Consider the following 72,089-nt stretch of genomic DNA (forward strand, 5'->3'; position numbering starts at 1 on the left):
GAGATCTTCGAAGGGCCCCACCTCTGCCCTTCGTCAACATCACTGCCAGATACTTTCCCCACAAAACCTCAAAGGCGGCAGCTCCTTGTGCTCCCTCCAGAGGTCTGACCCTCATCCTTTAGTCTAGTGGTACTAGGCTGTTAGACAAGACATCCTTAGTATATACACAATTGTCAAATTGTCATATTTAATTTATCTGTAAGTCTCTTGTAACGTGGTATGACATATACCTAGGACCTGTAAATGAAATGCTAGTTGTGGGCCTACATTAGTCAGCACTAATTGTGCCACCAGCACAGGAAGCTTTTCAAACCTGTCTCATGCCTGCTATTGCAAAGTCTGTGTGTGCAGTTTACTGCCACTTCAACTTGGCATTTAAAACCCTTTGCCAAGATTTAAACTCCCTTTTCATTACACATAAGTTCCTGAAGTATAAGTGTCAGCCCCTTCTTCCCTTCCTGCCCAGGAAGAGCCATCAGAATGCAGTGGTGCTCAGGCACTTACACCTGAATAGGCAGTGCCATGTCCCCACACAAAGAATTGTTTACCCTCAACTGATAGTCTGGAGAAAGGGCTGGGACGAAAGTGCCTTTGAGCACTTCAAAGATCCTTCTTTAAACTCACTTCCACTTCAAAGGCACAACTGTGTATAAATACTGGGTCTCTGACCCCAACCAAAGCAGACACTTCTGGACATACAAATAGACTCTGTCAGAATAACTGTTGTGCTGTATCAAGGACTGACACTTTGTTGACCTGCTGACCTTTGAAGGCTTGTTTTTATGCTATGTTGCCCTGCTGCCCGCTTTTTTCTGACCTTGCTGAGGAGAGCTGGACTCTGCCTTGCAAATAGATTGATCTCCAGCGGCTTGTTGTCTTGCTTCCTGTTGCTTAAGATGGAGGGATAGCGAGTTCTCTACTTGGCTCCTCTGCCTGGTTCACTGGAAGTGGGCCCAGATACTTGCACCAGAGAAATTAATGCATCTCCAGTCTGCCTATAGCAGAACCGGCGCATCAACTCTGTTGAGGGGTAGAACCTGGTACATTGAACTGTTGCTTTGCACCCAGAACCACCACTTCAAAACCAATGCATCGCAGTCACTTCGTGTATAACATCCATGAATTGCCCCTCCAGTGCGGATTAACCCATTGCATCATCTTTGGAACTGCAGCACCCAGAACCGGTGCATCACTCAATGGACCCGACGCATCCCCTCCATTGCATTGAGACATCACCTCAACTGTGGGCCCAACATCGATGCAGTACTCATCTCCATCCCGCTTCTCACTGCTTGCAGCCAGGTCTTCTTTTTTTTATGAAATCATAATCTATTTTTCTGAACCAATGTGGAGTCTTTTTGTGGTGTTTTTATTGTGTTACTGTGTGTGTGTGTGTGTGTGTGTGTGTGTGTGTGTGTGTGTGTGTGTGTGTGTGTGTGTGTGTGTGTGTGTGCGTGTGTGTGTGTGTGTGTGTGTGTGTGTGTGTGGGTGGGTGTGTGTGTGTGTGTGTGTGTGGCATACATACTTTACACATTGCCACTTTAGTTAGGCCTGACTGCTCTGTGCCAAGCTACCAGAGGATGAGCACAGGTAAACGTGTTGTGTATATATTACTTACCTTGACTAGAGTAGTGGTCCCTACTTGGATAGGGTGCAAATCTCTGTCAACTAGAGACCCTATTGAAGTCAGCGGAGGGGATAGGTTTGGGTTTTGTGTACTACCATATAGTAACTATTTTTCATTATAAATATATACTAAGACCAACCTGAGCCTGTTTTGTTTCTCCCTGATTGGTCTTTTTATTTTTTCTTGCTAAACCAGGTCTCTCTATGGTGAAGCCACACTTCCGTCCAGTGAGGGCTGTGAGGTCAGGCAGTGGAGGGTCAGGGTGGGGGGTTGTAAAATGTGGGATATGGACCATTAGAGGTAAGTACCGGAAAAAAAAATGAATTTCGTTGCCCACGCTGCATCACATTTGGTGTTTTTTTTCCGTTACTTACCTCTAATGGTCCATTTCCCGCATTTTACAACCGCTCACCCTGACCCTCCCCTGTCTGACGTCAACGCCCCAGTATAACGCCCAGCATGGGCCGTGCCTGCTTGCGTCTGCATCTAGAGTCATTGATTTTGAGCTGGTCAAGTTAGAATCCTAAACTGTTGCCCAGCTTAAAGATATTTGCAAAGAATTTCGGGGCATATTAGCAAGGGCAATATCGGCGCTTTAGCTGGACTTTTTCCTTCTAAAGCAGCAATAATTTTATCGTCCTATTAGCAAGCTGTCGCTAAAAGCAGTTAGCAGCAGCTTTTAGGCTATAGCTACAAGTTCGGGCCCGCTTTGCATGTCAACAATATTTATTGCTAATGACATGCAAAGTGGGTGTACCCAAACTGTTAGCGACTGAAAACAGTCGCTAACACAGCTATCGCCTATTAGCAAGGCAGGCCAAGCGGTAAAAAAAAAACACACTAAGCGCGATTATTGCTAGAATCTAACGCCTGCTAAAAAGTTGACTTACCTGTATAGTCAATGGGGGTTAGATTATCAGATTAAGCCCCCATTGGCGTTAATGCGAGAATATCGCTGGATTTCCAGCGATATTCTCGCATTTTGCCGCTATCGCTGGGTATTTTAGCACAATGGAGAAAAATGTTGCTACTAGCATGTTTTCTCTGCTAACATATACAGCAATAGGCAGGGATAAAAAAAAATTGTTAAGCGCATTTAGCAATAAATATTGCTATTTGTTGCTAATATAGCCCCAGATGTGTCCATGAGAGGCTTCATCCGGAGGGTGGGACTGCAGAAAGCTTTGAGAGTCCGTACAGAGGCCCAGAATGCAGGCAAGAAGTCAAATTCACCAATCAGGTTACCACAGCAGATACCATCAAGTTCCTTGAGGAATTGTGGGAAAGAGAGGATATTCCAGAAACAATTGTGATGGACCATAGTGTGCAATTTATGTCTTAGGCAATGAAGGTTTTGCTTAAAAGGCATGATGTTGAGCACATTAGTTCTTATTTATGTTATCCCCAAAGCAATGGACTTGTTGAGAGGTGGAACCATACTTTAAAGGAAGGTTTACAGTTGGCTGTTCAAAAAGGAAATCAATTTATAACTGCTAAAGTTAATTTAGGGCCACATTAGGATGGCGGGCGGACTTGCCGCCAGTGGTGCAGAGGTCACCCCCGCAAATCAGGATGTTACCGCCACCCTGGCAGTCGCAGTCCACATCCACAACATTGCAGCGGGTGCTGCTGTAAGCAGCAACTGCCCAAATGCCAAGGTGTCATGTTGTGCATTGCCATGCACAACGTGACAGGCACTGCGCGGTGCCTACCACCCTGTGCATGGCAATGAAGGGGAGTACCATAGGTACCCCACAAGTGCAGCCCCCCACCCAGCCCACCCCCTAGGAGCCCGCTATGGGCCCCCAAATTGTTCCCTGCCAGCCTTTCCATGGCAGAGAATCCACCATGGAAAGGCCAGTGAACCTGCAATCATAATATAGATGGTGGTGCCTTCTAGGCACCGCCACCATATCATGCCCCAGCTCCACCCAGCCAGCAATCATGACGATTGCCGACCGGCAGAGAAGCGTCGGACGAACTTTCCATCCGCCATGGTACCCCCCGCCATGGTAATGTTGTTGGGGTAAATGTGGTAGTGGTGGCGGGTTGATCGCCACCACCGGCCGGGCGGTGGCGAACTACCCCCATCATACTGACCCCCTAAGTGTGAGCATTTGCACCTCTCACACCTGTGTCACTGGCAAAGTGCCTTTTGAGTTAATGAGACTAAGGAAGCAGAAGTATTATTGTCTAAGGGTGTGAAGAAAAACAGCCTGCATAAGCAGAAGGAAGAAGTGATGCAGGATGTTTGCAAAGCAGGAATTTGTGTGGGTGTTTGGACATGAGTATACAAAGAACGATGGTAAACAAGGGATTGTCCAAGTTTTCTGATCCACTGCTTGGAGTAAAAGTAAAGCCCTATATTGTTCACTTGAGTAATGGGGGGCATAGAATTGTAAGAAAGTGGTTAAAAATAAAATGTTGGTGTGCATTGTAGAAGGTGAGATAGATGGAAAGACCAGTGGAAGTATCACTCTTGGATCCTAAGCTCAGCGCCAAAGAAGGCTCATAAAGGGGCCAGGATGGGCTAAGGATTAATGGATGTATCATGTTAGCTCAGTTTCCATACTTATTTGTAGTTTAAAGACTTGTATCTCTGCTTAAATATTATTCAAGAGTCTTTTTTTATATTTTTTTTAAACATATTCTGTTTATGTCAGTTTAGTCCTGTTAATTGTAAAGGACGGAGTTGTGTCACATCTCCTGCATGGGAGAACTCGTGGAACACCCTGAGAAGGTTATGTTCTATGCAATTAGGTAAGTGCTGGCTGTGACCTCTTACTGCTTTCTCCATTGCCATTTGTTACAAGGAGGTTCATTTCAGCCTACATTTGGTCAGCACCAATCTTTTGCAGAGTTCCCTCTACACCAGGCTACCTGTGATCAAATACTGGACTGACAACAACGGTAATCTCACATGCGCAGCTGCATACATGCACGTACAAGTGTGCGAAGGTGTTCATGTGTAACCAGCCCAGTGCCCCCTACCCTCTCTGTACTGCATCAGCCTTATCCTGAAAAGTGGACACTAGCAGGTATCACTCCCAGTCCAATTACAGTAGATTTATCATTTGTGTGTCTCAGGTAGTGAGACACAAATTAAAAAGTTGAAAACCAGGTGTCATAAGAGAAAAATCCTGGTTGACTAAATGGGCTGAATCGATGTGCTACACACTGACTCCCACTTGGATGACATTCATCCCAGTTCTGCTCCAGTTAGTGGTATTTTCATCACTCTGAGGATATGCTCCGCTCCTCATTATCATCGTTCCTGTTTACTCCCGACCATGGCTTTGTTTCATGTATTAACCGCATCGCTGCTGCGGTGATTTTTGCGCTGTGCTGCAAATTGCCATTTTGCTGCTGTCATGACGAGCTCAGCTCGTCATCAGCACATGACACCCGTGGGTGATGACGAGCTGAGCTCGTCATCAGCATCGAAAGGGTTAAAGTCATTGTACACATTTGCAATGCTTGGGCCGTAACACCTTTTCAATTGAAAAGGTGTATATATGCAACAATTACCCATGCAACTTGACAATTGTTTTTCTTTGTCAAGTGAACAAGTGCATACTATAATGTTGCGCTCATGAAAGCTACTGTAAAGTTATTATTGTCAACTATATACAGAGCCTCACATTTTGCCTCCACCCTACACTGAACGATAATCTGTGTACACCACTTTTAAGAATGCCAATAAAGATGAATAAAAAAATCTACTGACTTTATACGTTACCATTCAAATCTGACAGGCATATCTACAAGACACTGGTGGAGCGCGGTGTATTGCACCAAAATTAGTAATGCCGCACTCCATCAGTTTCAAAATGCAGGGTTGCACTGTATTTACAAAAATATACACACCCCTGTGTTTCCCCTAGCACTGGTGCTAAAGATCCTGCCTAGTGGAAGCGTAGGCACCCTAGCGCCATTTTACTGAGGTACCTGTGCTGCAGGAGCAATTGTTTACGTGTAGGAAGGGACGCCATACTGCATATGGTGCATAGATAGAATATCGAGTAAAAAAAATATCGAATTGCACAAATATTGTGGCAAAAATATTGTGGGTCAGAAATATCGACATACAAATTCTTGTGAGTAAGAATATCGATTTTAGGTAAGTAATATTGATTTAAAAAATAGTGAAGTGTTTACTATCGTTTGCAAAAATATAGTTGTTAAAAATATCGATTTTTTAATCAATGTTATATATTTTAGTATATCTTTTATATGTGTGTGATGTTTGTTTTTTGTAAACGAAATGTTTGTATTTTTATTATATGTGTTCAAATTTTAGTAGTTATTATTTTTTTATTTGAATTTTGCGTTTTTAGGTCTGTAGAGGATTGTGGGTTTATTGCGGAATAGGGTGGGAGGTAATTTAATTATATAAAATCTATTGATTATTTTTAATAGTTATTCATTTTTTTGTTTCAATTTTACATTTTTAGTTCTGTAGCGAGCTGTGGGTTTATAGAGGAATAGGGTGGGAAGTAATTCAATTATATAAAAATGTATTGAATAATTTTTATTTCTTAATATTTGTTTAATTGAGATGTTATAGTGTTAAATGTGTAAAATAATGTATTATTCATTATTTAATAATTAGTAGTAATTAATTTGAATTAAATAATTAGTAATTAAGTATGTATATTTGTGTAAATTAAGTTTAGGTGTGTGTTGTGGTGTTTATAGTTGTAAATGATGAGAAGTATTTTTTATTATTAATTAAATATTAAATAGTTGTTAATTATTTTTAATTAATTAATTAATTAGTTATTCATTATGTTTATTGTGTAATAATTATAGATGTGTGTTGTGGTGTTTATTTATTTTTTATTGATGAATTATTAATTAGTTGTTAAATATTTTAAATTAATGAATTAGTAATCAATTATGGTAATGGTGTAATACATTTTAGGGGTGTCTTGTGGAGTTTATAGGTGTAAATGGTGGATAGAGTGGGAAGTAATTTATTTTGTATCGACTAATTATTAATTAGTTGTTAATTTAAATTAACTAATTGGTAATTAATTATGGTGATTGTGTAATTAATTTTAGGTGTGTAATAATAATGAATGTGTACTCAGTGAATGATTATCATCTTTTTTTCTTAAAAAACATCTTTTAAATTCATTAAAAATTATATTAATTATGGAAATACCTGTAAATAAAATAAAAAATCTGGAAATCTTGTTTTATTAATGTGTAGTAATATGATAGGAAATAAAGTAAATTAGTGCTTTTGACCCCTTCGATGCTGATGACAAGCTCAGCTCGTCATCATCCACGGGTGGCGTGTGCTGATGACGAGCTGAGCTCGTCATGTAACGCGGCTTTTAAAAAAAAGCCGCACAGCGCAAAAATCGCCGCAGCAGCGATGCGGTTAATACCTACGCTATCCAACACGTTCCCTACTGTTGCACTCTTTGTAGTGGGAACAGTAATTTTTACCCCTTCGCTATCCAGCACTTTCCCTACTGTGGGAATCACTGGAGTGGGAATAGTCATTTTTACCCCTCCACTATCCAACACTTTCCCTACTGTTGCACTCACTGGAGTTGGAATAGTGCATTTAATAATTTCGCTATCCAACATTTTCCCTACTGTTTATTTATTCTGTTGCGAAATGTATGTTTTAATTCTTTTTTTATAGTTTAATGTTTTAATTAATTATTTAATTTTTTTAAATTTTAAATTATTGAAATATGTATATATTTCATTTTTATATAATTTAAAAGATTAACAATTAAATAAAGATAATAGTTAATAAATTATGTTAAAGTACATATATGTATAAAATATTATGTTTGTGTGTTTATATTTGTACAATACATTTAATTTATTTTGTTAAAGTTATTATTATTATTTTATATATTTAATATATAATATTATATTTATATTTTCAAATCAATATTTTTTTCATCTATAGTTTAACTTTGATGTTTGTGATTCGATATTTTTGTACTTACCTGATTAAGTATAGGGAGTCGATATTTTTGCATTCTATATATTTTTTCCAATATTTTTTACATTGATGTTTGTAGCTTTGATATTCTATCAGTGAACCACTGCACATAGACGATCAGTACAGGCGATTTGCTCTATCCATCTGTGCTGCATAATGCAGCACATGTGGAGAGAGGAATATACGAGGAGAAACAAAACATTTCTCCTCATAATTTGTGTGCACGACCAAGTATCCTGGTCCTATTTTTCTTATACATTGTAAATCTGGGGTAGCGTCAAAAAACAATAGGTGTTGCCGCAGAACGACCACTGCAACACCCCTTTCACGCTAAGTGCTGAGTGAACAGGGGCATTAATTGAAAGGCTTCCAGTTTTCTGTTTTTACTGATTTTTTCAGATAAATACAGACAAAAAACAATGTGTTTCCTGTCTGTATTTATTTTATAAAGTGGAATAATACAGAAAATTGTGCTTTATGTAAAAGCCTCACCATGGGTCTTTTATGAATTCCAGGCAAAAACTGAGCAGATAGACAGATAGGAAATTACTAAACAGGAACACATTTCCTTAAATACAGGTGTAAGTTGATATTGAGTTGTAGTATAAAGCTAATATGCAGCTATGGGTGTCGTTTTTTGTTATATGTGGCTGTTTAATTTGCTAAAACGCGACAGGCTTCCACATATGAGTGCACATCTAAGAGTTACATAAATGTGGAAATACACCCTTTTACGACTCCATTTATTCTAAAAACACAAAATAAATATGGATCAACATCAATACGTGGGCCAAAAAATAAATATGGATAAATACAGACTGAAATGCTAAAAAAAACAATACCACAGAACCGGAACCCCACATTATTTATAAGGCGGGGTTAAGCCACGTTTAGCAGCTTAACACCACCTTGTAAATAAGGCAAAGGACTTAAATCCACCAGAAAGTTGCAAAAAGCATAATGCATGTACTTTTCTGGGCTTGGCATTAATTGTGCTTTAGCAACAAGTATGCCACACGTATTGCCATCAAACAAAAACTATGGGGGTGGTTTGAAATTCTAAAAAAGTATACTTTTCCTTAGGTTAATAAGTTTGTTTAATCTTTGCCATCTGACTGATTGGTTTGGATGGGGCACTGCTCGTGTATTGGCAACTTGTGGTGGTTAAACGTGTTGAGGCGTTAACACCAACACTGATTTGCAGCAAACATGTGAAGCACGTAAAAGAGAATGTCTTAAAGCATGGTCAGATGACCAAACATTCATTTTTTATAAAACAATCATGTGTGGTACTTCAACCCAGAGATCGATTATGCCACTGTCAAGAATAACCATCTCATGTCATCATGACCCCATTAAACGAAAGATTATCACTTGTATTATTCATTTAACAGTATACCTAGAATGGAAATCCTTATACCATAGATATTCCCAATTCCACTAATTGTCACCATTATGCCACTGCAGCTTTCCTCCAGGGGTGTGCCCAATATGTGTCACTCATTGCTTCCATTATGCCAGGGATGCCATCAACTAGTGACAGTTCGAAAAAATGTGTTAGGGCTTCAGGAGAAGACAGGACCGGACAGGCCTTTTATTCGACAGAGTATTTCCCTAATAGGATGGATCCCTTTCAGGTTGGTTTTAGTTCAAAATGATTTTATTGAAATATTTTGTAAACAGAAGAAATAGACAAATACAATCCAAAAAGAATAAATCTTATATGCGTAAATGATGAAATTGCGAATATAAAATGCAATAAACCAAAAATGAAGAGAAAGGGAGAAAAAAGGAGGGGAGGGGCGGGGGAGTGAACATATCATAGAATCATAAAATATAACAATAGAGAGTCACAATTAAATTGAATACAAAGGCCGGTAAAAGAGGGGAAATTAATCATCAAAATATAGAAGAGAACATTAATTCATAGCATTGCATAACATACGAATCATTGCATAACATACGAATCAATAGGAGACCAAAAAGATTGAAATGACTGTGAATTATGAACAACGCCTTTAAGAGACAGTTGAGCTCCTCTTCTTGTAAAGATAATCCACGACCACCAGGCATGAACTGAAAGAGAAGAAGCATCTTTCCAACAAAAAGTAATGGATTTTAAAGCAGCTGTAATAAAAAAATTAAATAACTTTGCTTCTGACTCACTAAGAGGATGGGAAAGGGCAACTGATTTACATATTAACATAGCATAAGAAATATCACAGTGTAAAGGCAACATTTTTGAAATGACAATCCAAACATCCGACCAAAATTTCAAAATAACTGGCCATTCATATAACATATGACAAAGTGATCCAGAACTAGAAGTGCAATGCCAACAAACATCAGATGGTAACAATTTCGCATGGCATAATCGAAATGGGGTCCATAGGGCATTAAATAAAATAAAAGCATTAGTCTGATAAAGAAACACCGGAAGCCAACCAGAAATACTGTTGAGCCATATTGATGACCATGTGTCATCTGATAGGGAAATGGACAGTTCAGTATTCCAAAAAGAGGATATTGCACAAACATTGGAGCCCTGGGAGGAAGTTAATTTTTTATAAAAAACAGAGACAGCTTTGGGGGAAGACGTAACAGCCGTAAGGTAAATTAATAGGTCATTAATGGTGGAAGAAGGAATACCATTGGGAAAAGAGTCCAAAATTGAATTACATAAAGATTGATATTTTGAGAAATCAGAAGCTGGGATATCAAACTTTAACTGTAGTTGCTCAAAAGGAATAAAGGCAGTTCCACAAAATACATTTTTGAGATAAAAAATTCCTTTTGAAATCCATGAGGACCAGAAATTAATGTTTCTGTTTAGTTTAAGTAAAGCACTATGCCATAAAGACAAGTGGACAGTAGAGAGTAAGGGTAATTCAAAATTTGAATCCAAATCATTAATTATTAATCTAGAGGATTTGATGATAGATGACTTATGAATAACCTTGGATGCAGAAGACATCGATATCAAAGAGGGTAATGAAAAGGGACGTACAATTGAAGATTCTATATAAAGCCAAATTGGAGGTTTGACCAAATGTGAGGTTGTGAACCATAAGGAGCTTTGCTTTAAGATAAAAGCTTTATGGTAGTGGTAAAAGTCCGGAAGGGCAAAGCCAGCCTGGGACTTAGGGAGTTTTAATTTCCTGTAAGCAATATGAGGAACCTTGTTAGACCAGAGGAATTTAGATACCAGTTTGTCAATATATTTATAAAATTTGAGAGGAAATTGAGTGGGAATCATGGCTAATGAGTAGAAGATTTTTGGTGCAATATTCATTTTTATAGCCTCCATTCTACCCCACCAGGTGAGGAAAAGGGGAGACCATTTGGACGTTTTGTTTTTGATATAGTCAAGTATAAAATCACCATTTAGTTTTAATGTAGCAGGCAACGAGGAGGCAATAGGATACCTAAGTATTTCAGCTTACTACTCTGCCAAAGAATATCTGTGTTTGGTAGCATATCCGGGGTACAAAAAGCATTCAAGGGAAAACATTCTGTTTTACTTACATTCAACTTATAACCTGAAACCATCGAATATTTTTTAATAATGTCTAATAAGGAGGGAACAGAGGAAAGCGGATTACTAATAAACAATAAAACATCATCAGCATAGGCCAAAGCTTTAATCATGACATCATTTATCACAATCGCCTGAATATTATCACTGCATCAGATATAATTAAGAAAAGGCTCAATTCCTATTAAAAACAACAGTGGGGAAAGGGGACAACCCTGCCTTGTACCTCTAAAGAGGGAAAATTGAGTGGAAATGTGTCCATTAATAAACAAACGAGCAGTAGGGGCAAAATATAAAGCAGAAATCATACGAATAAAATGGGCACCAAAATTAAAAGATAATAAAGTTTTAAATATAAATTGCCAATGAATTTTGTCAAAAGCTTTTGCTGCATCCAAAGCCATCACTCCCGCAGGGGAAGCAAGATATGGACTCTGTTCAATAACGTGTAAGAGGGATCTAGTATTGTTAGCCGAATACCTATTTTTCATAAAACCAGATTGATCTGGATGAATGATGGAGTGAAGGATAAGAGCTAATCTAGTGGCAAGGATTTTAGCATATAGCTTACAGTCCTGGTTTATTAGGGAAATGGGACGATAATTAGCAACCAGGGTAGGGTCCTTACCAGGCTTGGGCAGAACAATGATTAGAGCTTCCGTAAAGGAACCTGAAATAGTGCCAGAGGAACCAAAATGGGAAAAAGTGTACTTAAATAAGGTAAAAGGTAAGACTGAAACTCTTTATAAAATTCAGCTGGGATACCATCTGGGCCCGGGGATTTGTTTTTGGGAAGTGATTTAATAGCAAGTAAGATTTCATCACAAGTAATTGGAGAATTTAAACCTATTCTGTCTGAGGGAGAGACTTCAGGCAAATTGCACTTATTTAAAAAGGAATCAATTAAAGAATCATCACAGGGGACTGGTTTACTATATAGGTGAGAATAACAATTTAAAAATTATTGTACAATATCATTATGGGAAATAGCAACTTGAACATGAGGACCATGTATTGATGTTATTTGAGTTTTATCCATCTTAATTCGTAAATAGTTTGCAAGAAGTTTTCCAGATCTATTGGTATTAAAGCGAAATTTAGCATTCGATTTTGTGAGTTGGATTCCTGCTCTAGTACTAAGTATAGCATTAAATTGGGGGCGCTAGAGGGCGCACTAGCTATTGGCCGCACTCTAGTGAGGCTCTGGCTGCCTGGCCAGATACATCCTGCAAAAATCCTTTTCCCCTGTGGGCAGGCGCCCAAAAATCGCAGCGGGGGTGACCCTACCTGTACTGCAGCTCCGGTCCAAATTTGGGAGAGATCGGTGGTCGGACGCCTGAGATACGCGTCTGTCTGGGTTGCCCGGAGGGCGCTGTGGAAGAGAGCTGCTGAGGTGCCTGGGCGCCGGACCACGCGAGGCCGCGGCTGCCCACGAGGTGACTGGGCCTCGGTGCTGCGGGGCCCGTGCTGCCTGTGGAGAGTCCTGCTGAGGGCCTGACGGGTGGCGACGGAGGTGAGTCCCCCCCCTTTGGACAGTCGGCGCTACACCGGTGGGCCGCCGGGGTGCCAAGGACACGCAGCGGCGCCCGCCTGGCCCTGCCGGGAGACACGGAGGGCCCTCCTGACCTTTGCCCCGGTATCCTGCAGCTACCCTGTGACACTGCCGCAATCTCGCAGCATCTAGGAAGGGGGTCCCTTAAAGTGACGGGGGTCTCCCGGTCGAGGGAGTCGGCCTGCCTGCACCTCCGGAGCCCCGAGCTTGGCGCTCGGACCTTCCCCCGTGCCCGGCGCCCTACCACTGCCTCCCGCTGACATCCCCGGGGCTCCGGTCGGTGAGGATATCCACAACACCTCGCCACCGCGCCCGCAGCAGCTGTGCCTGAGCGGGGGCCCGTAGGGACGGGTTCTTGACGGAACTCCTGCAGGCATGCACCCTTGAGGCGCCGACACACCCACAACCTGTGCCTCTGCGCGAGGGGCCATCGGGACGTACCAGGGCCGGCCGGGGGAATTGGACGCCTCACCTGGCCGGTGCCCCATCATCCTGCAGCTGCTTTGCCTTGCTTCCCTGCAATAGGAGTCAACCTGCCTGCACGCGCCTAATGCACGGACCTTCCCCTGTGCCCGGCGACCTACCGGCACCTCCCCTGCTGCCATTCCCTGGCCTCTGGTCTGCGAGGCACCAACATACTCCCGGAGGGCATAGATATTGACCGGCCTGAGGCCCCTGATTTCTGCGCTCGGCGCTCGGGCCTACCGTAGTGCCCTACGGCCCACCATCACCCCCCGCTCCTTCGCCCTGAACCTCGGACCACAGGGCTTGACGCAGTGCCTCATCACATCGCCCGCAGCTACATCACCGGTGCGGGGGCACAGGGTGCGGGAGGGTGGTTGCTTGGAGGACCTCTACCCTTGCGAAGCAGTTGCCGCCATTTCTGCGATTCTTGCGAGTGGGGCCATCGTGTCACGCTGACTGGGTTCGTGGCAGTGGGCGTGGGCGTTGTCACCAGTCGCAGTGCCCGGTCGGCGCTCACAGTTCAGGCGCGATGGGCAAAAATGATAACAAGCAACCCAAGCTCTCTTTCGAACCAGCGACTGCCAAAAAACCGTTACGCAGCATGGCGGGGACCAGTGGAGCCTCAAGCACATCGGGCACTGAGCCCCCCCCTGCCCCCTTGGCTCCAGAGCTGAGACTGATGATGGAGGAGATGCGGCAGGGCTTCGCCACGATAGTCGACAAGGTTGACCGTTATCATCCAGAATGGATGGGGTTGCACAGAAACTGGAGGTCCATGAGGAGCGATTAGGGGAGGCGGAGAGGCGCATCTCTACCTCGGAGGACACGGCCGCTGCCCATGATACGCGCCTATCTAGAATGGACAATATCCTGAGAGTCATAGCGGCGAAGAACGAGGAGTTGGAGGCGAGGAGCAGGCGCAACAACATTCGCGTCACGGGGGTTCCGGAATCCACCAACACTGGGCGCATGGAGGACTATGTGGAGCGCATCCTCATCGCGGCAGTGGGTAAGGAGGCCTTCTCCAGCCAATTTATTGTAGAGCGGGCGCATCGATCCCTGGGCCCGGTCCCCAAGCCTGGGGCGCAGCCGCGGCCCATCATCGCCAGGCTGCTTAACTACCGGGACCGCGATACGGCACTTCGCGCCGCCCGCACCAGTCGGAATCTATCTTGTGACGGCGTACAGTTCTCCCTATATCCGGACTTTACGCCCATGGTTCAAGATCAGCGAAGGAAATTCTTGGACGTGAAGAAAAAGCTAAGGGATATGCAAGTTGATTACGCGCTTCTGTATCCAGCGCGGCTCAGAGTGACCCACCAGGGCAAACAACACTTCTTTGTAAACCCGCAGCAGGCCGAGGACTATGTTCGGAAACTACGCACTGCCAGGAGGGGCAGACAAAATGAAAGAGAGGATGAGGCGGAAGTGAACCCGGCCGAGCACGAGGAGTCCTAACTGGATCCTTGTGTACTTTCGACCACTGATTCCGATGGAAGGTACAGCGGCTGGACTTAGAATGGCAATGCCCGCTACCGCCAGGGTGGCCCCACCCTGCCGGTAGTACCATGGATGATGTACTTGCTGTAGTATTGATTACTAATGAGCGACAACTGTATTTGTGCATTATTCTTGCCCCTCTGCTGAAGGTGTTTCGAGACTGGGCGATCCGACAACGGAGCAGAGACAGTGATGAACAGCGGACGCTCCTAGAATGGACCTCATGAACCCTTGTTGGTGCTTATTTCCGGTATGGGGGGAGGTGTTGGCGGGAGCTGACTTGCGATTTGGGCTATAGCCTGCAGGGATCACATGTGCCAGGCACCACCCCACCTTCTCTGTCTTCCCCGTATGGCGCACGTGGGTCGAGAGGGGAGAGTTGGGGTGATTGGGTGCATTCCTCTGGTGTCCTTAGGAGGGGATTCCCCACAAGGTTCTTCTATTGTTCTTGAGTGTTGGGGTCGGGGTGGAGGGGGGGGACGTGGTACTGGCAAGATTGGGTTGCTTCAGTGGGTGGGGGGGGAACGGGAAGGCAGAGGGGGGATTGTTTTGCATGGAGGGAGGGGTGGGACTTGGTTGTTGGGTTGCGAGTTGTTGAAAGCGGAACTGGTGTTGCGGAAGACTTTACTGACATGTGTACAGGTACTGGAGTTCGTGTGTGTGAAAGTATGGCTGTTTATAGGCGTAGAATGTTCTGGGCAGCGGAAGGATCTACAACCGGTACGTCTGTATTGAGGGTTGCAGCAGTGACCGAATGCGTTTTTCAGGGATATTGTGACCAACACAGGTGATGGTACGTTGAATACAGTCTCGATAATGTCCTGGAATGTCCGTGGCCTTAATAACCCCCGTAAATGCAGGAATGTGCTTGCTTATTTAGACCGGCACAATGTGCAGATTGCTATGCTCCAGGAAACCCACCTCAATCCGAATGGTATTCCTACATTTGCTAGTAGATGGGCGAGTGTCAGAGAGTTTTCCTCCTATTCCACATACTCTAGGGGGACTGTCATTTTAATTAACAAACAGCTACCGTTTCAAAAGTTGGGAGTGCGGGCGGACAGGGAGGGGAGGTACGTCATCCTGTGGGGGAGATTGGGCACTGATGTAATAACACTTGTCAACAGTTATGCGCCTAATGTGGATACGCCTGGTTTCTTTTTGTCATTGTGGGGCCATGTATTGGAAATTGAAGCCACTCACATTCTATGGGGGGGGGACTTCAACTTATCGTTATGTCCAGTAGCGGATAGATCGGACGGTAGTGCACAGTACAACACTAATGCCAGAGATACACTTCAGGGTATACTAACGGAAGCTGGGCTAGTGGATAGCTGGAGGCACACACACACATCGGGTAGGGAGGGCACACATTTTACGGCACATGCACGCTCATGGGCAAGGATCGATTACTGCTTTGTCTCGCGAGGCCTCGCTGGGGGAATTGTCCGGGTGAAACATCTATCTCGCACCTACTCGGACCATTGTCCTGTTTTGACGGTCTTGGAGTTGCCGGGGTATGCTAGGGTGCGCCCGCCGTGGCGGCTCTTTCCCTCGGCTCTGCTGGACCCTGTCTTTCGACAAGAACTGGGAGAGGAGATAGAAGCCTTCTTTCCGAGGAACAAGGGATCGGTCGACAAGGTCGAAACGATCTGGGAAGCCTTTAAGGTGACAGTGCGGGGGATCACGATCTCAAAAAGTTGCGGTATACTGAAGGGCATAGTGCGTACTTTAACTAAGATCGAAACGGAGCTTAAGGCGCTGGAGGCAGAGATGATAAGTAACCCCTGCCCTGACCTAGCGGTGAAATTCAGGGCTCTTCTGTCGACCTATGAGGAGGAGGCGGCCAGAGAGACGAAATTCCGGGGCAAATACTGGACGGCTAGGCGCTACTGTGAGGGAGACCGTCCGGGAAAGGTGCTGGCTGCTCTCACAAGACACCAGCGCTTCGCCACTCATATCCTGGAAATCTCTGATGAGGGGGGCAGGACGTACCAGGATTCCCAAGGAATTCAGAACACATTTCTACAGCACTACCAGCGTCTATACTCCACACAACAGGTGGGTGAGGTGGAGTTCGGTAATTTCCTAGATGACATCGCACTCTGCTGGCTCAGTGATAGCGATAGGGCGTTTTTGGGATGCCCATTCGAACTGGACGAGATCAGAGAAGCAATCATGTCCCTTAACAATGGCAAGGCGGCGGGGCTAGACGGCCTACCGGCCGAATTTTATAAGTGCTACATCGATATTATGGCACCGGTGCTGAAGGAGGTCTTCGAGGACTCGCTCGAGGTGGGGATACTTCCGGGCTCCATGAGAGAGGTTGCGATCACGTCGCTTTTGAAACCGGGGAAGGATCCGAAGGACACTGATGCCTATCGCCCTCTGTCACTGCTGAACTGCGACGCGAAGATCCTTGCGAAAGTGTTGGCGACCAGGCTGTCCTTACTCATGAACACCCTGGTGCTGCCGGACCAATCTGGCTTTGTCCCGGGGAGGGCCACATCCCATAACTTACGCACCCTATTTTCCCTGCTGCCTACCATCTCGCCCGACTTGCCGGTCGCTGCCGTGTTTCTGGACGCCACCAAGGCGTTCGATTCGGTGGAGTGGGGTTACCTGCTGGCTATTCTGAGCAGAATGGGGTTCCCCCAGATCTTCATAGCCTGGGTGCAACTGCTATACACCTCACCGGTCGCCAGGGTCGTCGTCAATGGGGTTCTTTCAAAACAGATGCCGATCACGAGAGGGACTAGGCAGGGCTGCCCCTTGTCACCCCTGCTTTTCGCCTTAGCGATAGAGCCATTGGCATGCAGAGTCCGACAATTGCACAAGGCCAGTGCCTTTAACTGTCTTCAGCGGCAGATCAGTATCTCCCTCTACGCAGATGACGTTACTTTGTACGTGCGCCACCCGCAGGATCACCTTAATTCACTGCTGAGGGAATTCGTGGCATTCGGTGGCATATCCGGTGTACATATAAACTGGAAGAAGTCGCAATTCTTCCCTCTCACGGCGTCGGTTACCCGGTTCCCGCTGGATTACCCCCTGGAATAATGCAGCTCAGACTTGAGGTACCTGGGCATAGAGGTGTCGCTCGATAGAGACGTCACTATCCGGTCCAATTACGGGGTGGCTATCTCGCAGTTGACTGATAATGTGTCCCGCTGGCGGGCCTTGCCGATATCGATGGCAGGTAGAGCTTCCCTGATTAAGATGGTCGTCCTCCCGCGGTTCTTATATCTATTCCAAAACATTCCCTACTATCCGGGGGCCTATTTTTTCAAACGGCTCCGGACTGAGCTGCTGCGCCTCTTCTGGGGTGGAAAGCAGCCACGCCTTAGTTGGAGGGTCTTAACACAGCCATATGATAGGGGGGGATTCGATGTGCCCGACATGGAATTATATTATCTCAGTGCTCAGGCTCAACACTCCTACTACTGGGTTCACCCCGCTCCCTTCATGCCGCAGGTCGCTGCTGAGGACTGGATCGTTCACCCGCTCCCGCTCAAGGGCATGCTGATGGGATTGATTGGGGATGTTGAGACGCCTGCTACCACTGTCACCTGTACTATAGATGCCTGGCGGCGAATAACTAAACAGCTGGACGCCCCCATGCTCTATTCCCCGGCGCTCCCCCTCGCATATCACCCGAAACTTTCTCTTTTGACGGAAAACGGATTTCGGTCCATGTGTAAACGCATACGCCTTAACTCATGGGGCGACCTATTTCAGGACGGAACGTTCCGCACCAAGGAACAGCTGTTTCAGACTGCTCCTCCGACGCCCATGGAGGTGTTTTACTATATCAGGCTCCGCCAAGGTATGCGTGACATACTCCCCAACTTCCCGGACGAACCTGAGACGGTACTGCCATTGCATGTCATGCTCGCCTCCGATGGCAAACACTTAGTGTCTAAACTGTACGCCGCTATCCGTGTGCAACGCCCAATGCTGCTGCCGAAAGCCCGGACTAACTGGGACTCTGAACTGCCATCTGCGCTTACGGATGAGCAATGGAGCTATTGCTGCGCTGTCACGGCTAGGATTTCCTCCAGCTGTAGGTTGAAAATTATTCATTATAAGTTTGTGCAACGCTACTATTATACCCCAGTCAGGAAACTTCGGTTTCAACTCTCGGAAGATGATAGATGTGCTAGGTGCCGGGCGGCTGGCGCAGATTTCTTTCATCTGGCCTGGGAATGTGGAGCCATACAAACTTTTTGGGAACAGGTACACGCCGCACTCCAGGTAATGATAGCTGGCCCATTGCCAATGGAGCCAATAGTGATGCTACTGGGTTATACCAGGCATGTGCCCAAGCCGGACCGCAAATTTGTAGATATTGCGCTGCTCCTCGCTAAGCGAAGAATAGCTTGCAGATGGGGGAGAGGGAGAGCACCAAAATTTAAGGACTGGCTTGACGACCTCACTTACTGCCAGGACCAGCATGGCGTTTACGCGGAACTGCTCCCCGCCCGGTGCGCGCCTAGCGATTTCTGGTCCCCCTTACAGGTGTACTTGCTGTCTCAGGCGACGCACAGCGACTCCTCTGGGGATGATAAACCGGTCCCGAGCCAGTGAGCGTGTAGGTTGCTACTTACAGCATCCACCATACTACTTTCGACATGGGTAGGGGTAATTTGCACCACCTGCATCAAAATGGGTAGTCGCGACAACTGTTTAAAACCAATATTGAGGGGTCCGGGAATGCTCGTGGTTTTTAGGGGAGGGACCCCACGTACTCATCCATATATTGGGATTATTGTGGTGGGCGCACACACTGTAGGCCACACGCACTAGTAGACACGGGTTACACTTCTGAAGAGGAGCGATGGGCGCGACGTCGCTCTGTGGTGAGACTTGAAGGTCCCTACACTGGGGGCTGGATGCGCTACTTGGCAGAGATGCACACGCTTGCCGTGCGAGTGGGACAATGCTGCACACATTGGCATAGCCGATCGACTGGACAGATTACAGGCGAGTGCTGATTGGTGGGGTGTGGAGGCGCTGACCTTGCTGCCCTGTTCCCATGTCTGAAGGCAGGGGGGGGTGAGGTTCACCCTCCTTACATCCTTGACTGTGCTGGGGGGGAGAATCCTGGTGTACTGGTAACACTTGGATGTCAATATGTAACTGTGCCTGTGTTATATTGGACCGAGTGAGGCTGCTACCTCTATACGGAACGTGTCACGATTTTCTCTTTTGCTGTACTGAATTGCAGATGCTGTCACTGTCATGTCTCTTGTGCTGAACGCAACTAATAAAGGTTAAAAAAAAAAGTATAGCATTAAATTAATAACGCAGCTTCTGTAGTTTAAATTTGTGTTGAGGGTCATTAGAGGAAATAAATAAACGTTCATATTTAGCAATTTGTTTTTCCAAATGTTTAACATTAGAGTTAAATTGTTTATTTTCATGGGCCATAATAGAAATAGTGATACCTCTAATGTATGCCTTAAAGGCGTCCCACCTTTTCACAATAGAAGTTGAACCTTCTGGGTTAAATAAAAAATAGTCTTGAATAGCTTGTAAAAGTTTAGACTTATGCTTATCATTAAGTACTATATTTGTGTTCATACACCATCGATTTTGCTTGGTAAAATTAGAGGAAATATTTAATACAAAGGAAATCAAGGCATGGTCCAAAATATCAATATTACCTACAACAGGGTTGGTGGCTGGTTGAAGTAATGAAGGCGAAAGCAAAAAATAATCAATCCTTGAATGAGAATTATGGGGATGAGAGAAAAAGGAAAACCATTTCTCAGTAGGAAAGTGTAGCCTCCAAATATCAGCCAACTTGGTTGTGTGAAGGAAAGATTTAAACGATTCAGAAAAGGGGGTGGTGATGAACAGAGTGTCTGAATTAAGCAGACCACTCTTACCCAGTTCAAAGATCAGGGCTTGATCCATCACCGTTATTTAGCTCACTGCACCATCCCAGCTCAGAACCTGGCTATATGCAAATTAGTCTGTCCCTGGCCCAGTGCATCATGGGAACAGGGCAGACCAAACTACCAAGCCAATTCTTCACCAGAAAGGAGACAAGCTTCCGGGGACCGGTTTCTGGCATTTCAGCCGTCGTCGGCCCGGCTTGCTTGAATCCTGATGGTGCGGTGAGCAAGGGACTCATGTCTGAGTATACCCTGCCACACCTATAGTGGCCAAAAATGATTCAGAAAAGGGGGTGGTGATGAACAGAGTGTCTGAATTAAGCAGACCACTCTTACCCAGTTCAAAGATCAGGGCTTGATCCATCACCGTTATTTAGCTCACTGCACCATCCCAGCTCAGAACCTGGCTATATGCAAATTAGTCTGTCCCTGGCCCAGTGCATCATGGGAACAGGGCAGACCAAACTACCAAGCCAATTCTTCACCAGAAAGGAGACAAGCTTCCGGGGACCGGTTTCTGGCATTTCAGCCGTCGTCGGCCCGGCTTGCTTGAATCCTGATGGTGCGGTGAGCAAGGGACTCATGTCTGAGTATACCCTGCCACACCTATAGTGGCCAAAAACGATTCAGAAAAGGGGTGGTGATGAACAGAGTGTCTGAATTAAGCAGACCACTCTTACCCAGTTCAAAGATCAGGACTCTGTCCCTCACCACCCCTTGTTGTAAATATTTTTGTCCACCCTAAGCGTGGAAGGGTATTCTCAGATGTGAGACCCTTGCTCATTGCACCATCAGGATTCAAGCAAACCGGGCCGAAGACGGCTGTAATGCCAGAAACCGGTCCCCGGGAGCTTGTTTCCTTCCCAGTGTAAGAATTGGCTTTTGTAGTTTGGTTTGCCCTGTTCCCATCATGCACTGGGACAGGAACAGACTAATTTACATACAGCCAGGTTCTGAAACTGGGATGGTGCAGTGAGCTAAAAAACGGTGTTGGATCTAGCCCTGATCTCTTGACTGGGTGAGAGCTTTCTGCTTAATTCAGAGACTCTGTCCCTCACCACCCCTTGTTGTAAATATTTTTGTCCACCCTAAGCGTGGAAGGGTATTCTCAGATGTGAGACCCTTGCTCATTGCACCATCAGGATTCAAGCAAACCGGGCCGAAGACGGCTGTAATGCCAGAAACCGGTCCCCGGGAGCTTGTTTCCTTCCCAGTGTAAGAATTGGCTTTTGTAGTTTGGTTTGCCCTGTTCCCATCATGCACTGGGACAGGAACAGACTAATTTGCATACAGCCAGGTTCTGAAACTGGGATGGTGCAGTGAGCTAAAAAACGGTGTTGGATCTAGCCCTGATCTCTTGACTGGGTGAGAGCTTTCTGCTTAATTCAGAGACTCTGTCCCTCACCACCCCTTGTTGTAAATATTTTTGTCCACCCTAAGCGTGGAAGGGTATTCTCAGATGTGAGACCCTTGCTCATTGCACCATCAGGATTCAAGCAAACCGGGCCGAAGACGGCTATAATGCCAGAAACCGGTCCCCGGGAGCTTGTTTCCTTCCCAGTGTAAGAATTGGCTTTTGTACTTTGGTTTGCCCTGTTCCCATCATGCACTGGGACAGGAACAGACTAATTTGCATACAGCCAGGTTCTGAAACTGGGATGGTGCAGTGAGCTAAAAAACGGTGTTGGATCTAGCCCTGATCTCTTCACTGGGTGAGAGCTTTCTGCTTAATTCAGAGACTCTGTCCCTCACCACCCCTTGTTGTAAATATTTTTGTCCACCCTAAGCGTGGAAGGGTATTCTCAGATGTGAGACTCTTGCTCATTGCACCATCAGGATTCAAGCAAACCGGGCCGAAGACGGCTGTAATGCCAGAAACCGGTCCCCGGGAGCTTGTTTCCTTCCCAGTGTAAGAATTGGCTTTTGTAGTTTGTTTTGCCCTGTTCCCATCATGCACTGGGACAGGAACAGACTAATTTGCATACAGCCAGGTTCTGAAACTGGGATGGTGCAGTGAGCTTTAAAACGGTGTTGGATCTAGCCCTGATCTCTTGACTGGGTGAGAGCTTTCTGCTTAATTCAGAGACTCTGTCCCTCACCACCCCTTGTTGTAAATATTTTTGTCCACCCTAAGCGTGGAAGGGTATTCTCAGATGTGAGACCCTTGCTCATTGCACCATCAGGATTCAAGCAAACCGGGCCGAAGACGGCTGTAATGCCAGAAACCAGTCCCTGGGAGCTTGTTTCCTTCCCAGTGTAAGAATTGGCTTTTGTAGTTTGGTTTGCCCTGTTCCCATCATGCACTGGGACAGGAACAGACTAATTTGCATAAAGCCAGGTTCTGAAACTGGGATGGTGCAGTGAGCTAAAAAACGGTGTTGGATCTAGCCCTGATCTCTTGACTGGGTGAGAGCTTTCTGCTTAATTCAGAGACTCTGTCCCTCACCACCCCTTGTTGTAAATATTTTTGTCCACCCTAAGCATGGAAGGGTATTCTCAGATGTGAGACCCTTGCTCATTGCACCATCAGGATTCAAGCAAACCGGGCCGAAGACGGCTGTAATGCCAGAAACCGGTCCCCGGGAGCTTGTTTCCTTCCCAGTGTAAGAATTGGCTTTTGTAGTTTGGTTTGCCCTGTTCCCACCATGCACTGGGACAGGAACAGACTAATTTGCATACAGCCAGGTTCTGAAACTGGGATGGTGCAGTGAGCTAAAAAACAGTGTTGGATCTAGCCCTGATCTCTTGACTGGGTGAGAGCTTTCTGCTTAATTCAGAGACTCTGTCCCTCACCACCCCTTGTTGTAAATATTTTTGTCCACCCTAAGCGTGGAAGGGTATTCTCAGATGTGAGACCCTTGCTCATTGCACCATCAGGATTCAAGCAAACCGGGCCGAAGACGGCTGTATTGCCAGAAACCGGTCCCCGGGAGCTTGTTTCCTTCCCAGTGTAAGAATTGGCTTTTGTAGTTTGGTTTGCCCTGTTCCCATCATGCACTGGGACAGGAACAGACTAATTTGCATACAGCCAGGTTCTGAAACTGGGATGGTGCAGTGAGCTAAAAAACGGTGTTGGATCTAGCCCTGATCTCTTGACTGGGTGAGAGCTTTCTGCTTAATTCAGAGACTCTGTCCCTCACCACCCCTTGATGTAAATATTTTTGTCCACCCTAAGCGTGGAAGGGTATTCTCAGATGTGAGACCCTTGCTCATTGCACCATCAGGATTCAAGCAAACCGGGCCGAAGACGGCTGTAATGCCAGAAACCGGTCCCCGGGAGCTTGTTTCCTTCCCAGTGTAAGAATTGGCTTTTGTAGTTTGGTTTGCCCTGTTCCCATCATGCACTGGGACAGGAACAGACTAATTTGCATACAGCCAGGTTCTGAAACTGGGATGGTGCAGTGAGCTAAAAACGGTGTTGGATCTAGCCCTGATCTCTTGACTGGGTGAGAGCTTTCTGCTTAATTCAGAGACTCTGTCCCTCACCACCCCTTGTTGTAAATATTTTTGTCCACCCTAAGCATGGAAGGGTATTCTCAGATGTGAGACCCTTGCTCATTGCACCATCAGGATTCAAGCAAACCGGGCCGAAGACGGCTGTAATGCCAGAAACCGGTCCCCGGGAGCTTGTTTCCTTCCCAGTGTAAGAATTGGCTTTTGTAGTTTGTTTTGCCCTGTTCCCATCATGCACTGAGACAGGAACAGACTAATTTGCATACAGCCAGGTTCTGAAACTGGGATGGTGCAGTGAGCTTTAAAACGGTGTTGGATCTAGCCCTGATCTCTTGACTGGGTGAGAGCTTTCTGCTTAATTCAGAGACTCTGTCCCTCACCACCCCTTGTTGTAAATATTTTTGTCCACCCTAAGCGTGGAAGGGTATTCTCAGATGTGAGACCCTTGCTCATTGCACCATCAGGATTCAAGCAAACCGGGCCGAAGACGGCTGTAATGCCAGAAACCGGTCCCTGGGAGCTTGTTTCCTTCCCAGTGTAAGAATTGGCTTTTGTAGTTTGGTTTGCCCTGTTCCCATCATGCACTGGGACAGGAACAGACTAATTTGCATAAAGCCAGGTTCTGAAACTGGGATGGTGCAGTGAGCTAAAAAACGGTGTTGGATCTAGCCCTGATCTCTTGACTGGGTGAGAGCTTTCTGCTTAATTCAGAGACTCTGTCCCTCACCACCCCTTGTTGTAAATATTTTTGTCCACCCTAAGCGTGGAAGGGTATTCTCAGATGTGAGACCCTTGCTCATTGCACCATCAGGATTCAAGCAAACCGGGCCGAAGACGGCTGTAATGCCAGAAACCGGTCCCCGGGAGCTTGTTTCCTTCCCAGTGTAAGAATTGGCTTTTGTAGTTTGGTTTGCCCTGTTCCCATCATGCACTGGGACAGGAACAGACTAATTTGCATACAGCCAGGTTCTGAAACTGGGATGGTGCAGTGAGCTAAAAAACGGTGTTGGATCTAGCCCTGATCTCTTGACTGGGTGGGAGCTTTCTGCTTAATTCAGAGACTCTGTCCCTCACCACCCCTTGTTGTAAATATTTTTGTCCACCCTAAGCGTGGAAGGGTATTCTCAGATGTGAGACCCTTGCTCATTGCACCATCAGGATTCAAGCAAACGGGGCCGAAGACGGCTGTATTGCCAGAAACCGGTCCCCGGGAGCTTGTTTCCTTCCCAGTGTAAGAATTGGCTTTTGTAGTTTGGTTTGCCCTGTTCCCATCATGCACTGGGACAGGAACAGACTAATTTGCATACAGCCAGGTTCTGAAACTGGGATGGTGCAGTGAGCTAAAAAACGGTGTTGGATCTAGCCCTGATCTCTTGACTGGGTGAGAGCTTTCTGCTTAATTCAGAGACTCTGTCCCTCACCACCCCTTGTTGTAAATATTTTTGTCCACCCTAAGCGTGGAAGGGTATTCTCAGATGTGAGACCCTTGCTCATTGCACCATCAGGATTCAAGCAAACCGGGCCGAAGACGGCTGTAATGCCAGAAACCGGTCCCCGGGAGCTTGTTTCCTTCCCAGTGTAAGAATTGGCTTTTGTAGTTTGGTTTGCCCTGTTCCCATCATGCACTGGGACAGGAACAGACTAATTTGCATACAGCCAGGTTCTGAAACTGGGATGGTGCAGTGAGCTAAAAAATGGTGTTGGATCTAGCCCTGATCTCTTGACTGGGTGAGAGCTTTCTGCTTAATTCAGAGACTCTGTCCCTCACCACCCCTTGTTGTAAATATTTTTGTCCACCCTAAGCGTGGAAGGGTATTCTCAGATGTGAGACCCTTGCTCATTGCACCATCAGGATTCAAGCAAACCGGGCCGAAGACGGCTGTAATGCCAGAAACCGGTCCCCGGGAGCTTGTTTCCTCCCCAGTGTAAGAATTGGCTTTTGTAGTTTGGTTTGCCCTGTTCCCATCATGCACTGGGACAGGAACAGACTAATTTGCATACAGCCAGGTTCTGAAACTGGGATGGTGCAGTGAGCTAAAAAACGGTGTTGGATCTAGCCCTGATCTCTTGACTGGGTGAGAGCTTTCTGCTTAATTCAGAGACTCTGTCCCTCACCACCCCTTGATGTAAATATTTTTGTCCACCCTAAGCGTGGAAGGGTATTCTCAGATGTGAGACCCTTGCTCATTGCACCATCAGGATTCAAGCAAACCGGGCCGAAGGCGGCTTTAATGCCAGAAACCGGTCCCCGGGAGCTTGTTTCCTTCCCAGTGTAAGAATTGGCTTTTGTAGTTTGGTTTGCCCTGTTCCCATCATGCACTGGGACAGGAACAGACTAATTTGCATACAGCCAGGTTCTGAAACTGGGATGGTGCAGTGAGCTAAAAAACGGTGTTGGATCTAGCCCTGATCTCTTGACTGGGTGAGAGCTTTCTGCTTAATTCAGAGACTCTGTCCCTCACCACCCCTTGATGTAAATATTTTTGTCCACCCTAAGCGTGGAAGGGTATTCTCAGATGTGAGACCCTTGCTCATTGCACCATCAGGATTCAAGCAAACCGGGCCGAAGACGGCTGTAATGCCAGAAACCGGTCCCCAGGAGCTTGTTTCCTTCCCAGTGTAAGAATTGGCTTTTGTAGTTTGGTTTGCCCTGTTCCCATCATGCACTGGGACAGGAACAGACTAATTTGCATACAGCCAGGTTCTGAAACTGGGATGGTGCAGTGAGCTAAAAAACGGTGTTGGATCTAGCCCTGGTCTCTTGACTGGGTGAGAGCTTTCTGCTTAATTCAGAGACTCTGTCCGTCACCACCCCTTGTTGTAAATATTTTTGTCCACCCTAAGCGTGGAAGGGTATTCTCAGATGTGAGACCCTTGCTCATTGCACCATCAGGATTCAAGCAAACCGGGCCGAAGACGGCGGTAATGCCAGAAACCGGTCCCCGGGAGCTTTTTTCCTTCCCAGTGTAAGAATTGGCTTTTGTAGTTTGGTTTGCCCTGTTCCCATCATGCACTGGGACAGGAACAGACTAATTTGCATACAGCCAGGTTCTGAAACTGGGATGGTGCAGTGAGCTAAAAAACGGTGTTGGATCTAGCCCTGATCTCTTGACTGGGTGAGAGCTTTCTGCTTAATTCAGAGACTCTGTCCCTCACCACCCCTTGTTGTAAATATTTTTGTCCACCCTAAGCGTGGAAGGGTATTCTCAGATGTGAGACCCTTGCTCATTGCACCATCAGGATTCAAGCAAACCGGGCCGAAGATGGCTGTAATGCCAGAAACCGGTCCCCGGGAGCTTGTTTCCTTCCCAGTGTAAGAATTGGCTTTTGTAGTTTGGTTTGCCCTGTTCCCATCATGCACTCGGACAGGAACAGACTAATTTGCATACAGCCAGGTTCTGAAACTGGGATGGTGCAGTGAGCTAAAAAACGGTGTTGGATCTAGCCCTGATCTCTTGACTGGGTGAGAGCTTTCTGCTTAATTCAGAGACCCTGTCCCTCACCACCCCTTGTTGTAAATAAGGAAATATTTAAAGGCATGAAAAACTTTAGGAGGACGGAGTTTTGTAGTGGAAAGCCTATCTAGTAATGGATCAATAATTACATTGAAATCCCCCCAACAATCAAAGGAACCTGCCCCAACTTCAAAACTTCAGAAGTTAAAGTAGACCAAAAAGAAGGGTCGTCAGCCGTAGGACCATAAATATTAAGCAAAAAGAAGATTGAGTCGTGAACTTTAACCTTAACCACTATATATCTACCTTCTGTGTCTGTGAACTTACTAAGAATCTGACAGTGTAACCTTTTTGCAAAGAGAATTGCAACACCATTTTTCTTTCCTTGCGCAGGGGAGGAAACAATATTATCTACCCACTTTTTCGTCATATATTGCAGAATTTTATCATCAACATGCGTTTCTTGGATAAAACAAATGTCAGCTTTGCACGCACCCAGATAATCCAAAATTTTAGTGCGTTTTACTGGATGCCTTAAACCCTTAACATTAAGTGAAACAATTTTAACATTATGAATATTAGCCATTAGGAATCAGGAGGAAAGGACAAAAGAATGAAACAGAAGAAGAGGAATGGAAAAACAGCCATGGAAAGAGCGACTCTATGCAGAGAGTAAGAAAAGGAAAGACACAATAGGAAGAAACACAAAAGGAAGGGAAACAAACAAGGAACATAAATAAGGAGAAGGAAACGCACACCCGTTCCACAAGTATGGCCAGGAACCGTAGAAGCCCGTGAGTATAAGAATATGCAAAGATGTGACAAGTGAAGTCAGGCTAGTCGAATTCAAGTATTAGGATCATGAGTATCCATAGATGGAGAAGCTTGCTGATCAAGAAACAATCGAAAGTCTTCAGGATGTTGAAAAGATTTGGAGACATTGTCTTTCCATACACGCATCGTTGAAGGATCAAAAAGTCCATATTTAAATCCAAGGTGTCGCAACTGCGGACGATAGGCAGAAAACTCTTTACGAATAGCAACAGTTTCTTTGGCAAAGTCCTTGTGAATAAAGATTTTGGTCCCATTCACCAATAATGAAGGAATTTCTCTTGCAGCCTTTCGAATGAGAACCAAATGATGATGAAGCAGAACCTTGAATATCATTTGCCTGGGTTTAGTATGTCTAGGTATCTGATGGGAAGGGACTCTGTGGGCTTTATCGATCTCAAATTTTTCTATGAATTTAATATTCAAAAGGCCCGGTAGAAGAGATTCAAGATATAAACGACAGTTTGTCCCCTCAACTTCTTCAGGCAAATTAAAAATATGCAGGTTGTATTGCCTATTACGATTTTCCATGTCCAACAGTTGAGTATGCATTGGAACTATTTTGGCCACTAAAGGCGTGAAAGTGTCAAGTTTATTTTTATTATCCTGAATTTTAATGGCATTGTCAGAAATTTTCATTGACATAGAGGCCATATCTTTGCGGATATTTTTGACTTCTGAAGCAATTGTATCAGTATTTAAGCGCAATGCTTTAATTTCCTCCAAAATTAGAGCAAGAGAAGGGTCTGAAGACTCTACCATCTTAGACTTGGCAGGAGGAGGAGAAACCTTCTGCTTTCTTTTATTAGTAGTGGAATTCTTAGAAACCATTTTGAGGTGAAATAAAGTCTCATCAATCTGTGAAGACTGATAAAGACAAGAAAACAGCCTCAAAATGTGAGAAGAATGACGTAAATATCGAAGAAAACACCAACAAACTCTGTAAAACAGCAGGTGCAGCAGCTTAATTTGACTGTAGGCATGGCTAGGCCCAAGCCAGGCTCTGTCATAAAAATTGCTCCGCCCCCAAGCACTCAGACCCGGTGATACCTCCAGGAAAGACTGGGGTCCAGAAACATGGAGCCACAAATCGCACTTCCGCCGAATGAATTTGACCCAAAATCACTCCACAGCTCGAAAATGACATAAGCAGGTAAGCGCCGGCATTTCCGCTGACTTTCTGACACAAAACTCGGCGTTTTTAAGAAAGTCGGGCTGAGGGGATTACGGAGCTCCGGTGGTGGCGGCCATCTTGATTGACGCGCTCGCGCGTCTCCCTCCCTTTCAGGTTGATTTTGAAAGCACAGGCCGTCTTCTGATGCCTCTGGCACTTTCCCCAGCTCCCAGGGATTAACTGCAGCAAGCAGGAGGTTTCATCAGAGAGATAAAGAACGGGAGAGCGGTTGAAGATAGAAAGAAAGTGATCTGATCAGAGAGGAAGAAGAGAGACATGAGAGGAGGGAGAGAATGGATGGGTGGAATGGAAGAGATTGTGCGAGAAGACGATGGGAGCAGGGCTGCATTGAACTTAATTTGCCAGGGCTGCTTTTGGTTCTCTAATTCGGTTCTGGGAGATGAGCTCTCCGAGGCCAGGCAAGGTACACATTTATAGTAAACACTGGAGCATAAAGTCATCTATTTAAAATATTTCCCCAACCCCACAATTACCAATACCCAGGGTCCCCGTAATTCTGAGCGTGTGGAAGTTAGGATTCCAATTATCTGGGGAATAGCAGGAGTTGGTGTTTTCACCTTCATTCGAGTATGTTTTTCTCAGGTGTTTTCACAGGACAATATTTCACGCATAATTTCTGTACGAAACGTCACAGTTTGAAGTCTCGGTGAGGCCAGTAACTGTTGTTAACAGCCCGGTCACACTTACCAGGGACACTCATCATGAGACCCCTGTAGGCAAATGTTAGAATACGATCATAAGAAAGAGTATAATTCACAGCAAACGTAATTCAATTGTAGCCAGACAGAAACTCTGGCAATTACTGTTTTACATAGAAAGCAGAACATTAAACATAAAAAGACAGAAAGACACTAAAAGAAAGTACATCTTCTGAATTCAGCATACCAAGATGCAGAAAGATATTGGAGCCAACATTTTCAACCCCATCCCCTTTCACTCTGAACAAATCCTCAAGTCGCCTCCCCTCCTACTTAATACTATCTCCATCCAACAGAGAGTAACCCTTCATCTTCCCTTTGAGATTGTGAGCCCCAACATAGTACCTTCACGCTCGCCACCCCCCCGAACCAAATACACTCCACCACATTATTTTATAAGGGTATACTTTCAATGTTAATATTATTTGTAATGCTTCTTTCAGGCACATACTCTTCCTATTAAAAATCAGAGGCTACTTAAGGTGGCGATCCTAGAATCTTTTACAGTAAACATGGGTACAGTGGAGTCACTCGGGAGGCTCTGGGAAGCTTTCAAGGTACCCATATGAGGAAAGTGTGTGGTCCCAACCGACCGGATGCCCAAATCCTTGGGAAACACTGTTAACAACACTCGAGCGACAGGTAGTGCACATGGATAGACAGGCCATACATACTGCTGAGGTATGGAAGACATGACACAAGGTACAGGGGGAGCTGGATAAAGCCGGGGACTCCCTTGGGATTCATGTTTACAAGATGCATATAGAAACACTGCACATGCAGGGAGACCATCCAGGTAGGCTCTTAGTTTGGTTAGTTTATGAGAGAGAGGTTGCAATATTGTGGTATCCAATAGAGTGCACATGGGGTATCTCTAACTTCCCAAGAAGATATTCTGGCCTGATTTGCGGAATTTTATGAACTGCCATACGCACAAACAAAGCAGGATGCTGAAGCAGGAATTGCAGGCATTCTTGACAAACCCCAACTACCTAAGGTAGATGCAAATGCGAGAAAACAGCACTGAATGCCCCAATTGACAAATCTGATGTCAGATGGTCAATTAAGCACATGAACATGAGGAAAACACCAGGAATGGGCGGGCTGAGTGTTGAGTTTTACCAGATATATGGAGAATTATTGTGGCACCACTACTAGCACTGTACAGGGAAGCCTGCGAAGAGTGTTCACTTCGAACATCTCTGAGGGAGGACAATATTGTAGTTTTGCCCAAACCAAGGGGTCGATTACAATGGCGGATGGAAGGACGACCGCCGGCCTGGAGTAGGCAGAAAATGCCTTTTTACAGTCCGCCAGCCGCGGCCAGTCCGTCCGCCATATTAGGATGGGAAGCACTGTCAAATTTCCGTACGCCGCGGAAGAACATGCACCACCGCGGAAATACACCCGACCCCACGGCGGACGTAACCAATCCAGAGACACCGCCGTACGGAATGACGTCTCCAACCGTCCTCCAAATCACGATGGCGGAAAAGACACAGCAAATCGCAGCGGAAAAACCACCAGCCTGAACACGGCGGATTCACCACAGCGGAGAGGCAAAACATTGCAGAGATACCCACCACAGGCAGATCGCCGTCATGGACCCAGCTCCACACGCATTTCCGCTCCTCTTCGTGCTCCACCACCAGCAAGTCATGGACCGTCGCCGACGACGACTCAGGTACGCAAACACACCAATCACTGTCGGGAGGGGAGCACCTGCCCCGGTAGTGACGTGGGGTGGGGGAGGTGCATGTTGGGGAAACAGCATTTACAATAGCACCAATATATCAACAATGCAAGGAGACAACCAGCAATGACACTGAGAAGCCACTACACACGAATAAATTGCTTTATTGCAAGTAATAGGGGATGAATGCTAGAGTTGCCAGGAATATGGGCACTGGATAAAACAGAACAGGTACATCTGAGGCAGCACATGAGTGGGCACAATGCAGTATCATAACAGCAACAGGGCAGTGTACATAACAGAACAGGTACAACAGAGACAGCACATGAAAGGGGCTAAGTGCATCAACAGTCCATGGCAAAGAACAGGTACATCTGAGGCAGCACATGAGAGGGGCACAGAGCATCAACACTCCATGGCACAGAACAGGTACATCAGAGGCAGCACAGGAGCGGGGCTAAGTGCATCAACAGTTCTTGGCAAAGAACAGGTACATCTGAGGCAGCACATGGGAGGGGCACAGAGCATCAACAGTCCAGGGCACAGAGCAGGTATATCAGAGGCAGCACATGAGAGGGGCTAAGTGCATCAACAGTCCATGGCACAGAGCAGGTACATCTGAGGCAGCACATGAGAGGGACACAGAGCATCAACAGTCCATGGCACAGAGCAGGTATATCAGAGGCAGCACATGAGAGGGCACAATGCAGTATCATAATAGCAACAGGGCAGTGTACATAACACAAGAGGTACATCAGAGACGGCACATGAGAGGGGCTAAGTGCATCAACAGTCCATGGCAAAGAACAGGTACAACTGAGGCAGCACATGAAAGGGGCACAGAGCATCAACAGTCCATGGCACAGAGCAGGTACATCAGAGGCAGCACATGAGAGGGGCTAAGTGCATCAACAGTTCATGGCAAAGAACAAGTACATCTGAGGCAGCACATGAGAGGCGCACAGAGCATCAACAGTCCATGGCACAGAGCAGGTACATCAGAGGTGGCACATGAGAGGGGCTAAGTGCATCAACAGTCCATGGCACAGAGCAGGTACATCTGAGGCAGCACATGAGAGGGGCACAGAGCATCAACAGTTCATGGCACAGAGCAGGTACATCAGAGGCAGCACATGAGAGGGGCTAAGTGCATCAACAGTCCATGGCACAGAGCAGGTACATCAGAGGCAGCACATGAAAGGGGCTAAGTACATCAACAGTCCATGGCACAGAGCAGGTCCATCTGAGGCAGCACATGAGAGGGACACAGAGCATCATCAGTCCATGGCAAAGAGCAGGTACATCAGAGGCAGCACATGAGAGGGCACAATGCAGTATCATAATAGCAACAGGGCAGTATTCATAACAGAACAGGTACATCTGAGGCAGCACATGAGAGGGGCTAAGTGCATCAACAGTCCATGGCAGAGAACAGGTACCTCTGAGGCAGCACATGAGAGGGGCACAGAGCATCAACAGTCCATTGCACAGAGCAGGTACATCAGAGCCAGCACATGAGAGGGGCTAAGTGCATCAACAGTCCATGGCTCACAGCAGGTACATCTGAGGTAACACATGAGAGGGCACAATGCATTATCATAACAGCAACATGGCAGTGTTCACAACAGAATAGGTACATCTGATGCAGCACCTGAGAGGGGCTAAGTGCATCAACAGTCCATGGCACAGAGCAGGTACATCAGAGGCAGCACATGAGAGGGGCTAAGTGCATCAACAGTCCATGGCACAGAGCAGGTACATCTGAGGCAGCACATGAGAGGGCACAATGCAGTATCATAACAGCAACATGGCAGTGTTCATACCAGAACAGGTACATCTGAGGCAGCACATGAGAGGGGCTAAGTGCATCAACAGTCCATGGCACAGAACAGGTACATCAGAGGCAGCACATGAGAGGGGCCAAGTGCATCAACAGTCCATGGCACAGAGCATGTACATCTGAGGCAGCACATGAGAGGGGCTAAGTGCATCAACAGTCCATGGCACAGAACAGGTACATCAGAGGCAGCACGTGAGAGGGGCTAAGTGCATCAACAGTCCATGGCACAGAGCAGGTACATCTGAGGCAGCACATGAGAGGGGCTAAGTGCATCAACAGTCCATGGCACACAGCAGGTACATCTGAGGCAGCACATGAGAGGGCACAATGCATTATCATAACAGCAACAGGGCAGTGTTCACAACAGAATAGGTGCATCTGAGGCAGCACCTGAGAGGGGCTAAGTGCAGCAACAGTCCATGGCACAGAGCAGGTACATCAGAGGCAGCACATGAGAGGGGCTAAGTGCATCAACAGTCCATGGCACAGAGCAGGTACATCTGAGGCAGCACATGAGAGGGCACAATGCAGTATCATAACAGCAACATGGCAGTGTTCATAACAGAACAGGTACATCTGAGGCAGCACATGAGAGGGGCTAAGTGCATCAACAGTCCATGGCACAGAACAGGTACATCAGAGGCAGCACATGAGAGGGGCTAAGTGCATCAACAGTCCATGGCACAGAGCATGTACATCTGAGGCAGCACATGAGAGGGGCTAAGTGCATCAACAGTCCGTGGCACAGAACACGTACATCAGAGGCAGCACATGAGAGGGGCTAAGTGCATCAACAGTCCATGGCACAGAGCAGGTACATCTGAGGTATCACATGAGAGGAGCTAAGTGCATCAACAGTCCATGGCACAGAACAGGTACATTAGAGGCAGCACATGAGAGGGCTAAGTGCATCAACAGTCCATGGCACAGAACAGGTACGTCAGAGGCAGCACATGAGAGGGGCTAAGTGCATCAACAGTCCATGGCAAGGCACAGAGCAGGTACATCTGAGGCAGCATATGAGAAGGGCTAAGTGCATCAACAGTCCATGGCACAGAGCAGGTACATCTGATGCAGCACATGAGAGGGCACAATGCAGTATCATAACAGCAACAGGGCAGTGTTCATAACAGAACAGGTACATCTGAGGCAGCACATGATAGGGGCACAGAGCATCAACAGCCCATGGCACAGAGCAGGTACATCTGAGGCAGCACATGAGAGGGGCTAAGTGCATCAACAGTCCATGGCACAGAGCAGGTACATCAGAGGCAGCACATGAGAGGGGCTAAGTGCATCAACAGTCCATGGCACAGAGCATGTACATCTGAGGCAGCACATGAGAGGGGCTAAGTGCATCAACAGTCCGTGGCACAGAACACGTACATCAGAGGCAGCACATGAGAGGGGCTAAGTGCATCAACAGTCCATGGCACAGAGCAGGTACATCTGAGGCAGCACATGAGAGGAGCTAAGTGCATCAACAGTCCATGGCACAGAACAGGTACATTAGAGGCAGCACATGAGAGGGCTAAGTGCATCAACAGTCCATGGCACAGAACAGGTACGTCAGAGGCAGCACATGAGAGGGGCTAAGTGCATCAACAGTCCATGGCAAGGCACAGAGCAGGTACATCTGAGGCAGCACATGAGAAGGGCTAAGTGCATCAACAGTCCATGGCACAGAGCAGGTACATCTGATGCAGCACATGAGAGGGCACAATGCAGTATCATAACAGCAACAGGGCAGTGTTCATAACAGAACAGGTACATCTGAGGCAGCACATGATAGGGGCACAGAGCATCAACAGCCCATGGCACAGAGCAGGTACATCTGAGGCAGCACATGAGAGGGGGTAAGTGCATCAACAGTCCATGGCACAGAGCAGGTACATCAGAGGCAGCACATGAGAGGGGCTAAGTGCAACAACAGTCCATGGCACAGAGCAAGTACATCTGAGGCAGCACATGAGAGGGGCTAAGTGCATCGACAGTCCGTGGCACAGAACACGTACATCAGAGGCAGCACATGAGAGGGGCTAAGTGCATCAACAGTCCATGGCACAGAGCATGTACATCTGAGGCAGCACATGAGAGGGGCTAAGTGCATCAACAGTCCGTGGCACAGAACACATACATCAGAGGCAGCACATGAGAGGGGCTAAGTGCATCAACAGTCCATGGCACAGAGCAGGTACATCTGAGGCAGCACATGAGAGGAGCTAAGTGCATCAACAGTCCATGGCACAGAACAGGTACATTAGAGGCAGCACATGAGAGGGCTAAGTGCATCAACAGTCCATGGCACAGAACAGGTACGTCAGAGGCAGCACATGAGAGGGGCTAAGTGCATCAACAGTCCATGGCAAGGCACAGAGCAGGTACATCTGAGGCAGCACATGAGAAGGGCTAAGTGCATCAACAGTCCATGGCACAGAGCAGGTACATCTGATGCAGCACATGAGAGGGCACAATGCAGTATCATAACAGCAACAGGGCAGTGTTCATAACAGAACAGGTACATCTGAGGCAGCACATGATAGGGGCACAGAGCATCAACAGCCCATGGCACAGAGCAGGTACATCTGAGGCAGCACATGAGAGGGGCTAAGTGCATCAACAGTCCATGGCACAGAGCAGGTACATCAGAGGCAGCACATGAGAGCGGCTAAGTGCATCAACAGTCCATGGCACAGAGCATGTACATCTGAGGCAGCACATGAGAGGGGCTAAGTGCATCAACAGTCCGTGGCACAGAACACGTACATCAGAGGCAGCACATGAGAGGGGCTAAGTGCATCAACAGTCCATGGCACAGAGCAGGTACATCTGAGGCAGCACATGAGAGGAGCTAAGTGCATCAACAGTCCATGGCACAGAACAGGTACATTAGAGGCAGCACATGAGAGGGCTAAGTGCATCAACAGTCCATGGCACAGAACAGGTACGTCAGAGGCAGCACATGAGAGGGGCTAAGTGCATCAACAGTCCATGGCAAGGCACAGAGCAGGTACATCTGAGGCAGCACATGAGAAGGGCTAAGTGCATCAACAGTCCATGGCACAGAGCAGGTACATCTGAAGCAGCACATGAGAGGGCACAATGCAGTATCATAACAGCAACAGGGCAGTGTTCATAACAGAACAGGTACATCTGAGGCAGCACATGATAGGGGCACAGAGCATCAACAGCCCATGGCACAGAGCAGGTACATCTGAGGCAGCACATGAGAGGGGGTAAGTGCATCAACAGTCCATGGCACAGAGCAGGTACATCAGAGGCAGCACATGAGAGGGGCTAAGTGCAACAACAGTCCATGGCACAGAGCAAGTACATCTGAGGCAGCACATGAGAGGGGCTAAGTGCATCGACAGTCCGTGGCACAGAACACGTACATCAGAGGCAGCACATGAGAGGGGCTAAGTGCATCAACAGTCCATGGCACAGAGCATGTACATCTGAGGCAGCACATGAGAGGGGCTAAGTGCATCAACAGTCCGTGGCACAGAACACATACATCAGAGGCAGCACATGAGAGGGGCTAAGTGCATCAACAGTCCATGGCACAGAGCAGGTACATCTGAGGCAGCACATGAGAGGAGCTAAGTGCATCAACAGTCCATGGCACAGAACAGGTACATTAGAGGCAGCACATGAGAGGGCTAAGTGCATCAACAGTCCATGGCACAGAACAGGTACGTCAGAGGCAGCACATGAGAGGGGCTAAGTGCATCAACAGTCCATGGCAAGGCACAGAGCAGGTACATCTGAGGCAGCACATGAGAAGGGCTAAGTGCATCAACAGTCCATGGCACAGAGCAGGTACATCTGATGCAGCACATGAGAGGGCACAATGCAGTATCATAACAGCAACAGGGCAGTGTTCATAACAGAACAGGTACATCTGAGGCAGCACATGATAGGGGCACAGAGCATCAACAGCCCATGGCACAGAGCAGGTACATCTGAGGCAGCACATGAGAGGGGCTAAGTGCATCAACAGTCCATGGCACAGAGCAGGTACATCAGAGGCAGCACATGAGAGCGGCTAAGTGCATCAACAGTCCATGGCACAGAGCATGCACATCTGAGGCAGCACATGAGAGGGGCTAAGTGCATCAACAGTCCGTGGCACAGAACACGTATATCAGAGGCAGCACATGAGAGGGGCTAAGTGCATCAACAGTCCATGGCACAGAGCAGGTACATCTGAGGCAGCACATGAGAGGAGCTAAGTGCATCAACAGTCCATGGCACAGAACAGGTACATTAGAGGCAGCACATGAGAGGGCTAAGTGCATCAACAGTCCATGGCACAGAACAGGTACGTCAGAGGCAGCACATGAGAGGGGCTAAGTGCATCAACAGTCCATGGCAAGGCACAGAGCAGGTACATCTGAGGCAGCACATGAGAAGGGCTAAGTGCATCAACAGTCAATGGCACAGAGCAGGTACATCTGATGCAGCACATGAGAGGGCACAATGCAGTATCATAACAGCAACAGGGCAGTGTTCATAACAGAACAGGTACATCTGAGGCAGCACATGATAGGGGCACAGAGCATCAACAGCCCATGGCACAGAGCAGGTACATCTGAGGCAGCACATGAGAGGGGCTAAGTGCATCAACAGTCCATGGCACAGAGCAGGTACATCAGAGGCAGCACATGAGAGGGGCTAAGTGCAATAACAGTCCATGGCACAGAGCAGGTACATCTGAGGCAGCACATGAGAGGGCACAATGCAGTATCATAACAGCAACATGGCAGTGTTCATAACAGAACAGGTACATCTGAGGCAGCACATGAGAGGGGCTAAGTGCATCATCATTCCATGGCACAGAACAGGTACATCAGAGGCAGCACATGAGAGGGGCTAAGTGCATCAACAGTCCATGGCACAGAGCATGTACATCTGAGGCAGCACATGAGAGGGGCTAAGTGCATTAACAGTCCGTGGCACAGAACACGTACATCAGAGGCAGCACATGAGAGGGGCTAAGTGCATCAACAGTCCATGGCACAGAGCAGGTACATCTGAGGCAGCACATGAGAGGAGCTAAGTGCATCAGCTGTCCATGGCACAGAACAGGTACATTAGAGGCAGCACATGAGAGGGCTAAGTGCATCAACAGTCCATGGCACAGAACAGGTACGTCAGAGGCAGCACATGAGAGGGGCTAAGTGCATCAACAGTCCATGGCAAGGCACAGAGCAGGTACATCTGAGGCAGCACATGAGAAGGGCTAAGTGCATCAACAGTCCATGGCACAGAGCAGGTACATCTGATGCAGCACATGAGAGGGCACAATGCAGTATCATAACAGCAACAGGGCAGTGTTCATAACAGAACAGGTACATCTGAGGCAGCACATGATAGGGGCACAGAGCATCAACAGCCCATGGCACAGAGCAGGTACATCTGAGGCTGCACATGAGAGGGGCTAAGTGCATCAACAGTCCATGGCACAGAGCAGGTACATTAGAGGCAGCACATGAGTGGGGCTAAGTGCATCAACAGTCCATGGCACAGAGCAGGTACATCTGAGGCAGCACATGAGAGGGCACAATGCAGTATCATAACAGCAACATGGCACTGTTCATAACAGAACAGGTACATCTGAGGCAGCACATGAGAGGGGCTAAGTGCATCAACATTCCATGGCACAGAACAGGTACATCAGAGGCAGCACATGAGAGGGGCTAAGTGCATCAACAGTCCATGGCACAGAGCATGTACATCTGAGGCAGCACATGAGAGGGGCTAAGTGCATCAACAGTCCGTGGCACAGAACACGTACATCAGAGGCAGCACATGAGAGGGGCTAAGTGCATCAACAGTCCATGGCACAGAGCAGGTACATCTGAGGCAGCACATGAGAGGAGCTAAGTGCATCAACAGTCCATGGCACAGAACAGGTACATCAGAGGCAGCACATGAGAGGGCTAAGTGCATCAACAGTCCATGGCACAGAACAGGTACGTCAGAGGCAGCACATGAGAGGGGCTAAGTGCATCAACAGTCCATGGCAAGGCACAGAGCAGGTACATCTGAGGCAGCACATGAGAAGGGCTAAGTGCATCAACAGTCCATGGCACAGAGCAGGTACATCTGATGCAGCACATGAGAGGGCACAATGCAGTATCATAACAGCAACAGGGCAGTGTTCATAACAGAACAGGTACATCTGAGGCAGCACATGATAGGGGCACAGAGCATCAACAGCCCATGGCACAGAGCAGGTACATCTGAGGCAGCACATGAGAGGGGCTAAGTGCATCAACAGTCCATGGCACAGAGCAGGTACATCAGAGGCAGCACATGAGAGGGGCTAAGTGCATCAACAGTCCATGGCACAGAGCAGGTACATCTGAGGCAGCACATGAGAGGGCACAATGCAGTATCATAACAGCAACATGGCATTGTTCATAACAGAACAGGTACATCTGAGGAAGCACATGAAAGGGGCTAAGTGCATCAACAGGCCATGGCACAGAACAGGTACATCAGAGGCAGCACATGAGAGGGGCTAAGTGCATCAACAGTCCATGGCACAGAGCAGGTACATCTGAGGCAGCACATGAGAGGAGCTAAGTGCATCAACAGTCGATGGCACAGAACAGGTACATCAGAGGCAGCACATGAGAGGGCTAAGTGCATCAACAGTCCATGGCACAGAACAGGTACGTCAGAGGCAGCACATGAGAGGGGCTAAGTGCATCAACAGTCCATGGCAAGGCACAGAGCAGGTACATCTGAGGCAGCACATGAGAGGGGCTAAGTGCATCAACAGTCCATGGCACAGAGAAGGTACATCTGAGGCAGCACATGAAAGGGCACAATGCAGTATCATAACAGCAACAGGGCAGTGTTCATAACAGAACAGGTACATCTGAGGCAGCACATGAGAGGGGCTAAGTGCATCAACAGTCCATGGCACAGAACAGGTACATCAGAGGCAGCACATGAGAGGGCCTAAGTGCATCAACAGTCCATGGCACAGAGCAGGTACATCTGAGGCAGCACATGAGAGGGGCTAAGTGCATCATGAGTCCATGGCAAAGAACAGATACCTCAGAGGCAGCACAAGGACGTGTGTCAAGCGCCCGTCCCATGGACATTGATATTGCAAGGGAGGTTACAATGGACAATCTAGACACCAAGTACAATGACATGTGAGTGATGGTAACTACACCTCACAGCACAAAATCTGGTGGACGGATTGACCTAGTAGCCTCGGACACAGTGGCAGGATCTGATACAGGATTGGGAGATACAGCCACAGCTCTAGTGACTGACAGATGAGCCATAGACCCAGACACACTGCCAGCACCAGAAACAGGAGTGTGAGACAGAGCCACAGCTCTAGTGACTGACACATGAGCCATAGACCCAGACACACTGCCAGCACTGGATACAGGAGTGTGAGACACAGCCACAGATCTAGTGACTGACACATGAGCCATAGACCCAGACACACTGCCAGGACATTTCCCTGTACAGTGACCAACATATACCATGCCAGCATCTGAGACATGAGAGTGGTGGACACACAAAGTGGCAGCACCTGAAACAGGAGAGGGCACAACTGACACAGTGCTACTACATGAGGCATGACAGCGAACAACAGACACAGTGCCACTATCTGACACATGAGAGTGAACTGCAGCTGACCCACTAGGACCACTGAAATGATGAGCCACAGGGCTGTATGGGCCAGGAGGCAGGGTGGCTCTGGGAGCTGGGGACAGCTGTACTGGAGCGACATTGGGGTGGTCAGGTGTCACTGGTGTGTGTCTGCGTTTCTTTGGGATATGTAAGGGCACCCTGGACATGACTGGACTGTTAAGTGGTTTGGCCCCATCAGAAATATCACCCATCACAGGCGGATCATGTGCTGGTGGGGGTCTGCTCTCTGGGGACGTGCTGGACCCTGCTTGACATTTGCTGTGGCCCTGCCTTCTGCCCTCTGCATCATGTGTAATGGGGAATGCAACAACAGTGTACTCCTTCCTCTGCTTCAGCGGGGTGTGGATGGGAGTAGAGGTATGGGGGGACTCCACCGCTGACACATGTGTTTTACGTTCCTTCACTAACACCAGCCTCAGGGGACGCAGGGGTGATGTATGCCTGTCCTTGGTGGAGCTCGTGTCCATGGGAGAACCCTTGGCCCTGGGAGGTGCCTTGGCCATGGGAGCACCTTGGCCGTAGGTGGTGTCCTGTCTCTGAATTGTGCCTTATCCATGGGCAGTGCTCTGTCCCTGGGAGTTGGCGTGTCCTTTGTAGTGTCCCTGTCCATTGTAGTGTACCTGTCCTTTGAAGTGTCCTTGTCCTTGGGAGTGTCCCTGGCCTTGGGAGGTGCCCTGTCCTTTGAAGTGTCCTTGTCCTTGGGAGTGACCCTGGCCTTGGGAAGTGCCCTGTCCTTTGAAGTGTCCTTGTCCTTGGGAGTGTCCCTGGCCTTGGGAGGTGCCCTGTCCTTTGAAGTGTCTTTGTCCTTGGGAGTGTCCCTGGCCTTGGGAGGTGCCCTGTCCTTTGAAGTGTCCTTGTCCTTGGGAGTGTCCCTGGCCTTGGGAGGTGCCCTGTCCTTTGTAGTGTCCTTGTCCTTGGGAGTGTCCCAGCCTTGGGAGGTGCCCTTTCCTTTGTAGTGTCCTTGTCCTTGGGAGTGTCCCTGGCCTTTGGAGATGCCCTGTCCTTTGTATGTCATTGTCCTTGGGAGTGTCCCTAGCCTTGGGAGGTGCCCTTTCCTTTGTAGTGTCCTTGTCCTTGGGAGTGTCCCTGGCCTTGGGAGTACCTTTTGAGGGGGATGCCTCTGTTACATGTGAATCCCTGTCCCCCAACACCCTTTGAGGATCCTGTGTGTCAACTCCAGGGTAGCTGATGTCGTGTTCTGTGAAAGATTTCCCTGTCCTAGGGAATGGTTTCTGTGCCCTCTGTGCCCTGCCTTGCTGCCTGTGGCTGCTTCTAGTGCAATACCCAGAAAATGAGGCCTGGTCAGAAATGTCACTCTCCCCTGAGACATCAAGTGGTGTGGATGGGGGAACTGAAGTAGAACCTTGTCCATGCAACTGTTGAATGGCTGCAGACACTGTGTTGGATAATGACTGAACTGTTCTGTGGAGACCAGCAACATCGCCATGCATCCCCTCCATGAATGCTACCACCTGCCCCAACTTCCTATCGTGGTCTAGGAATGCATTGATCATGTTGGTCTGCCCTACGCACAGCTGTCGCAGCAGATCAACCGCCTCAGCACAAAGGGCACTTTGTGTCACAGAGGCAGGGGCAGCGGTGCCTGCACCGAAGGCCACTCTGCTCCCCCGATTCTAGTGAGCACAAGCATTACTTGTTGCAGTTGGTGGCAGTGTGGGCCCTGTGTGCTGTGTATCGACTGAAGGTGTAGATTGCCAACTCCCTGTGTCTACTAACAGTGCTGACTCACCACCACTGTCTGAAGATGAGGATGATGGTGTCTCCACATGTGAGTCCTCAGGGACAGTTCTGCCCCCCTCTCCGGGGCTGCTCTCATCAGTATCAGTCTGCATGTGTGTGATCTCGGATGCATTGCCACCACTGAGCTCCGTCGTTTGTGGGTCAGTGCCCTCGGCCAAAGCTGAAAGAGAGAGAAAAGAGGTATACCTAAGTGCCACACTCACGTACTGAAAATTACAAAATCAAAACTTCCTTGACTGCTGACCAACATGTAGCACCCATCCTGCACACGAACCACCCCTACCAGACATCCTCATGTCAAAGATCCGGGGGTGCCTGTGAAACATGTACATCAAACAAACAGGGCAAGTGCATGCAGACCACCACACATGTGATGCCATGGGACCACAGACCTCAACGGCATGTCCTGGGACCTTGCACTACAATGCAACTGGTATGTCCACCTGGCTGACATGGATGCTAATGCTCACTCCGCTAATGGCACCAACATGCAATTGCAGCACAACATACACACCACGGATGTCACTACTGTGTCTGAGCAGCCATACATGCATGCACTCACAAGTCACAAACACATTCAGTCTACTTACCGCAAGTTTGCTGCTACTCTCCTCTCAACCGGGCGGACAGGTCAGGATGCGTCACAGCTATGATACGGAGCATTAGAGGGGTCATGGTACGTCGTGCAAGCCGGGATGATTTTGGATCAGCCCCAGTGTCATCTCCGCCACATTCTTGCTGAGCCTGGAGATGTCGTCCCAGCGCTTTTATGCGCACAGCCTAATACATTTGTTGATCTAAACACTGTTTATTCTCATCATAAACTCAATTTATTCATATTTCGTTCACTGTTGTTTTCAACATCAATACTATAACATTATTTAACATTTCACATTATTCATAATGAATCACATCAATACAAAGTTCAATGTGTAAACAAAAAGAAAACAATCAATGCAAAGTAGGTTAGATTGGCATTAGCCCAATGCATTTCGGGACGTTAGGAGAGTCCCTTCGTCAGGGGCAACACTGTAAAATAAACATAATATACAGGCACATCAGTATATCGTAAAACATTTCAAATGTACAAGAAAAAAGTCGTAGAATATCATTATCTTGCTAAAAACAGAAATAGTACCTTCACCATCATCACCCATGTGATATTTGTGTTAAGAAAAACATCAAAAACATTTTTTACTCACACAAAAGGACCTAAATTTCGAAAGGTTGCTGAGTGCTGAAGTCAATCAACGTAAAAAAACTTTTTTCTGTAAGCAAGAATTCAAACCAATGATTTAAAACTCAATGTTATTCCCTATTCGTCACATAACATCAGTACATGGCATAAAGCCACAGGTTTGCATACCTATTAACTTGATTCCACGAATGGGTTATGAAAGTTTCACCAATCAGACTCCGAATTATACTCTGTTACTCAAACCAATGCCAACCTGTAACGTATTGACAAAAACCATCACTATCTTATAGCCTCATTTTACCATAAAACAATCACGACGTTGGTCTGTACATACCTCGTGTAGCTTCAAAAAGGTTCTTGTACTAATACTTGTAATACGTCCACTCAACACCGCAAAAGGTCTTCAGACCTGTTGAATAATTACAAAAGAGCCATCACTCTACTACTCACAAGTAATCCATGCCAAACTGCCATGAAACGCTCATGATTCTCACCTTTTCGGAATCTGTCAGTAACGGAACGCCACTATTCCCGTTCTCCGCTCCTCGCTTCAAACAATCCTACGGCTTTGAATAATTAAAACCGGCACTTCCTGCTTAACCCGTTCAACAACGCTTGCCATTGGCTACTCTACCATACCGTCCACCAATCCTGTTACCTCATGCTGTTACTTCACGGCGGGTCAACCAACTTTCAGACAATCTCTCCCATTGGTTGAGCACCCATCGGGTTTACCAATCATGAAAACTTTTATTTCAAAAGCAACTTTTTTTAACCTACGCGGCAGCGTCCTGTTTTTTTAAAAGAACCACACCGTCCCATGCTTTATTGATAAGAACAACAAGGGTAAATGACACGAAAACAAACGCATCCCCATACTATAATGTTGCGTACAACGGAGGTATAAGAAAAATCCGCTCGTAGATACAAGAATATTCAGAAATAGACAATTTAGTGCAAGTGAAAAAAACTGAAAAAGTGTGAAGAAAAAGACATGCATATAATACATTAAAATAAATAGACCTCTACTTTTTTCTTGTAATTGAAACATACACAGAAAGATACAGTTTCAAATCCATGAAACAATGCTATTTAAAGATAACTACTGAGTTCAATACGGTCATTCAGACCCCCTGGGGTCAGAGTCCCAAGTTTTTTTTATCCAAAATGTCTCTCTCTGCAGCAATTTTTTATTCAAATCTGTGCCTTCCCTGCTTTGTACAACCTCTATAATTTGGAATCTCAACTGTGCTATGGAGTATTGTTTTTCTAGCCAATGCATGGATAAGGGGGAAGTTAATGATTTGTTACGTATCCTACTTTTATGTTCTGAGATACGAATTTTTAGTTTGCGCTCAGTCTTTCCTATATACAGCAGTCCACAAGGGCACTTAATTGAATAAATGACCTGATTTGTGTTACAGTCACCATCATATGTTAATTTTATTGATTTCCCAGATTGTGGGTGTGAGAGTACAGTGCCTAAGATCGTGTTGTTACAGTGTACACAGTTAGTGCACCTGCGCATTCCCTTGAAGTTGTTTTGCTTTATTTTTGTGTTGCTCAGTAGCTCTTTTATGTTTTTGGAATGAGTATAGGCAAATAGTGGTTTGTCTTTGAAGATTTAGTTGAAATCTGTCTCCTGTTCCAGAAGTTCCCATCTTTTCTTGATAATATTCTTAATTTTTTGAGAATTAGTTGAGTATTTTGACACAAATACATTCTGTTTCTTTTCAATATGTTGTTTCTTCATCAGTAGTGTGTCCCGATCCTCCTTAAGTGCTTTGGTTTGCGCTTCTTCCAATAATGTTATTGGATATCCTCTTTTTTTGTAGTTCTCCTTGTACTCATTTATGTGTTCAATGCTCTTCTCTGGTTTTGTCACTATTCTCCTTAATCTTAAAAATTGAGAATAAGGTAGGTTTCTTAATAGATTAGGAGGATGAAAGCTCAAGAAGTGTAACATACTGTTTTTATCGGTAGGTTTTCGATGAAGTGTGGTGACAATTTGGTCTCCTTCAATTACTACTTTCACATCCAAGTATGCGATCTCAGATCTACTGGTACTGTATGTCACTTGAATCCTTGGGTTCCTGGTGTTCAATTCCAAAATGTTATTCTTCAATTGTATTTCTGAACCGGACCAAATCAAAAAAATGTCGGCAATAAAGCAACAAAAAAATTCGAGGTTGTTAGTCCATTCCTTGTGTGTAAAAATATGGTCTTGTTCAAATTTTGCCATATAGGTGTTGGAATATACCGGGGCTCCAGTAAAGCCCATCGAAGTTCCATTTAGTTGCATGTAGAACTTGTTTGCCCATTTGAAATAACTGTTTTGCAAACAGAATTGAGTCAGTTCTAGCAGAAATATTGGGTTTAACTCAATTTCAGGGTGTTGTAACAACATCCATTCTTCTGCTTCCAAGCCATCAGTGTGTCCAATCGAAGTATACAGGGATACTATGTCTATGGTGCATAAGATATATTCTTTTCCATTTTGAAGTTTGATCTTAGCCAACTTAAGTAAAAAATCTGTCGTATCCTGAATATAGGTATGCCAGTTTTGAATAAATGGTTGCAAAAAATGGTCAATTATTTTTCCAGCTGGTTCAAACACGGAGTTGCAGCCAGACACAATTGGCCTGAATGGCGGATCTTCCAATGATTTATGTACCTTCGGTAACATGTAAAGATTAGGTCTTTTAGGATTCTCAACCATCAAGAATTTTGCCATCTTTTCTGTGATCCAATGCGCTTCTTCATCCTTTTCTATTAATACTTGGAGTATCTTCTGTATTTCACAAGTGGGATCTTGCTCCAACAATAGATAGGTGTTAGTATCATCTACATGGTCTTGTACTTTCTTGTTGTAAAAGTCTGAATCCATCAGTACTAAAGCACCACCTTTGTCAGCCTTCTGGAAGGTTAGCTCTGTTTTTCTGCCCAGTTGTGCAAGTATGCTTTTTTCTTTTCTGTTCAAGTTATTTGTCTGTTGGTTATTCTTTTTGTAGTTCAATTTTTTTTAGATCTTTGCTGACAAGTGACTGAAATAAGTCCAATGTTTTATGAGATGTGGGTGCCTCAAAAGTACTCTTTGGTCGAAATATTTCCTCTTTCTTTTCTGGGGTATCCTCCTTTTGAACAATGTTGTCAAAGAAATTCCTTAATCTCAGATTTCTCATGAATTTGTAAAAGGATATCTCATCCTCAAACAAGGAGCCAGTGTATGTAGGGACGAACGTAATGCCTTTGTTAAGGATCATCTCCTCTTGTGTTGTTAATGAATACTTAGAAATGTTGATTATGAGGGTTTCCCCTGACTCCGTAATCCCTTCTTGACTTTTTCCTTCTCTTTTTCTTTTTCCTCTCCTTGTTTTTTTGTGATATCCAGATCTGGAGTTCGGTCTGTTTCCGGAGTTTCCAACAAAAAAGACACCTGTGCTCCTGAAGTAGTTGCTTCATCCTGGCTCGGTATGTTTCCCACAGTGGAAGTTGTTTTTATAGATGCTCTTGATGGGTCCACATCCTTATCTGTCACTAAACTTTCTTCAGATGAAGTAGTTGGAAGTCGTGTGAAGCGTCTTTTAGCATATACTTCCGCCCATGTATATGCTTCATTCAGCTTATAGTCTATGGTGTCTCGTTTGAATTTCTTCAATTTTGTTTCTTGTAACTCCTTTCCATACTCATCCAGTTTAATATTGAGATCATTCAAAAATCTTCCAAAGTCATCTTCAGTCATTCTCTCAGAAAGGTCTGCTTTGATGCTTGAGATCTCAGTTTTTAATTCATCAATTGTTTTCACTAATTCCTCTATGATAAGAAGGATTAAATCCAGTGAGCATTTATTAAGGATCTGATACCATTTCTCCATAAATTGGGCATTGTTTTGTAGACGATATAACATGGGTTTAATGGATAATCTGAGTCCCCTCGGGATCCGTTTGACCTTGTGGTACTGGATCAAAGTAGACGCGTGTAATCGTTGGTTTAACTCACGTCTGGCTGTGAATTCTGTTTGTTTAAGTTGATGTCCTATTGATCCACTGTGTGCCTGTAGATTACTCACTTCATTTATCAAACCATAAACATCTGCAGCTTGTTCTGTTGTGTAAGCTCTTGTTATAGCTCTGTTGTCAGTCAATGAGGCTATAGATTCAAAAGACATTTTCAAAGTGTTTACTGTGAGTGCTCAATAGAAAAAGTGGGTAATTTATTGAAACTAATGAATGTGTTCTGAGCACACCTATTCTCCTCTTTGTTTAAAAAACTATTTGGTTAGGTTTTTTTTGATCTGCGTGCTGCAACTAATAGAGTATACCCAATACTCTGTCTTAAACTAAAACAGATGGCTGGTCAACTGGCGTTGACACAGACTTAATTGCGCACAGCCTAATAAATTTGTTGCTCTAAACACTGGGTGATGATGGTGAAGGTACTATTTCTGTTTTTAGCAAGATAATGATATTCTATGACTTTTTTCTTGTACATTTGAAATGTTTTACGATATACTGATGTGCCTGTACATTATGTTTATTTTACAGTGGTGCCCCTGACGAAGGGACTCTCCTAACGTCCCGAAATGCATTGGGCGAATGCCAATCTAACCTACTTTGCATTGATTGTTTTCTTTTTGTTTACACATTGAACTTTGTATTGCTGTGATTCATTATGAATAATGTGAAATGTTAAATAATGTTATAGTATTGATGTTGAAAACAACAGTGAACGAAATGTGAATAAATTGAGTTTATGATGAGAATAAACAGTGTTTAGATCAACAGATTTATGAGGCTGTGCGCAATTAAGTCTGTGTCAACGCCAGTTGACCAGCCACCTGTTTTAGTTTAAGACAGAGTATTGGGTATACTCTATTAGTTGCAGCACGCAGATCAAAAAAAACCTAACCAAATTGTTTTTTAAACAAAGAGGAGAATAGGTGTGCTCAGAACACATTCATTAGTCCCAGCGCTTTTGGCAGTGTGTATGTCGTCTATTGCACACCCCCACTGCCCGTGCATCACGTGCTATGGTCCTCCACATGGCCTTGCGAAGGTGCAGCTTGACCTACTATGATGGGAGACAAGAGGGGGCAAGTCAGTGGACAGTTGGCCATTCACACAGATAGGAGCAACACGTATCTCTCAGCAGCCATGCACAGTACAACACATGTGAAGGTCCCACAGCACACCGCCAAGATTGCAGAAGCCAGGAGTCAGTGACCACCTCATGCACACCAACATGTCCCCCACTGCACTCACCACCTGTCCGGGGGCACCGTAGAGCCGTTCATAGTGGCGGAGCACACCGTCCACAAGGACATCCAGCTCCGCTGCGGTGAAGAAACGAGACCGGATCTCTCGAACTCTCGGCATGGCAAGGTCCAGGACTGTGGCACAACAGCAGCAGTTGGTGGATTGCTCAGCAGCAGCAGGTAGAGGTGATGGGTGCAGGCAACAGTGGCTGGAAGCAGTGGATGTGTGCTGCTGAAATTCACACATTTATAGGGCCCTGAGCTGATATCAGTGGCACACGTCTGCAGCAATTGGTTTTCCCGGGCTGCCTCATTCAAAATGAGCCAATGACTGGCCCTGCTGTGGCGGTGCATGGCTTCCGCTATTTTTGAAATCGCATACGCGCCCCGCGTTACCTATTTCCATTGGCTACATGTGCAAGGACCATCACGGTCACACCCCGCCAACCGCATGTGCGTGCTACCGCAACAGTGCATCTTTTGGAAATCATCACCCACTGGCATTGCAATGGCGGAGCACGCATTCCGCGGGGCGGGGCACGCTAACACATACATTTGAATGTGGCAGTTGATATCCCCCTTTCAGTCACATAGCAGCACCCACCGCAGCCCGCCGGGTGCGGGTGGTCACCCACCGCTGGGTGTGGGTGTTCACCCACCGCCGGGTGCGGGCAGTGGGTGACCGCCCTGTGTATGGATGTTACCCTTGCATGGATGGCCCTGGCCGGTAACCCACTGCTGGGTGCGGGCGGTCACCCATCGCCGGGTGCGGGCGGTGGGTGACCTCCCTGTGTATTGATGTTACCCTGGCATGGATGGCCCTGGCCGGTCACCCACTGCTGCGTGCGGGTGGTCACCCACCGCCGGGTGCGGGCAGTGGGTAACCGCCCTGTGTATTGATGTTACCCTGGCATGGATGGCCCTGGCCGGTCACCCACCGCCGGGTGCAGGCAGTGGGTGACCGCCCGCACCCAGCAGTGGGTGACCGCCCACACCGGCGGTGGGTGAGCGCCCGCACCCAGCGGTGGGTGACCGGCCAAGGCCATCCATGCCAGGGTAACATCAATACACAGGGCGGTCACCCACCGCCTGCACCCAGCGGTGGGTGACCACCCTCACCCAGCGGTGGATGACCGGCCAGGGCCATCCATGCCACGGTAACATCAATACACAGAGCGGTCACCCACTGCCCGCACCCAGCAGTGGGTGACCGCCTGCACCCGTCGGTGGGTGACCGACCGCACCCGTCGGTGGGTGACCGACCAGGGCCATCTATGCGGTTGGCGGGGTGTGACTATGATGGTCCTTGACCATGCAGCAAATGTTATGCACAGTTGCAGTATCAAGGATCATCTTCTGTGTTGGGGGAAGGCGTACCCGGATGGCGTGTGTACACACACTGCATGTCTCCGCACACATGTAATGTTCATAGTTGTACAAGTGTGTCAGGACATTTCCGGAATGCATCAAGAATCATTCTGTCATGTCAATGGCCCGTGTACACGAGTTTCATTTGTGTCCATTAGTTGCATGTGTGGTCATACTATTGACCTTGCCAGTGGTTAACAAAGGCCAGTGATGTGAGCCCAAGGTGCGTCAGATGTGCATGGCTATGTGCTGACGTCTTGGTTTTGAGGTCACACGTTTCTATTTGTACACATCTACACAGTACATCAAGGCTGTGTACCCACATTCTGAAGCTGTTGTGAGTGTGTGGTTTGTGTGTGCAAGTAGCAATGATGGGGGTATACATGCATTCTGTGTATGTGTATGTGTGTCGCTTGTTGTATGCCCATGCCTGTCATGTGAGGATGCACAGCATTGTAGGTGGGGTCATGGGTGCATGAAGACAAGGAGGGTGTGTTCCATGTTCGTGTTGTGTGTGCACGTCCATGTGTGTCTGTGGGGACGCTTGTCCACACATGGGCCCTCAGTCATGTGATGTTGGCTGTTCTTTCAACATGTGTGCACGTACCATTGGACATGTTTGCACACAGGATGTTGTTTTTAGGTGAACATTGGGTGTGTAGTTAGCTGCAGTGCCTTATATTTCGGTCACGTCACACATACAATCAGTGTCTGCAACATGTATTATTTGTATTGAATTGGTCAAGATGTATAGTGTGGCACAGCTGTGCGGTGTTGGTCAATTGACATCTGCTCCCATCTACTCCCACACAGGGCTCAAAATGTGCATTGACCATACACTGTGCTGGAGGACATGGTTGACGAGGAGGTGACCCGCAAATTCCGGCTTGACCGACCGACATTGCAGGACCTAGTAGCCCAATTGGCACCTCATCTGCAGCCATGCAGGCCATATCCTGGAGCAATTACACCCACAGCAAAGGTGATGGCAGCACTTCACTTCTTCGCGACAGGCACTTTACAGTACACAGTTGGTCATGCCGGGGGGATGTCCCAATCCATGTTCAGCATGGTACTGCGGGATGTGCTGCAAGCCATGATGCTTTACAAGGATGATTACATCCATTTCCCACTTCCGGCAGAGCTGGCTGCAGTGAAAGGTATCTTCTATGCCCTGGGCCAGATTCCACACGTAGTGGGTTCCATTCATGGCACACATATTGGTCTGATTCCACCCCAGGCACGTGAACCAGTCTATCGCAATCAGAAGCACTACCATTCTATCAATGTGCAAGTGGTGTGCCTGGCTGACAACATCATCTCCCATGTGTGTGCCAGATTTCCCGGGTCCGCACATGACCCCCACATCCTGCGGAGCAGCATTGTCCCCCAACTGATGGCTAATCTGCGTCAAGAACATGCGTGGCTTGTAGGTGAGTGTGCTGTGATGACTACTGTGTTTTATGTGTGTCATGCTGTTCCCACCAAAACTGGTAATGATGTATGTGTCTGTCATCCCCCCACCTAGGCGACTCTGCGTACCCAAACCACCCGTGGCTGCTAAGCCCCCTACGGAATCCTACTACCCCAGGTGAAATGCGCTATAATGAGGCCCATGGGAAGGCACGTCGGGTGGCGGAACGTACATTTGGACTGCTCAAGTCTAGGTTTCGCTGCCTGGATAAAACCAGAGGGGCCCTGCCATACTCACACGGCAAAGTATGCAAAATAGTGATTGCCTGCTGCATGCTCCATAACCTGGCCTAACGCAATAATATTGAACTGATCATGGACCCTGCAGACCAACAGGTTGCTCCGCCTCCCATCCCACCCATGTCCAGTGATGAGGATAGTGGGGAGGAAGAAGGTGTGGACCAGAGGCGTTAGCTCATTGCTCGCTACTTTCCTTGAATGTGAGTAACTACCTCTTGTGCTGCTGTTCAATGCGTGATGTATGTTTGCTGGTGATGTGTGGATGTGGTGTGTGAATGCTGCCTGTTCTGGTATGTTCTGTTCGCAAATGGGTGTGGGAGATGGTGTACATGCAATGCTCCATGATGTGTGTCCTGTGATCCGCTTAATTAGTGATGAGTGTGGTTTGTGGGATGTTGCAGTACGGTGTGGTGTGATGGGTGCGATTCAGTTTCCTGACCTGTGCTTGTTGTTCTCTCATTATTCCTAGGTCACTCCCACAGAGCCATGCTTGTCAAGAACATTGATCCCTGCACCTGGTAATGACAACTACTAAGACAAACCTGTGTTTAAAACATGGAGGTCACACAGCATTGAGTGTTTCCGTGGTGTTTATTTACAGGGTAAGGATTACTGTTAGTGCATATTTACAAATAGGTGTTGGGGGAAGTGAGAGTTGAAGGTCATGTCAGATAAAAACACCGAGGGGACACCACATTGTGTGATGTACACCTAGTCCAACAGACGTGTGCCAATGTTTGGCATTGTGGGGCAAGATAGTTCGCAGAGTTAATGCCAGGCTCAAGGAAGGGTGAAGTCAGTGGCGGCCCCTCTTCAAGCGGGTGGATGGTGCATTGCCACTGATCTCAGCTGGATTCAGCCTCAGACAGCCCCTCCGTCTTGGAGCCGGAGCGGAGCCAGCTGTGGGGGCAGGTTGTTCAGGGACGACCTCCCTGTCAGTGGCCTCAGGTGATGGTGGCGGTGGTGTTGGTGCCCTGTCCGGTTGGGCACTTGGGGGAGGGGAGGTGGTGTGGCGTGGGATAACCACTCCCTCCAAAAAGCTGTTTGCTGCCCCATGAGGTCAACAATTTGGCCCATGCGGGTATCCATGGACCGCAACAGCTGGCAGTTCTATAGCGAGTCCTGGTGTGCCTGATCTGCCTGTGCCTGCAACCGCTCATGGGAGGCTTGGACTCTGCCAATGACATCCAAGGTCTCGGTCCCAGAATGGGCTGGGTCTTGTTCCCGACCTCGCCTTCCACCTGCACTCCTGTTTGTGAGCTGTGGCCTCACCTGTGTCCTTCCCCGACCACTCTCCCTGCTAGCCTGAGATGTCGATGGCCCATCATCGGACGATGCGTCAGGCAGGGTGGCACAGGCAGGAGTGGTGGTGGTGGTGGTAGCTGCACAGCTCACAATGGCAGGTGTTGGTGTTGTGACACTGGCCAAGGTGGTGGAGGCAGGGAAGTCCTGGGAGCCTGATGGCCCTGGGAGTGTGCTTGGGCCACCATCGTCCTCTGCACCGGAGGTGTCCATGGAATCTTCACCGGAGAGTCCTGGCTGTGAGGGGGGCGACTGGTGCTGGCAGTTGCTGGTTTCGTCTGTCAAGTTGCGATCACCTGAGGGACAAGAATTTAAGAATCAATGTTGTGGACATGACAGGTTTGTTGTTGTTACATTACAAATTACTAGGGAATCAGGACATGGTTGGTGTGGTAGACAGTACTGGGCATTATGGTGGTGTGGAGGTGGGGAGACAATACTTGGATATGTGTGGTCCGGTCCTGCCATTGGATGGTGCTTCTGTGACGATGGCTACCTACCTGTAGGTTTGAAGGAGGATATGCACTGGTCAGCAAATGGTGGGTGGACTCCATCTTGCTCTTGGATGGGAGATGGGGGCCTGTTGGGAGTTGTAGTGCTGGAATCTCACCCACCCCACCCTCCCTGTAGACATAGGGGCCTGTTGGGAGTTGTAAAGCTGGACCCATCCCACCCTCCCTGTAGACATGGGGGCCTGTTGGGAGTTGTAGTGCTGGACTCTCACCCACCCACCCCCACCCTCCCTGTAGACATAGGGGCCTGTTGGGAGTTGTAGTGCTGGACTCCCACCCACCCACCCCCACCCTCCCAGTAGACATGGGGGCTTGTTGGAAGTTGTAGTGCTGCTCTCTCACCCACCCACCCCACCCTCCCTGTAGACATGGGGGCCTGTTGGGAGTTGTAGTGCTGGACCCACCCACACCCTCCCTGTAGACATGGGGACCTGTTGGGAGTTGTAGTGCTGGACTCTCAGCCACCCACCCCCACCCTCCCTGTAGACATGGGGGCCTGTTGGGAGTTGTAGTGCTGGACCCATCCCCACCCTCCCTGTAGACATGGGGGCCTGTTGGGAGTTGTAGTGCTCGACACTCACCCACCCACCCCCACCCTCCCTGTAGACATAGGGGCCTGTTGGGAGTTGTAGTGCTGGACTCTCACCCACCCACCCCCACCCTCCCAGTAGACATGGGGGCTTGTTGAGAGTTGTAGTGCTGGTCTCTCACCCACCCACCCCCACCCTCCCTGTAGACATGGGGGCCTGTTGGGAGTTGTAGTGCTGGACCCAACCCCACCCTCCCTATAGACATGGGGGCCTGTTGGGAGTTGTAGTGCTGGACTCTCACCCACCCACCCCTACCCTCCCTGTAGACATAGGGGCCTGTTGGGAGTTGTAGTGCTGGACTCTCACCCACCCACCCCCACCCTCCCTGTAGACATAGGGGCCTTTTGGGAGTTGTAGTGCTGGACTCTCGCCCACCCACCCCCACCCTCCCAGTAGACACGGGGGCTTGTTGGGAGTTGTAGTGCTGCTCTCTCACCCACCCACCCCACCCTCCCTGTAGACATGGGGGCCTGTTGGGAGTTGTAGTGCTGGACCCACCCCCACCCTCCCTGTAGACATGGTGACCTGTTGGGAGTTGTAGTGCTGGACCCATCCCCACCCTCCCTGTAGACATGGGGGCCTGTTGGGCGTTGTAGTGCTCGACTCTCATCCACCCACCCCCACCCTCCCTGTAGACATGGAGGCCTATTGGGAATTGTAGTGCTGGTCTCTCACCCACCCACCCCCACCCTCCCTGTAGACATGGGGGCCTGTTGGGAGTTGTAGTGCTGGACCCGACCCCACCCTCCCTATAGACATGGGGGCCTGTTGGGAGTTGTAGTGCTGGACTCTCACCCACCCTCACCCTCCCTGTAGACATGGGGGCCTGTTGGGAGTTGTAGTGCTGGACTCTCACCCACCCACCACCACCCTCCCTGTAGACATATGGGCCCGTTGGGAGTTGTAGTGCTCGACTCTCACCCACCCACCCCCACCCTCCCTGTAGACATAGGGGCCTGTTGGGAGTTGTAGTGCTGGACTCCCACCCACCCACCCCCACCCTCCCAGTAGACATGGGGGCTTGTTGGAAGTTGTAGTGCTGCTCTCTCACCCACCCACCCCACCCTCCCTGTAGACATGGGGGCCTGTTGGGAGTTGTAGTGCTGGACCCACCCCCACCCTCCCTGTAGACATGGGGACCTGTTGGGAGTTGTAGTGCTGGACTCTCAGCCACCCTCCCCCACCCTCCCTGTAGACATGGGGGCCTGTTGGGAGTTGTAGTGCTGGACCCATCCCCACCCTCCCTGTAGACATGGGGGCCTGTTGGGAGTTGTAGTGCTCGACTCTCACCCACCCACCCCCACCCACCCTGTAGACATAGAGGCCTATTGGGAATTGTAGTGCTGGTCTCTCACCCACCCACCCCCACCCTCCCTGTAGACATGGGGGCCTGTTGGGAGTTGTAGTGCTGGACCCAACCCCACCCTCCCTATAGACATGGGGGCCTGTTGGGAGTTGTAGTGCTGGACTCTCACCCACCCACCCCCACCCTCCCTGTAGACATAGGGGCCTGTTGGGAGTTGTAGTGCTGGAATCTCACCCACCCACCCCCACCCTCCCTGTAGACATAGGGGCCTGTTGGGAGTTGTAGTGCTGGACTCTCACCCACCCACCCCCACCCTCCCAGTAGACATGGGGGCTTGTTGGGAGTTGTAGTGCTGCTCTCTCACCCACCCACCCCACCCTCCCTGTAGACATGGGGGCCTGTTGGGAGTTGTAGTGCTGGACCCACCCCCACCCTCCCTGTAGACATGGGGACCTGTTGGGAGTTGTAGTGCTGGACTCTCAGACACCCTCCCCTCCCTGTAGACATGGGGGCCTGTTGGGAGTTGTAGTGCTGGACCCATCCCCACCCTCCCTGTAGACATGGGGGCCTGTTGGGAGTTGTAGTATTCGACTCTCATCCACCCAACCCCACCCTCCCTGTAGACATGGAGGCCTATTGGGAATTGTAGTGCTGGTCTCTCACCCACCCACCCCCACCCTCCTTGTAGACATGGGGGCCTGTTGGGAGTTGTAGTGCTGGACCCAACCCCACCATCCCTATAGACATGGGGGCCTGTTGGGAGTTGTAGTGCTGGACTCTCACCCACCCTCACCCTCCCTGTAGACATGGGGCCCTGTTGGGAGTTGTAGTGCTGGACTCTCACCCACCCACCACCACCCTCCCTGTAGACATAGGGGCCTGTTGGGAGTTGTAGTGCTCGACTCTCACCCACCCACCCCCACCCTCCCAGTAGACATGGGGGCTTGTTGGGAGTTGTAGTGCTGGTCTCTCACCCACCCACCCCACCCTCCCTGTAGACATGCGGGCCTGTTTGGAGTTGTAGTGCTGGACCCACCCCCACCCTCCCTGTAGACATGGGGACCTGTTGGGAGTTGTAGTGCTGGACTCTCAGCCACCCACCCCCACCCTCCCTGTAGACATAGGGGCCTGTTGGGAGTTGTAGTGCTGGATAAATCCCGACCCTCCCTGTAGACATGGGGGCCTGTTGGGAGTTGTAGTGCTCGACTCTCACCCACCCACCCCCACCCTCCCTGTAGACATGGAGGCCTATTGGGAATTGTAGTGCTGGTCTCCCACCCACCCACCCCCGCTCTCCCTGTAGACATGGGGGCCTGTTGGGAGTTGTAGTGCTGGACGCAACCCCACCCTCCCTATAGACATGGGGGTTGTTGGGAGTTGTAGTGCTGGTCTCTCACGCACCCACCCCCACCCTCCCTGTAGACATGGGGGCCTGTTGGGAGTTGTAGTGCTGAACCCACCCCCACCCTCCCTGTAGACATGGGGACCTGTTGGGAGTTGTAGTGCTGGACTCTCACCCACTCACCCCCACCCTCCATGTAGACATGGGGGCCTGTTGGGAGTTGTAGTGCTGGACCCAGCACCACCCTCCCTGTAGACATGGGGGCCTGTTGGGAGTTGTAGTGCTGGACCCACCCCCACCCTCCCTGTAGACATGGGGGCCTGTTGGGAGTTGTAGTGCTGGACCCACCCCCACCCTCCCTGTAGACATGGGGGCCTGTTGGGAGTTGTAGTGCTGGACCCACCCCACCCTCCCTGTAGACATGGGGGCCTGTTGGGAGTTGTAGTGCTGGACCCACCCCCACCCTCCCTGTAGACATGGGGGCCTGTTGGGAGTTGTAGTGCTGGACCCACCCCCACCCTCCCTGTAGACATGGGGGCCTGTTGGGAATTGTAGTGCTGGACCCACCCCCACCCTCCCTGTAGACATGGGGGCCTGTTGGGGGTTGTAGTAGTGGAACCACCACCATCCCTGGGCCTAAATCCATCATTTATTTGTACTCCACACCACCCCAGTTCAGACATGGCCATATGCAAATCCGTCTGACCCTGTGCCTCATGTGAACAGTCCAGCCCGAACTGCCAAGCCATGCCTTCCTTGGACCGGAAACAAGCTTCTGAGGACCGGTTTCTGGCATTCCAGCCGTCTTCAGCCCGGCTTGCTTGAATCCAGTGGTGTGGAGAGCATGGGACTCACGTCTGAGCATACCCATCCCACTCGGGGTGACAAATGCAAAAACCACAGTTGATGGACAGAATGCAGAACAATGTCATACATTCACCCCAGTACAGAGATCTGGGCCTAAATCCATCGTTTTTTTTGCACTCCACACCACCCCAGTTCAGACATGGCCATATGCAAATCAGTCTGACCCTGTGCCTCATGGGAACAGTCCAGCCCGAACTGCCAAGCCATGCCTTCCCTGGACCGGAAACAAGCTTCCGAGGACCGGTTTCTGGCATTCCAGCCATCTTCAGCCCGGATTGCTTGAATCCAGTGGTGTGGAGAGCATGGGACTCACGTCTGAGCATACCCATCCCACTCGGGGTGCCCACCCCCCTGGAGCCCGCTATGGGCCCCCAAAGTATTCCCTGCCAGCCTTTCCATGGCAGAGAATCCACCATTGAAAGGCCTGTGAAACCTGCATTCATAATATAGATGGTGGTGCCTTCTAGGCATCGCCACCATATCATGCCCCAGCTCCACCCAGCCAGCAATCTTGACAATTGCCAACCTGCAAAAAAGCGGCGGACGAACTTTACGTCCGCCGCGGTACCCCCCGCCATAGTAATGTTGCAGGGGTAAATGTGGTAGTGGTGGCGGGTTGATCGCCACCAACGGCCGGGAGGTGGCGAACTACCCGCCATCATACTGACCCCCTAAGTGTGAGCATTCGCACCTCTCTCACCCATCCCACCCTCCCTGTAGACATGGGGGCCTGTTGGGAGTTGTAGTGCTGGACTCTCACCCACCCACCCCCACCCTCCCTGTAGACATGGGGGCTTGTTGGAAGTTGTAGTGCTGCTCTCTCACCCACCCACCCCACCCTCCCTGTAGACATGGGGGCCTGTTGGGAGTTGTAGTGCTGGACCCACCCACACCCTCCCTGTAGACATGGGGACCTGTTGGGAGTTGTAGTGCTGGACTCTCAGCCACCCACCCCCACCCTCCCTGTAGACATGGGGGCCTGTTGGGAGTTGTAGTGCTGGACCCATCCCCACCCTCCCTGTAGACATGGGGGCCTGTTGGGAGTTGTAGTGCTCGACACTCACCCACCCACCCCCACCCTCCCTGTAGACATAGGGGCCTGTTGGGAGTTGTAGTGCTGGACTCTCACCCACCCACCCCCACCCTCCCAGTAGACATGGGGGCTTGTTGAGAGTTGTAGTGCTGGTCTCTCACCCACCCACCCCCACCCTCCCTGTAGACATGGGGGCCTGTTGGGAGTTGTAGTGCTGGACCCAACCCCACCCTCCCTATAGACATGGGGGCCTGTTGGGAGTTGTAGTGCTGGACTCTCACCCACCCACCCCTACCCTCCCTGTAGACATAGGGGCCTGTTGGGAGTTGTAGTGCTGGACTCTCACCCACCCACCCCCACCCTCCCTGTAGACATAGGGGCCTTTTGGGAGTTGTAGTGCTGGACTCTCGCCCACCCACCCCCACCCTCCCAGTAGACACGGGGGCTTGTTGGGAGTTGTAGTGCTGCTCTCTCACCCACCCACCCCACCCTCCCTGTAGACATGGGGGCCTGTTGGGAGTTGTAGTGCTGGACCCACCCCCACCCTCCCTGTAGACATGGGGACCTGTTGGGAGTTGTAGTGCTGGACCCATCCCCACCCTCCCTGTAGACATGGGGGCCTGTTGGGCGTTGTAGTGCTCGACTCTCATCCACCCACCCCCACCCTCCCTGTAGACATGGAGGCCTATTGGGAATTGTAGTGCTGGTCTCTCACCCACCCACCCCCACCCTCCCTGTAGACATGGGGGCCTGTTGGGAGTTGTAGTGCTGGACCCGACCCCACCCTCCCTATAGACATGGGGGCCTGTTGGGAGTTGTAGTGCTGGACTCTCACCCACCCTCACCCTCCCTGTAGACATGGGGGCCTGTTGGGAGTTGTAGTGCTGGACTCTCACCCACCCACCACCACCCTCCCTGTAGACATATGGGCCCGTTGGGAGTTGTAGTGCTCGACTCTCACCCACCCACCCCCACCCTCCCTGTAGACATAAGGGCCTGTTGGGAGTTGTAGTGCTGGACTCCCACCCACCCACCCCCACCCTCCCAGTAGACATGGGGGCTTGTTGGAAGTTGTAGTGCTGCTCTCTCACCCACCCACCCCACCCTCCCTGTAGACATGGGGGCCTGTTGGGAGTTGTAGTGCTGGACCCACCCCCACCCTCCCTGTAGACATGGGGACCTGTTGGGAGTTGTAGTGCTGGACTCTCAGCCACCCTCCCCCACCCTCCCTGTAGACATGGGGGCCTGTTGGGAGTTGTAGTGCTGGACCCATCCCCACCCTCCCTGTAGACATGGGGGCCTGTTGGGAGTTGTAGTGCTCGACTCTCACCCACCCACCCCCACCCACCCTGTAGACATAGAGGCCTATTGGGAATTGTAGTGCTGGTCTCTCACCCACCCACCCCCACCCTCCCTGTAGACATGGGGGCCTGTTGGGAGTTGTAGTGCTGGACCCAACCCCACCCTCCCTATAGACATGGGGGCCTGTTGGGAGTTGTAGTGCTGGACTCTCACCCACCCACCCCCACCCTCCCTGTAGACATAGGGGCCTGTTGGGAGTTGTAGTGCTGGAATCTCACCCACCCACCCCCACCCTCCCTGTAGACATAGGGGCCTGTTGGGAGTTGTAGTGCTGGACTCTCACCCACCCACCCCCACCCTCCCAGTAGACATGGGGGCTTGTTGGGAGTTGTAGTGCTGCTCTCTCACCCACCCACCCCACCCTCCCTGTAGACATGGGGGCCTGTTGGGAGTTGTAGTGCTGGACCCACCCCCACCCTCCCTGTAGACATGGGGACCTGTTGGGAGTTGTAGTGCTGGACTCTCAGACACCCTCCCCTCCCTGTAGACATGGGGGCCTGTTGGGAGTTGTAGTGCTGGACCCATCCCCACCCTCCCTGTAGACATGGGGGCCTGTTGGGAGTTGTAGTATTCGACTCTCATCCACCCAACCCCACCCTCCCTGTAGACATGGAGGCCTATTGGGAATTGTAGTGCTGGTCTCTCACCCACCCACCCCCACCCTCCTTGTAGACATGGGGGCCTGTTGGGAGTTGTAGTGCTGGACCCAACCCCACCATCCCTATAGACATGGGGGCCTGTTGGGAGTTGTAGTGCTGGACTCTCACCCACCCTCACCCTCCCTGTAGACATGGGGCCCTGTTGGGAGTTGTAGTGCTGGACTCTCACCCACCCACCACCACCCTCCCTGTAGACATAGGGGCCTGTTGGGAGTTGTAGTGCTCGACTCTCACCCACCCACCCCCACCCTCCCAGTAGACATGGGGGCTTGTTGGGAGTTGTAGTGCTGGTCTCTCACCCACCCACCCCACCCTCCCTGTAGACATGCGGGCCTGTTTGGAGTTGTAGTGCTGGACCCACCCCCACCCTCCCTGTAGACATGGGGACCTGTTGGGAGTTGTAGTGCTGGACTCTCAGCCACCCACCCCCACCCTCCCTGTAGACATAGGGGCCTGTTGGGAGTTGTAGTGCTGGATGCATCCCGACCCTCCCTGTAGACATGGGGGCCTGTTGGGAGTTGTAGTGCTCGACTCTCACCCACCCACCCCCACCCTCCCTGTAGACATGGAGGCCTATTGGGAATTGTAGTGCTGGTCTCCCACCCACCCACCCCCGCTCTCCCTGTAGACATGGGGGCCTGTTGGGAGTTGTAGTGCTGGACGCAACCCCACCCTCCCTATAGACATGGGGGCTGTTGGGAGTTGTAGTGCTGGTCTCTCACGCACCCACCCCCACCCTCCCTGTAGACATGGGGGCCTGTTGGGAGTTGTAGTGCTGAACCCACCCCCACCCTCCCTGTAGACATGGGGACCTGTTGGGAGTTGTAGTGCTGGACTCTCACCCACTCACCCCCACCCTCCATGTAGACATGGGGGCCTGTTGGGAGTTGTAGTGCTGGACCCAGCACCACCCTCCCTGTAGACATGGGGGCCTGTTGGGAGTTGTAGTGCTGGACCCACCCCCACCCTCCCTGTAGACATGGGGGCCTGTTGGGAGTTGTAGTGCTGGACCCACCCCCACCCTCCCTGTAGACATGGGGGCCTGTTGGGAGTTGTAGTGCTGGACCCACCCCACCCTCCCTGTAGACATGGGGGCCTGTTGGGAGTTGTAGTGCTGGACCCACCCCCACCCTCCCTGTAGACATGGGGGCCTGTTGGGGGTTGTAGTGCTGGACCCACCCCCACCCTCCCTGTAGACATGGGGGCCTGTTGGGAATTGTAGTGCTGGACCCACCCCCACCCTCCCTGTAGACATGGGGGCCTGTTGGGGGTTGTAGTAGTGGAACCACCACCATCCCTGGGCCTAAATCCATCATTTATTTGTACTCCACACCACCCCAGTTCAGACATGGCCATATGCAAATCCGTCTGACCCTGTGCCTCATGTGAACAGTCCAGCCCGAACTGCCAAGCCATGCCTTCCTTGGACCGGAAACAAGCTTCTGAGGACCGGTTTCTGGCATTCCAGCCGTCTTCAGCCCGGCTTGCTTGAATCCAGTGGTGTGGAGAGCATGGGACTCACGTCTGAGCATACCCATCCCACTCGGGGTGACAAATGCAAAAACCACAGTTGATGGACAGAATGCAGAACAATGTCATACATTCACCCCAGTACAGAGATCTGGGCCTAAATCCATCGTTTTTTTTGCACTCCACACCACCCCAGTTCAGACATGGCCATATGCAAATCAGTCTGACCCTGTGCCTCATGGGAACAGTCCAGCCCGAACTGCCAAGCCATGCCTTCCCTGGACCGGAAACAAGCTTCCGAGGACCGGTTTCTGGCATTCCAGCCATCTTCAGCCCGGATTGCTTGAATCCAGTGGTGTGGAGAGCATGGGACTCACGTCTGAGCATACCCATCCCACTCGGGGTGCCCACCCCCCTGGAGCCCGCTATGGGCCCCCAAAGTATTCCCTGCCAGCCTTTCCATGGCAGAGAATCCACCATTGAAAGGCCTGTGAAACCTGCATTCATAATATAGATGGTGGTGCCTTCTAGGCATCGCCACCATATCATGCCCCAGCTCCACCCAGCCAGCAATCTTGACAATTGCCAACCTGCAAAAAAGCGGCGGACGAACTTTACGTCCGCCGCGGTACCCCCCGCCATAGTAATGTTGCAGGGGTAAATGTGGTAGTGGTGGCGGGTTGATCGCCACCAACGGCCGGGAGGTGGCGAACTACCCGCCATCATACTGACCCCCTAAGTGTGAGCATTCGCACCTCTCTCACCTGTGTCTCTGGCAAAGTGCTTTTTGAGTTAATGAGAATAAGGAAGCAGAACTTTTATTGTCTAAGGGTGTGAAGAAAAACAGTCTGCATAAGCAGAAGGAAGAAGTGATGCAGGATGTTTGCAAAGCAGGAATTTGTGTGGGTGTTTGGGCGTGAGTATACAAAGAATGATGGTAAACAAGGGATTGTCCAAGTTTTCTGATCCACTGCTTGTAGTAAAGGTAAATCCCTACATTGCTCACTTGAGTGATGGGGGGGCATAGAATTGTAAGAAAGTGGTTAAAAATAAAATGCTGGTGTGCATTGTAGAAGGTGAGATAGATGGAAAGACCAGTGGAAGTATCACTCTTGGATCCTAAGCTCAGCGCCAAAGAAGGCTCATAAAGAGACCAGGATGGGCTAAGGATTAATGGATGTATCATGTTAGCTCAGTTTCCATACTTATTTGTAGTTTAAAGACTTGTATCTCTGCTTAAATATTATTCAGGAGTTTTTTTTTATTTTTTCGTTAAACAAATTCTATTTATGTCAGTTTAGTTCTGTTAATTGTTAAGGAGGGATTTGTGTCACATCTCCTGCATGGGAGAACACGTGGAACACCATGAGAAGGTTATGTTCTATGCAATGAGGTAAGTGCTGGCTGTGACCTCTTACTGCTTTCTCCATTGCCATTTGCTCCAAGGAGGTTAATTTCAGCCTACATCAGGTCAGCACCAATCTTTTGCAGAGCTCCCTCTGCAACAGGCTACCTGTGATCAAATACTGGACTGACAACAATGGTAATCTCACATGCGCAGCTGCATACATGCACGCACAAGTGTGCACAGGTGTTCATGTGTAACCAGCCCAGTGCCCCCTACTCTCTCTGCCTTATCCTGAAAAGTGGACACTAGCAGGTATCACTCCCAGTCCAATGACAGTAGATTTATCATTTTTGTGCCTCAGGTAGTGAGACACAAATTAAAAAGTTGAAAACCAGGTGTCATTAGAGAAAAATCCTGGTTGACTAAATGGGCTGAATCGATGTGCTACACACTGATTCCCACTTGGATGACATTCATCCCAGTTCCGCTCCAGTTACTTGTATTTTCATCACTCTGAGGATGTGCTCTGCTCCTCATTATCATCATCCCTGTTTACTCCGGACCATGGCTTTGTTTCTTGTATTAAAGTCATTGTACACATTTGCAATGCTTGGGCCGTAACACCTTTTCAATTGAAAAGCTGTATATATGCAACAATTACCCATGCAACTTGACAATTCTTTTTCTTTGTCAAGTGAACAAGTGCAAACTATAATGTTGCGCTCATGAAAGCTACTGTAAAGTTATTTTTGTCAACTATATACAGAGGTTGACATTTTGCCTCCACCCTACACTGAACTATAATCTGTGTACACCACTTTTAACAATGCCAATAAAGATGAATAAAAAAATCTACTGACTTTATACGTTCCCATTCAAATCTGACAGGCATATCTACAAGACACTGGTGGAGCATGGTGTATTAGTTTCAAAATGCAGGATTGCACGGTTTTTACCAAAATATACACACCCCTGCGTTTCCCCTAGCACTGGTGCTAAAGCAGCTGCCTAGTGAAAACGTAGGCACCCTAGCGCCATTTTGCGGAGGTGCCTGTGCTGCACGAGCAATTGTTTACGTGTAGGAAGGGACGCCATACTGCATATGGTGCAGAGATAGAATATCGAGTAAAAAAAATATCGAATTGCACAAATATTGTTGCAAAAATATCTTGGGTCAGAATTATCGACAGACAAATTCTTGTAGTTAAAAATATCGATTTTCGGTAAGTAATATTGATTTAAAAAAAAGTGAAGTGTTTACTATCGTTTGCAAAAATATTGTTGTTAAAAATATCGATTTTTTTAATCATGTTATATATTTTAGTATATCTTTTATTTGTGTGTGATGTTTGTTTTTTTGTAAACAAATTGTTTGTATTTTTATTATATGTGTTAAAGTTTTAGTAGTTATTAAAAAAAGTTATTTGAATTTTGCGTTTTTAGGTCTGTAGTTGCTTGTGGGTTTATTGGGGAATAGGGTTTGAGGTAATTTAATTATATAAAATCTATTGATTATTTTTATTAGTTATTTATTTTTTTGTTACAAATTTGCATTTTTAGTTCTGTAGCGGGTTGTGGGTTTATAGGGGAATAGGGTGGGAAGTAATTCAATTATATAAAATGTATTGAATCATTTGTATTTATTAATATTTGTATAATTGAGATGTTATAGTGTTAAATGTGTAAAATAATGTATTATTCATTATTTAATAATTAGTTGTAATTAATTTAAATTAAATAATTAGTAATTAATTATGTTAATTGTGTAAATTAGGTTTAGGTGTGTGTTGTGGAGTTTATAGGTGTAAATGATGAGAAGTATTTTTTATTATTAATTAATTATTAATTATTTGTTAATTATTTTTAATTAATTAATTAATTAGTAATTCATTATGTGTATTGTGTAATTAATTATAGATGTGTGTTGTGGTGTTTATAGGTGTAAATGGTGGAAAGGGTGGGAAGTAATTTTTTTTTATTGATGATTTATTAATTAGTTGTTAAATAATTTAAATTAATGAATTAGTAATTAATTATGGTAATTGTGTAATACATTTTAGGGGTGGCTTGTGGTGTTTATAGGTGTAAATGGTGGGTAGAGTGGGAAGTAATTTATTTTGTATCGATTAATTATTAATTAGTTGTTAATTCATTTAAATTAACTAATTGGTAATTATTTATGGTGATTTTGTAATTACTTTTAGGTGTGTAATAATAAAGAATGTGTACTCAGTGAATGATTATTATCTTTTTTTCTTAAAAAACATTTTTTAAATTCATAAAAAATTATATTAATTATGGAAATACCTGTAAATAAAAATGTTGAAGTCTTGTTTTATTGATGTGTAGTTATAGGATAGGAAATAAAGTAAATTAGTACTTTTAATACCTACTGTTAGACCTGTCTGCCTTTGGGAAGTCCCTCCAATTCATTATTTATTTTGTCCCCTTTTTGCCCCTCATACCTTTTTTTTAAATCTTTTTGTGTCCACTGGACTATTTTTACGGTGTTGGACAAGGGGTTAGATGCTCTTTTGCCCTCATAAATCTTTACCTAAGGCCTAGGTGCCTTTTCTGACTGGAAAGTATGGGACTCACAAAATGGTGGCCATTAACTGCCATAACGGTCATCCCTAGACAGGACCCATAGACTAGAATAGGGGCCTTCCGGAACCTTCTGGTCCCTTCTGGACCTCCAGAGGCCAGCCTATAAAAGGTCAGCTGTAGTGCAGCCATTTTGTCTTGTCAGAGGGGAACAGCTAGAGTGAAGGCTGAGGTCTGGAAGGGGTAGGGTCCTCACAGGGTGGACTACTTTTCATGGTTGCCTCCTTATTGGGATCACCATCCCCCATTCCAGCTGACCTAACCAAGTTAGTTCCGTTCTGCTGACCCTGGACAGGGAGTTATCTCAAGTCAGGTGAAGGGGTTAACTCCGGCTAACGGTGGAACTTCAGAGATCCCTGCTGAGGGGAAGGGAAGTGAGAAATACCCCTCCGTCTCCCCTTTTCCAGTATGGAGGGTTAGCGTGATCTTGCTGAGGATAGAGGACTGGGGCCCAAAAGAGAGAGACTTCACCCCTAACCCCCTCCTCTAGGGCTGCGATGCTAACTACTGCCCTCGTGAAACTGTGACCTCTCATCTGTGTCTAGAAGTGCAGCCAGTGAGCACAAACCCCCCCTCCACACTTGTGAGGACGAGGTGAGGAGAGTCGGGGCTCTGGTAGTTGGGCCACTCGTCCTGAATCCATCGTGGGCGGGTCACCTGGGGGATCGGTAGCGCTGTCGTGGCAGCGCGACTGAGCTGAGGAAAAAGGGGCTGACCGAGCCTGAAGCAGCGCGCTACTGCGCAGTCTCCAAGCCGGTACTGCTTTCCCTGACAGGAGGGGCCTAGGATCGGGCAGGCCCGGAGGAGAGCCACTACCAAGCGCCAGACGTGTGGAGCAGCCTCCGCTTCAGGGCCGCTTCTCTCCCGCACATGCGCGGTAGCGCCACCTCGGAGTAAAACGTCGAAGGCGGCCTGAGGGGAGATCCGGGAGGAGCGATCTTCAGGAGCAGACCGGGTTTGACCACTCCTCGGGGCTGGCTTATATCAAGAATAGCCGGGCCCACGAGGAAGGCTGCTGCCGGGGAGTGAAGGAGCCCACTGAGGGGAACTGAACCTTGGCGCTAGAGCAGTGTTTAGGAACAGCCTTCTTGAACATAACCCAAGTAAGGAGAGAAGCGGGAACTGTTGGGGGTCTGAAGTCTTCCTCCTAGAGGGATTCCAGAGAGGAGAGACATCCCCCAATTCTTCTGACCCTTGACTGAAAGCACGGAAACCAGAGTTGGGGGGAGAATACCTGGCACTTGGTGGAGTACTGACGCATACCTAATTCTGTGCAGAGCTAGGGGGAAGTTCTTCAATTTAATTGATGTAATGACGCCCTGTTTCAAGTTGCTAATGTCATACCATCTAATCTGTGCCTTATCTAAAAAGCCAGAGGTTGATTAACAAGGGAAATTTAGTATAGTTGGAAAACCTGAGGTTCTTAGACGTTGATATCAGGAACCTTCCTCTTGTAAGTGCATTCCATTGCTAAAGGGGGGGTGCCGCTTCTGAACATTGAGATAGAGGACTCTATGTAAAATTTCTGAAAGAGGTTGAAATGCTAAGTGGTTGTTGAACTAGATTCTCTTGATGTTACAGGAAATGTTTGAAGACGTCAGAACAAAATGTACAGTGTGTTAAACTGATGAACAACAGAAGGAAAAAAATAAAATAAGAGTATTATTTTTATAAATCAGCACATATTTTCATATAATATTGTGGTGTAGCGTCCTTTTTGTGTGGAAGTGCATTGAGTTACTGCTGGGTTGTGTGCAACCTTTACACCTGTGCCTCTAATAGCTCATTGTCTTGCCCTAGGCCAGGCTACCTTATGTGACCTGGCAACTCTAGGTCCAACACCTACCCTATCCAACACGTTCCCTACTGTTGCACTTTTTGTAGTGGGAACAGTAATTTTTACCCCTTCGCTATCCAGCACTTTCCCTACTGTGGGAATCACTGGAGTGGGAATAGTCATTTTTACCCATCCGCTATCCAACACTTTCCCTACTGTTGCACTCACTGGAGTTGGAATAGTAAATTTAATTATTTCGCTATCCAACATTTTCCCTACTGTTTATTTATTCTGTTGCGAAATATACGTTTACATTTTTTTTATAGTTTAATGTTTTAATTAATTATTGAATGTTTTTTAATTTTAAAATATTGAAATATGTATATATTTTATTTTTATAGCATTTAAAAGATTAACAATTAAATAAAGATAATAGTTAATAAATTGTGTTAAAGTACATATATGTATAAATTATTATGTTTGTGTGTTTATATTTTTTTAATTCAGTTTAGTTTTTATATTTATTTAAAATTTATAATACATTTAATTTATTTAGTTAAAGTTATTATTAATATTTTATATATTTAATATATAATATTTTATTTATATTTTCAAATCGATAGTTTTTTCATCCATAGTTTTAACTTCGATGTTTGTGATTCGATATTTTTGTACTTACCTGTTTAAGTATAGGGAGTCGATATTTTTGCATTCCATATATTTTATTCGATATTTTTTACATTGATGTTTTTAGCATTGATATTCAATCAGTGAACCACTGCACATAGACAATCTGTACAGGCGATTTGCTCTATCCATCTGTGCTGCATAATGCAGCACATGTGGAAAGAGGAATATACGAGGAGAAATAAAACATTTCTCCTCATAATTTTTGTGGAAGACCAGGTATTTCCTGGTCTCTTTTTTCTTATACATTGTAAATTTGGGGTAGCGTCAAAAAACAATAGGTGTTTCCGCAGAGCGACGACTGCAACACCCCTTTCACGCTAAGTGCTGAGTGAACAGGGGCTTTATTTATAAGGCTCCAAGGGGCATATTATCTAGAAGTGCGTTAAAAAACGCACATCGCACATCTTCATATCGCCGGCTATCGCCAGATTTTTTCGCCGTGATAGCGCGTATTTATCAATGCGCATCACGAAGGCGAAATTAAATCCGACGATAGTCGGCGATATGGAACATTAGCGCATGAAAACAAACGTTGTTTTCACGCGCTAATCTGTGCCTTGATAATATGGTGGGGGGTGGATTCAGCGTTATAATCCACACCCCCATGTTATCAATGCCTTAACACCTGGTCAGAGCAGGCGTTGGGAGACCTGCGATAAACGAGTTTATCACAGGTTTTTGTCTCCCAACGCCTGCCTCGGCAATTGGGCGTTCCCACCTCCAACCACATTTTACATGTGGTTGGACGTGGGAACGCCCACTTTGCATGTCATAAGCGATGTTTCTCACTGAAATGCAAAGTGGGCTTGTGGCAGGCGTTAACATGCCCTTGTGGATAGCGCTCTAGAAGTATCGCCGCTTTCGCGGAACAATTCGCCGAAAAAGTGGCGATACTTTGCCTTGTTAATATGCCCCCCAGTTTTCTGTTCTTACTGATTTTTACAGATGAATACAGACAGAAAACAATGTGTTTCCTGTCTGTATTTATTTTAGAAAGTGGATTAATACAGAAAAGTGTGCTTATAGAGCAGATAGACAGATAGGAAATTACTAAACAGGATCACATTTCCTTAAATACAGGTGTACGTTGACATTGGGCTGTAGTATAAGGCTAATATGCAGCTATGGGTGTAGTTTTTTGTTATATGTGGCTGTTTAATTTGCGAAAACGCGACAGGCTTCCACACATAAGTGCACATCTAAGAGTTAAATAAATGTGGAAATACACCCTTTTACGACTCCATTTATTCTACAAACACAAAATAAATATGGATAAACATCAATATGAGGGCCAAAAAATAAATATGGATAAATACAGACTGAAATGTCAAAAATTTAAATACCACGGAACCGGAACCCCAAATTATTTATAAGGCGGGGTTAAGCCACGTTTAGCATCTTAACGCCACCTTGTAAATAAGGCAAAGGACTTAAATCCACCAGAAAGTGGCAAAAAACATAATGCATGTACTTTTCTGGGCTTGGCATTAATTGTGCTTTAGCAACAAGTATGCCACACGTATTGCCATCAAACAAAAACTATGGGGGTGGTTTGAAATTCTAAAAAAGTATACTTTTCCTTAGGTTAATAAGTTTGTTTAATCTTTGCCATCTGACTGATTGGTTTGGATGGGGCACTGCTCGTGTATTGGCAACTTGTGGTGGTTGAATGTGTTGAGGCGTTAACACCAGCACTGATTTGCAGCAAACATGTGAAGCACGTAAAAGAGAATGTCTTAAAGCATGGTCAGATGCCCACACATTCATTTTATATCTATATAAAACAATCATGTGTGGTACTGCAACCCAGAGATCGATTATGCCACTGTCAAGAATAACCATCTCATGACATCATGACCCCATTAAACCAAAGATTATCACTTGTATTATACATTTAACAGTATACCTAGAATGGAAATCCTTATACCATAGATATTCCCAATTGCACTAATTGTCACCATTATGCCACTGCAGCTTTCCTCCAGGGGTGTGCCCAATATGTGTCACTCATTGCTTCCATTATGCCAGGGATGCCATCAACTAGTGACAGTTCGAAAAAATGTGTTAGGGCTTCAGGAGAAGACAGGACCGGACAGGCCTTTTATTCTACAGAGTATTTCCCTAATAGGTTGGATCCCTTTCAGGTTGGTTTTGAAAGCACAGGTCGTCTTCTGATGCCTCTGTCACTTTCCCCAGCTCCCAGGGATTAACTGCAGCAAGCAGGAGGTTTCAGGAGAGAGAGAAAGAACGGTAGTGTCGTAATTGGCCTGGCCGCGTTAGCGATTAGCTGAACCTACACGTTGTCCTCCTTAACTTGGCTATATACGAAAACGCCATCTTGAATACTGCGGCGGCCATCTTAGATCATAAGCGGCCTCGTGGCCGGCGTGCCCTTTAGTCCATTGTCCGTTTCACTGACCACTTCAGTCTGCCCAGCAACAGGCTATTTTTAGTACCGGTCAAGCTTGCACATGCGCAGTCCCCACTGACCAGTAAGCTTTTAGGAATGTGCGCCAAACTGACCAGCGG

Source organism: Lissotriton vulgaris, chromosome 7 (genome assembly GCF_964263255.1).
Source record: "Lissotriton vulgaris chromosome 7, aLisVul1.2, whole genome shotgun sequence".
In the NCBI taxonomy this organism is placed as follows: Eukaryota; Metazoa; Chordata; class Amphibia; order Caudata; family Salamandridae; genus Lissotriton; species Lissotriton vulgaris.